General features: G+C 35.0%; 3 protein-coding genes and 1 pseudogene across 3 annotated transcripts; 3 read left to right on the top strand and 1 right to left on the bottom strand.

Annotated features, from left to right (window-relative positions):
- Window positions 1-5,091: 5,091 nt before the first annotated feature.
- LOC131598479 (uncharacterized) lies at window positions 5,092-6,959 on the bottom strand. Its single transcript, XM_058871075.1, has 3 exons — window positions 6,495-6,959; window positions 5,407-6,351; window positions 5,092-5,328 (listed from the first exon to the last, which is right to left on the bottom strand). Exons 1-3 carry the CDS (start codon window positions 6,957-6,959, stop codon window positions 5,092-5,094), a joined length of 1,647 nt encoding a protein of 548 aa, XP_058727058.1.
- Window positions 6,960-24,568: 17,609 nt separating this feature from the next.
- On the top strand, window positions 24,569-26,234 carry LOC131598481 (uncharacterized; annotated as a pseudogene).
- An 835-nt stretch (window positions 26,235-27,069) lies between these two features.
- On the top strand, window positions 27,070-27,729 carry LOC131598482 (uncharacterized). The gene has a single exon (XM_058871076.1). It carries the CDS (start codon window positions 27,070-27,072, stop codon window positions 27,727-27,729), a length of 660 nt encoding a protein of 219 aa, XP_058727059.1.
- Window positions 27,730-38,001: 10,272 nt separating this feature from the next.
- LOC131598483 (sister chromatid cohesion protein PDS5 homolog C-like) lies at window positions 38,002-39,928 on the top strand. Its single transcript, XM_058871077.1, has 5 exons — window positions 38,002-38,103; window positions 38,242-38,445; window positions 38,521-38,702; window positions 39,536-39,662; window positions 39,776-39,928. Exons 1-5 carry the CDS (start codon window positions 38,002-38,004, stop codon window positions 39,926-39,928), a joined length of 768 nt encoding a protein of 255 aa, XP_058727060.1.
- The last annotated feature ends 32,161 nt before the right edge of the window (window positions 39,929-72,089 follow it).

Below are 72,089 nucleotides of genomic sequence, written 5' to 3' on the forward strand. Positions count from 1 at the left end.
ATCGAGAAATAGTGGGGGCACTCAATGGAGTCACATTCTTGTGATAAGAAGCACAGAAAGCAGCAACAATGTAGAAACAGAACTTCGACAAAGTAAAAGAGTAAGAGTTTCTAAATACTATGGGCCTGATTATGCATATTATAATGTAGAAGAAGATCCAATAAATCTTCAAGAAGTCTTGTCATCTCTGGATGCAGATTTATGGCAAGAAACTATCAATGATAAGATAGAATCTCTAGAATCTAAAAGGACCTGACACTTAGTAGACTTGCCTCCTGGTTACAAATCAATTAGTTGTAAATGAGTTTTGAAAAAAAAAAAACCTTATGGAACAATTGATAAATATAAGGCTCGCCTTGTAGACCAGGGTTTTAGACAAAGCAAAAATATAGATTTATTCAACACCTTCTCTCCAGTCACCAGGATTACATCCATTAGGGTACTTATTTTAATAGTTGCTATTTATAACTTAATAGAACACCAAATGGATGTTAAAACATTTTTTTTAAATGGTGACTTAGAAGAACAAATCTATATGGATCAACCGGAAGGTTTTGTGATACACGGACAAGAAAATAAGGTCTGTAAGTTAGACAAGTCTCTGTATGGATTAAAACAAGCGCCTAAACAATGGGATGAAAAGTTTGATAACTTAATGATATCGAATGAGTATAAAAGTGAATGAAAGTGACAAATACGTTTATTACAAATTCGACAATCGCTTCTGCACCATCACATGTCTCTATATGTAGACGATTTACTCATATTTGGATCAAACATTCATACTATTAATGATGTGAAATCATTATTGTGCAACAACTTTGATATGAAAGATCCAAGAGAAGCAAGTGTGATTCTTGGTATCAAGATCACGAGATCCGAGCAAGAGATTTCTTTGGATCAATCAAACAATGTGGAGAAGATCTTAAAGAAATATAAATACTTTGATTATAAACCTGCCTGCACACCATATGATCCAAGTGTGAAATTATTTAAGAACACTGGTGTTAGTCTAGGTGACAAATAGAGTATGCGAGCATCATTGGCAGTCTTAGGTATGCCACTGATTGACTAGACCCGACATTACATATGTCGTAGAATTGCTATGCAAATTTACAAGTAAATCGAGTAACGAACACTAGCAAGCTATTGAGCGAGTCGTGAGGTACCTTAAAAGGACCATAAATATCGGCCTATTTTATCATAGATTTCCTGATGTACTTGAAGGATACATTGGAGGAGTTGTATCTTGGAAATCAAAGAAACAGATTATTCTAGCTCAGTCCACGATGGAGTCTGAAATGATAGCATTAGCAAATGCTAGTGAAGAAGCAAGTTGTTTAAGATGCTTGCTAGCTGAGATTCCTTTGTGGGAAAAACATATGCCAGTTATGTTGATCCAATATGATAGTACCACGACTATTGCAAAAATAGAGAACCGTTATTATAATGGTAAAAGACGTAAAATTAGAAGAAAGCACAACACTGTTTGAGATTGTATCTCTAAAGGAGTTGTGAGAGTGGATCATGTACGCACTGATGAAAATTTAGCAGATCCTTTAACGAAAGGTTTAGCTAGAGAGAAAGTCTATAATACATCATATAAGATAGGACTAATGCCTGTAGGAATATGAGTTGCTCATGATGGTAACCCAACCTAAATGACTGGAGATCCCAAGAAATAGGTTCAATGGGTAATAACAAGTTGTGAGTAATATGAGGCGATCATGCTAGAGTAAATAAAAGAAGCATGAATCCTAAAGTAATAAGAGGATGAGATAATAGAAACTCTTAATGAGATCTATACTCTGTTTGAGGGAGTACCTAGGCTACGCGAGTACTCTTGATAGACTCACCTATATGATTGTGGAATTGAGGCCGGTTCCTATAGAATTTTGAGGCAGAATTCCTAGAGCCTTCACTAAATCGGTATACACGTGCAGGGCCATTAAAAGCACGGGCTATCAAGAATACACCTTAAGAAAACGTTGTGTGCGGGTCTGATGCATGAGATAGAGTTCAAGATAATAATGTCACTCTTGTTGAATCAGAATCCTACTTGCTACGCAAAGGTTCAAGTCGTCGACACATTTGCTTATGCACAATCTTAGAAACGTTTGACGTTACTTCTGAAACACTTTTTTAAATTCAAGTGGGGGATTGTTGGAACATTATGTCAGTATTCCAAAATAGGGAGATTAATTGAAAAAGTTCCTAAGTCAAGTCCCACATTGTGTATTAGTTAAAAAAATTCCTTAGTACATCGCTTAGATTAGAAATCTTGGCTAGTTTACTTCATTATATAAGGAAGTCACTTGTTTCATTCCAAAACACACCAAAAACTTATTTTGAGTTTTTCATTCCTCACTCTCATAACTCTGCGTCTTTCAAATTGTCAAAGCGCCAACTTCTCCCCCTTTCTTTCTACTCGTTAAATTTTTCGAGTACTTTCTTGAATTCTCCTTAGAGAATAATGTTAATTTCTCCTCGTTTGAGTTGAGAAATTATCAAGTATAATTTTTTCTTGGATTCTCTTTCGAGAATTATTGAGATTTCTCTTGGTTTGAGAAATTACTACGACTGGTCGTTATACCAGATGCTAAGATGGTATTTATACCATATTTGAATGGTCTTAGTACCATCTGAGGGTGTATTTCTAGACTGATTATCTACCGTGCAAGTAGTAATTGTATAGTATAGAACTGGACTGTTTTATTTTGGAGGCGTCATGGTTATTAAGAGTTGCTTTGCATAATTTTGGCAGTACCGCGAAACGTCTTAAAGAAAGCGTGCCGATCTGCGACTCATCTGATAAATATCTCTGTGGCATTATTTTCTAAAACCGAAAAACAACAGTTTTCAATGTCAATAATACAATTACCACTATTAGATATGTGAATCTTGCACCCAATTGACTTTGACTGAATTGCTCGCTTTATGTTTGTGTTTTCTTTTATTATCCTTTTCGACTTAGTCATAGCTGACATGTTTAACAGTTTCTCATGACGCAATTCAACATTCAGCATTCTATAGTATTTGTATTTTCTTTAAGTTTCCTTTCTTCCACTTCTTTAGCCTGTTACCATCCCACACAGTACTAATAGCATTAAAGGGAAAATCCTAACTGATCAACAATTCAACTCATTCTGGACAAAATATAAACATAGATTTGCTCTAATAATTGATAAGCTTAAAAATCGTGTGTGAAGATAAGTAATGGCCATCCACAGATGGAAAAATGCAATGGCTAGAGTAAAAATTAGAAAATTAAAAAATATAACTATTAGAATTTGGGTTGAATACAAATAAATTTCACATTTAATTCCAAGGCGATGTGCTCTATGAACAATTTGCTGAAGGATTTGCTGAAGGATCTGCAAATGATGAAACAGAAATATACACTAACTTAGAGGGCCATTGTACTAAAATAATGTTGGAGATCAAAATTTAAACTACATTATCCACCTTTTAACATCCATGAAATAAATGACTATCTTTAATTACAATAAAATATAGGGTTAATACTTATTTTGCCCCCTGCCATATGGGGTGTAGTTGAAAAACCCCCTGCCAAAAAAAAGTTTCAAGAAGTGCCTCATCAAATTTCAAAAGTTTGATTTTGAACCTTTTTCACGCCACCTCATTAAAAAGTATGATGTGGCATTATTTTCTGTAATTTTTTAATAAACTTATATGCCACATCATTAAATCATGGAAGGGAAAGACCTTACTACCCTTAGTCTTTTTATCAACATAAACCCATGACCTTGTTGGCCTAATCTATTTTCGTGAAGCTTCTTCTTGTTCCTTTTCTAAGCTTTCTTCTTATTGTTGTGTTCCTACGTTTTGAGGCCTGTGTTCTTCGCTCCTGCGTTCAGTAACATGAGTCAACAAATTTCATCTAACTTAAGCTTATCTTCAAATGGAAGAGTAACTCCCAAATGTGGCCACAATGTCTCCATGAAGTTATTTGTTTCAAAATCGGTTTCAAATTCAGGGAGAAAATACTGGAAGTGTAAGTTGTGGGGTAAAGAAGACGACTGCAACGCATTTCTTTGGGATGCTGAATTTTGCGGTGTAAGAGATTTTGGGCATCTTGATGTAGGTTTGGTAGAACGAATGAGCAAAATTGAGAGAGATTTCTCACTAAAGATGGAAGCCATGGAGAAAAAGATTGATGTGTTAACAAATAAGATGAATTATGTTTTAGTTGTGTTAATTTGTCTATGGGTTTTCTTTCTTAGTTCATGTAACAAATAATTTCATCTTGCTGTAGCTTCTGTTATTGTAATTCTGTTATTAAAATTTGTCTATGTTATGTTATGTTGGTTCATGTTATGTCATGTTGGTTTATGTGACAATTTATTTGTCTATGTTGTAATGGCTTTATGAAGGTGTATGGTTGTATTGAAATAGATTACAATGAATATGACATTTGTTCTGATATGAAATTCTTATGTGTTTTAGTTAAGCCAATACAAAGTGAACTTGGATTGATACCAAAATATTGACAATAACAAGTACATAATTAACAACTTGGAATGATACCAAATTGAAATATAGTTAACAACTTGGAATGATACCAAAATGAACTTGGAATGATACCAATATGTTCTGATAAGTAGGAGTTACAAAATGGCACATAATGTGCTTAACATAAGTACAATAACACAATACATTTGAAATCACAAAATGGCACTTAATGTGCATAACATAAGGACAATAACACAGTCAAATTGAAATCACATAATGGCACACAAAATGTCCCCCATGGTGCACAGCTACTGAGTCATGCGTCTAGCAATTCCCTACCACTTCTGCTTTGAGATTTTCTTTGATGCACTCCAACCAGATCCTACAGGTTCATCAATTGTCAAAGGTGCATCAGGTGTTGATCCAGGCCCACCATGTCGTTTGGCATTTCTCGCCTCTTTCAACTTCTCACTGACCCTTTTTTCTTGTTGGCTTCCCAGACAAGACCTTTTTCTTTTTCTTTGTAGGAGGTTTTTTGACAATTGTTGAAGCAGGCCCTGGTTCAGTCATTGCAGCAGGCTCTGAATAACTTAAAGGAACACTTGTTACAGCAGCAGGTTACATAACAGCAGGTTGTGTGAGATTATCAACTTGTGATTCTTGTTCTTTATAGAGAGCCATCATATCATTAAGCAATGCATCTAACTCTGGGTCTTCAATCACAGATGGCTCTTGTGCAGTAGAAGTTGGAGCTGCCTCAGTTTGAGCTTCCATATTTCCACCAGCTTGAGCCTGTTCAGTAGAAGGTTCAGCAGCTACAGGTTTTGTTGATACTTTGGTACTGGGTGTCTTTCTCTGCATTCAGTATCAAATATAAGAACACATAATTTGTCACGGCAACAAAATATAAAGACATGAATTGTGGCACAATACCTTTCTCTTGAGTGCATTAGGATGTTGCTCAGTAGCTTGACACTTCTTAGAATTGTGGCCCAATTTGTCACACTTTGTGCATCTATATGATACACCTACCCTTCTCATCCTTGATCCACTCTCATCCAACTCTCTAAACCTCAGTTTCTTAGGCCTTCCAAGTCCCTTCTTGTATTGTGGTGGCAACAAATTTTCAACATCCACAGTGGGCCACATGTCCATGCCATTTATTGGACTAACATTGTTTTCATAACATGCTTTGTAAGCATCTCTCATGTAACAAGGGTCAACATACTTCTCAGGATCTAAATTTTGATATTGCAATGCAGAAACAGCATGTCTACAAGGTATGCCTACAAGACCCCAAAAGCAACAAGTGCAAGTTTTCTTCCCAATGTCAACAAAAAACTGCAACCCATTATATGGGTGATGAACTTTCCACAAATCACCACTACTCCATGTAGGCAGCCATTCTCCACTAAAATGAGTTTCCTTATCAAGCTTTTTCCTAGGATTAGGCATGACATTATGCTTCCACTTATCAAGCTTCACAATACTATTAGCAATCCTATTCATGATATAGTTCCTAATCCATTCTACCATAGTGAGTATTGGTTTATCCCTAGCTTGTAATATGGTACTATTGAAATATTCACTCAAGTTATTCATCAAAACATCACACTTAAGGTAAAATGAAAAAGAATGCTTACACCACAGTTTTTTTGGCACTCCCATCAACCAATCCCATTCCTTCTTATCAAGTTGCTTAAGCTCATTCATCTTCTTCTCCCATGCCTGGAAGTATGTCGCCTTGGCAACCCCCATTAAAAGGTCCTTAATGGCAGCTCCACCACCAAATTTATTCTTGAAATTTGCATACAAATGTCTGAGGCATACCCTATGTTCTATTTGTTCAAACATCTCCTCAAAAACACTAACAAGCCCCTAAAACCAGCATAAGCACACAACAGAAAATGAATAACATTAGCACTATACTATAAAAATGAATCACATTAGCACTATACTATAGACAGTTTAACTTCAATTAGCACTATACCATAAAAATGAATAGCAAACACAATTTGTACCTTTTGTTGATCTGATATAAAAACATACTTTCTCTCAGATCCAATGTCTTCCATTAGCAATTGCATAAACCATCTCCAGCCTTCCTTTGTCTCAGTCTCCACCACACCAAATGCCAAAGGATAATATTGGTCATTTGGGTCCCTTGCTACAGCAATTAACAACTGACCTCCATATTGTGTCTTAAGATGACACCCATCTACACCTATAAATGGTCTACAACCATGGGTAAACCCTTTCTTGCAGCCATCCAAACATAAATAAAACCTCCCAAATCTTGGTGGTAGTGTTGGATGTGGTCTCTCAGTGTTTATCTTGACAGTATTACCAGCACAATGTTTTCTCAACTCAGCTGCATAACTCCACAACATATTATCACCTTCAATTATTTCCTCAGCCATTGCTTTTGCTCTCCAAGCTTTTCCTTTGGTGATGCCTACTGAATATTTCTGTCTAAGCTCAACCATAATTTCAGACAACTTGACTTTCCCTTGTGACTTCCTCTTTTCAACCACTAACTTAGAGACCCACTTGGAATTGGCAGACTTGTTATTTAATACCCTTGCACATGTGTGGGTCCCCACCCAAGTCTTTATCTGGTAAGTGTGACTGTAACACCCCACTTCTACCCGATAATTATAATGCGGAAAATATCAGAGAATTTAAAAATTTCTCGGCAAACAAATGAGGCGTCACATATTCACTTGAACAATAAATCACTTCATCACATTTAGCGGATACATAGCACTTTATAAAACAAGATAACTTCTTTTATTAATAAAACAGCGGAGTCATGATTCTCAATTTCAGAATCAAGTAACATCTTAATCACATAAACAACATCATATTAATAAAACAAATGCACTTAACATATCATCCTAATAAACCAGGATAGTCACAATAAACAACAACGTCATAAACATTATAAATCGTCCCCCCGAGTGCTACGTATCAGAGCGACAACCGACTCGATTAATGGCAACTAAATCTTCATACTCGAACACCTGCACGTTACCAATATAAAGGCAAAGGCAAACAAGAGAAAAGGGTGAGATATCAAATCATATAAGTGAGCGCATGATAAATTGTATATTAGGATTCAGACATATATAGTTATCACATCAGCAGTATTAACATTGCCATACACTTCATACTTTCACTAACTCACAAATCTCACATACTTTTCATCGCATCATAAGTCACACTACTTCACATTCGCATCAATTATATATAAACATATCACTCATTCACTTGCAAGTCAAATCATGATACATCACGAGTATAAGTCACAATTTTAGTCTCGAAACATCACAACATATAAGTCACTCATCTAGTCACAAAACATCCCGTATACATTTAATTACAAAACATCACATATACGGCTAATCACAAAACATCACATATAAGTCACACCAGACATATTCTGTTAATTGCATTCACAAACATCGATATCATCATACTATTCACAAAATCATCAATTCACATCTTCACATTTAACAAGTCACAATATACAATCACGATATAGTCACAAAACGTCACAACTATGAATCACATAAAACACATGGGACATGACTCGTGTATATGCATGTGGTACCAATCGGAGCTTCAGCCCCCATCACCAATTGCCCGAATCTGAGGCATAAGGCATAAGCCTTCGTCACTAATTTGCCAATCCAGGCCGTCACCAATTTGTCAATCCAGGCCGTCACAGAGTATGCATATGAAATGTGACTCGACAAACAAGACATACACAACATACTCATCACAATCACACATCATCACTAGGCATGCGCCCACGTCACTTATAATTACCAATTATTAAAGGTAATTCAACGTCACAATTAATCATTCATCTTCACTTAGTCACAAAATTATCATCACAAATATATACAACATCACATATTATCAATCATCACAAACATCGTCATATTTCAACACATCATCGCAATTATACAACTTCTCATATAAACAAGATCATCACAATTATCATCATGTTCGCACGTCATCACAAATACACACTTCATCAGGACTATCACAACTATCGTCGTAATCGACTAAACTAACAACAACTCGCTAGGGTTCATGCCATAAGGCTAATCACATATGATGCACATTAATAAACATATTGGCAATCACAATATTATTCGCAACAAAGGCATTCAAACCGAAATCACAGTTTTCGGTCGGTTCGTAGAGTAATCTCAACATGCTAATTTATCAAGTAAACCGAATCAACTTCCAATTAACATTTAACTAAATTAGATATCATGTTAAGTATCAAAACGACAACGTCATGCTTCGGTATATCACAACAATTCGACTCATTAAGTCAATTCAAATTAGTCTCATAATCCTCTATAAATTAGTCTTCTAATTAGCTCACTAATCCACTATCAACTAACCAAAATTATTCACGAAGCATACTTCAATTAATTGTGCAAATTTCGCGTCGCTACCGGTTATCTAATTTTCGGTTATATTCTTAATATTCACGACTTTATGAGTCTCCGGATTAAACTTCCAAGTCACCAAAAACACAACTCAACCAGTTAATTCGGATACAATTCTATTCTTTACCGGTTATTCGATTCATTCGGTTAAATTCTCAAGATATCGTAATTTACCGATAAACCGAATAGTTAATCTAAGTTCGAGTTTATTCCAATTAAATAGGCTTATTGAAAATTAATTCAACTATTAATTTAATCAACCGATTAATATCACAATTTCGACAAAATAACACCACCACGTTAATATACTAATTAAACTTAGCTACCACGTAAATTTTTATCAAATTCTGGATAACTAATTATTCCGCTTAATTCGGCTATTTCGATCAAACGAGACTGTTTTGTATTTTATTAGTTTCTCATTATTAGTTAGTCACTCATTTGTATTCTTAACTAAAAACAAAAACGCCTTAATCAAGTTTATTATTCCACTAAACAGAATCACTTCTACCCATCCAATCATTATCTTGAATTCAATTTAAAACATATCTAAATTGATATTAACTACTAAATATTTAATGGAGATGAATTATATCTTTGGATAGCTTGCAATAATCTAATAATCTATTAATTCACCAATTATCCAATTCATTCGGTTGGTTCTGCATAGCCTGAGCCATCGCTTCCAAAGCAACAGCTATTGCAGCATCATTCCTCCCAGCCATAGGTTCACTACAACACAAAAACAATCAGCACAAACAACAATACACAATTGTTAGTCTACACTACGACTCGACATTTGGCCGGACAAGACCGACCTGCTCTGATACCACTAATGTAACACCCCACTTCTACCCGACAATTATAATGCGGAAAATATCAGAGAAATTAAAAATTTCTCAGCAAACAAATGAGGCGTCACATATTCACTTCAACAATAAATCACTTCATCACATTTAGAGGATACATAGCACTTTATAAAACAAGATAACTTCTTTTATTAATAAAACAGCGGAGTCATGATTCTCAATTTCAGAATCAAGTAACATTTTAATCACATAAACAACATCATATTAATAAAACAACTGCACTTAACATATCATCCTAATAAACCAGGATAGTCACAATAAACAACAACGTCATAAACATTATAAATCGTCCCCCCGAGTGCTACGTATCAGAGCGACAACCGACTCGATTAATGGCAACTAAATCTTCATACTCGAACACCTGCACGTTACCAATATAAAGGCAAAGGCAAACAAGAGAAAAGGGTGAGATATCAAATCATATAAGTGAGCGCATGATAAATTGTATATTAGGATTCAGACATATATAGTTATCACATCAGCAGTATTAACATTGCCATACACTTCATACTTTCACTAACTCACAAATCTCACATACTTTTCATCGCATCATAAGTCACACTACTTCACATTCGCATCAATTATATATAAACATATCACTCATTCACTTGCAAGTCAAATCATGATACATCACGAGTATAAGTCACAATTTTAGTCTCGAAACATCACAACATATAAGTCACTCATCTAGTCACAAAACATCCCGTATACATTTAATTACAAAACATCACATATACGGCTAATCACAAAACATCACATATAAGTCACACCAGACATATTCTGTTAATTGCATTCACAAACATCGATATCATCATACTATTCACAAAATCATCAATTCACATCTTCACATTTAACAAGTCACAATATACAATCACGATATAGTCACAAAACGTCACAACTATGAATCACATAAAACACATGGGACATGACTCGTGTATATGCATGTGGTACCAATCGGAGCTTCAGCCCCCATCACCAATTGCCCGAATCTGAGGCATAAGGCATAAGCCTTCGTCACTAATTTGCCAATCCAGGCCGTCACCAATTTGTCAATCCAGGCCGTCACAGAGTATGCATATGAAATGTGACTCGACAAACAAGACATACACAACATACTCATCACAATCACACATCATCACTAGGCATGCGCCCACGTCACTTATAATTACCAATTATTAAAGGTAATTCAACGTCACAATTAATCATTCATCTTCACTTAGTCACAAAATTATCATCACAAATATATACAACATCACATATTATCAATCATCACAAACATCGTCATATTTCAACACATCATCGCAATTATACAACTTCTCATATAAACAAGATCATCACAATTATCATCATGTTCGCACGTCATCACAAATACACACTTCATCAGGACTATCACAACTATCGTCGTAATCGACTAAACTAACAACAACTCGCTAGGGTTCATGCCATAAGGCTAATCACATATGATGCACATTAATAAACATATTGGCAATCACAATATTATTCGCAACAAAGGCATTCAAACCGAAATCACAGTTTTCGGTCGGTTCGTAGAGTAATCTCAACATGCTAATTTATCAAGTAAACCGAATCAACTTCCAATTAACATTTAACTAAATTAGATATCATGTTAAGTATCAAAACGACAACGTCATGCTTCGGTATATCACAACAATTCGACTCATTAAGTCAATTCAAATTAGTCTCATAATCCTCTATAAATTAGTCTTCTAATTAGCTCACTAATCCACTATCAACTAACCAAAATTATTCACGAAGCATACTTCAATTAATTGTGCAAATTTCGCGTCGCTACCGGTTATCTAATTTTCGGTTATATTCTTAATATTCACGACTTTATGAGTCTCCGGGTTAAACTTCCAAGTCACCAAAAACACAACTCAACCAGTTAATTCGGATACAATTCTATTCTTTACCGGTTATTCACATTGAGGAGAGGTTAGCCGAGTTGGTCTTGAGTCGTTGTCGCTCTGATACGTAGCACTCGGGGGGACGAACGCGTTAATTTACTTGCTATTGATTTATCATGTTTTGGAAAATACTTGAGTTGTTTATTTGAGATTGCCACTTTAATTGTGTTAATTTTTGAATTAAGATGCTATGAATCCTTGAACTAATTGTTGAGTTTCCGTTACACTTCTATGGAAGATGATTCATGTTAAAGTCTATCATTCGATGTTGTCGGTTCTTCCGTATTTGGTGAATGCTATGTATGCGCTTATGCGACGAGGCGATTTGTCATTGAGAATGAATATGTGATACCCCAATTGCTTATTTTTTTGTGAATTTTTATACTCTGATTTTATTTAAATTCCGCGGGTAGAATTGGGGTGTTACAGTGACTGTCTCCGACTTTACTACATAATGCCAAAAAGCCACATTTACCCTTGCACTCAACCCTAACCCTATAACTCTCAATCTTAACAAAACTAATATCTCTACCATTTAATACAGACCACTCCCTAATAGCATCTTTAAATTCAAAGAGAGATTTGAACTCCATACCTAATTTGAATTGAAAGTCTTTGTTGAGCAGCTCTGTTCTGAACTTGTCATACTTTGGCTTGGAAGGTTTCTCACCCATGTCACTTTCATCGGCATCTGAACTATCAAGTTCCTCACTAGCATAATCCACATCCTCATCATTGGTTGTATTCCTCTTTGAACTAGATCCTAAGACAGTCTTGGGCACCAAAAGATTAACCTTCTTTACCATGCTTCTGGATTTCATGTTTTTGGGATCCTTGGATGCACAATGCTTGAATCTAAAAAATTTCCCATTGACATTCACCCTATTCCCACTCTCTGGAAGAACTACCTCCACTTGATCGAATTGTTCATCTTCTACTTCAATAACTCTTTCCTCTTCACTGTCATCGAAACATTCTCCTGCATCAGTATCAGAACCACTGCTCTCAGTTTCACTAGATGTGCTGAAGTCATCCACATTAGGATGAACCACCTTGGTCATCATGTCCTTGACACCATGCTCCACCTAAATATGGCCATCAACCTTACAAGACATACAATGCTTAGCAATTTCTACACAAGTTGCATCATCAACAACATTTGTAAAGCCTTCATCTATTTGCGGTATCTTTCGCCATAGCCTAAAACCTTCATATCCCCAATATTTAACCAGACTAACAGCTTCAAAAAAACTCCATTTATCTTCATCCTGCCCTTCAACAATAGTGTCGCTACCCCCTCTGTAATATATATGACCGTCTTGCACAAAGTGTCCCCCATGGTGAAACACTACACTAAAAACACCCATACCTGCAGAAAAGAAACAATATCCTGTCCAATATTTTAGAAAGATTTTCAGTTGGGACCACAATCTTATACTAGTATGAGAATAAAAATTGTGAGAGAAAAATACGTACCTTTTTTATCAGCGAATTTAGAGCGTATTCAGAGCGTGAGAAATCGTATTCAAGTGTTGCTTTGTTACGGTGATATGTTGACAACGATTGAAGATGAAATTTAAGAACCCTAATTGTAGGGTCTAAAATGATAACAAAATCAAATGCACATAACAAATGAAGATAAAAAGACTAAGGGTAGTAAGGTCTTTCCCTTCCATGATTTAATGATGTGGCATATAAGTTTATTAAAAAATTATAGAAAATAATGCCACATCAGACTTTTCAATGCGGTGGCGTGAAAAAGGTTCAAAATCAAACTTCTGAAATTTGATGAGGCACTTCTTGAAACTTTTTTTTTGGCAGGGGGTTTTTCAACTACGCCCCATATGGCAGGGGGCGAAATAGGTATTAACCTTAAATATATGAGGGCTATTTAAAGCAAACCTCTTCACCAGAGACATATATAACCGGACAGGTCGCGCCGTCACTGCCATTGCGTCCATATTCTTAAGAAATCCTTAGGCAATGGATCTAGAAATCCAGTAGAACAATGTGCTGCAAATAAATTCAATGGATCCCTATGGTGCTATTTGAACTCACCGGTTTATGGAATTTCACAGCAGCATGTGTAATCTGCTCAAAACTTTAAGTTAGCAATCCTGTCAGGTGATCAAGTTCACATTTATTAGTACATTCATTAGTACATTTTTGCTAGAAAACGTAGATGTTAAAACCCACCATTTGCAATTGTGTTTCATAGTAATTTTTGACCTGCATACCTTTAACCCCACTGATTCCAACACCAATGTCAGTTTCTTGCATCATGCCGACATCATTTGCACCATCAACTATTGCTAAAGTGGTCTTCCCAATTCCTTCTTTCACTAACCTTGTTACCTCACCCTGTTGTCAAATGATTGAGGGACGAAGACGCGAACAAACAATAACATCAACATAGATCCATGAATGCAGTAGTGTACAATTGTTTCTCCAATAATTGTGTTAGTAGTAGGGTCGGTAAACTCTCGAGTTGAAATGTTGAATTATTGTTATTTTTGTTGTAAATTATTAATAACAATTAATAATATGATAGTTGTTCCAAAATGACAAGATAAGTGGATTTGAAAAATGGCAACACTTCATGAAGTGTTGTAGAATGAAACCATGCAACTCTTGAAATGTGTTGTTATAGGCTGTCATACCCCAAAATTTGCCCATCACATTTTTATACCCAAGCTCATCCAAATATCAACAGCTCAAGATCTAAGTGGATGCACACTCTCCTGAGCAATAAGGACCAAAACTAGGGTTTCGCCTTTTTCAAGGAAAAGTCAGGTTCTTATACCTCCAATGGAATACATGGCCTCTCATATGATTCAAATAAACCTCATGCCAAGTTTCAAGCCCTGACTCAAAAGATTGCTCACTCAATGGCCCGAACGATCAATAATCGACTAGTCGACCTAAAAGTCAAACTATGGTCAAGCCACAGTCAAAACCTCTGATTTTTGGTCAACATACTCATTATGAAGTGTCATTCATTATTGGATCAAGTATTGATCATGATTCTTCAAGGAAAGTTCAGAAATCAACAAAACCTAAAGTTCCTAAATTAGGGTTTTCTATAAGAAAGTCAACTGAACTTTGACCGACCATAACTTTCACATGGAACATCAAAAATTTCCCATCCAAAGCTCATTTTGAAGGAAATTGAATTCTCTACAACTTTGTCTCTCACATGCCAGGTCCAAAATTTCTTCATTTGGAAGATATAAGCCAATACATTACAGGTCCCTCTAAAGGATCGCGAAAAAGCCATTTTTCTTCAAAGCTCATAACTTGGACATGGTAGACTCAATTGAGATGAAACCAAAAGGAGCCTTTAGAGGACTCTTTGAGCTTTCTAAAAAGTCCAAGAACACTTTCATATGATCAGTAGTGAAGGAGATATGAGGCTCAGTTTGAGGTCAAAATTCAAGAAACATGTGAAATCCTAATTGCATAACTTTGAACTTTTTGACTAATGGGCCAAGTTTTTGGACTTTAAACATGTTTGTGACCTAATAAGGGGCCTATAAATTTATTCTCACATTTTTGTGACCTTTATTTAGTTTATTTAGATTTTTATTCATTTAAAAACTAAATTAATTAAGTAAAATAACTAAAATCATGGAATAAATTATGTTGGTTCCCTTTCAATTATCCAAAGGCCCAAATGACACCACAAAAGAGTCCAAAAACGTGCAGCTCCTATTAGGAGAGGTTTTGGCCAAATTTAGAAAGATTTCATACAAAATCTTTTTAAATTTCCAACTCATCAAACTGCTTGAGGTCCAAGTCCAACTCTTGCCCTAATTCACTCACTTATAAATACATAACACTTTCAAAACATGAGGGGATGGAAATAAGGAGAAAGAGCTAGGGTTTTAAGTCTTCAAAGATTCAAAAAAACTAGGGCATGTGGGCATTTTTGTTCCAACGATTATCAAAGCATTGCAGCCATTCTAGTGTCTTCATGAAGATCCCAGGAGCCTATTGATAGTATCTTTTAAGATTACAGCATCATGAACCATCTCTTTCAACACACGGTTTGTTCTCACTTTCAAAAAATTATGTTATAATATTCCATGCATTTTCAACGAACTCTGAGCATATAATCTAGTTCACATGATTGTTTAGAATGTATCTGGATCATTGTTTTTGAGTTTGAACGTAGGGATCACGTGGTACCATTGCTAGGGCTTTGAAGGTTTTTCCTTCGAATCTCTGTATACAAGGCGTTCCAGCCGGTAACGACACCACCAATTAACTCAGAATGCCCTAATACGTGGATCTGGGCCGGTAGTTTCTTTGTTACCATTTGTTTTTGCAGGCTTTTAAATCGCAGCCAAGAAGAAGGCGTACCTGCGGAAAAATCCGCATGTAATTCCATAAGAAAATGCGCAGTAATTTCCATAGGTGGCTTTGGAGAAGATAATGAATAGTGCTTCGTTCCAAGATGGCGCGCGTGTTGTATTCTTGTTGGTTGGTCAGCGATTCAGATTCCTCTCTCCAAGTTTGTGTTTCATCTTGTTAAGAGTCCCTCATCGGATAATATATGGCTTGAACATGTCCTTATAAGTGGGGGCAATCCTCACCCTACAAGCCGGTTTTGTAGGGTTGAGTTAGGCCTAACCACATTTCTTAACATGGTATCAAGAGCCTCGTTTAAGATCCGGTGGGTCACCTTCTATGGTTTCCGCTATCGGGCCACCCGCCATTTATTTCCACGCTCCAGTTGTCTAGTCCTGGGCGTGAGGGGGTGTGTTAAGAGTCCCACATCGGACAATATATGGCTTGAACATGTCCTTATAAGTGGGGGCAATCCTCACCCTACAAGCCGGTTTTGTAGGGTTGAGTTAGGCCTAACCACGCTTCTTAACACATCTCTCCACCTCTGATTTGCCAATTCCAAACGCATGGGGCCCATCTTTGACTGAATCTAGTGTATGCGGTCAACGAGCATCCTCAATACACCCTCATCACGTCAGCCATCAGATCACTTCCGAGATGAATCCAAACGCCCAGAAACAAGCAGGTGCATCGTGAACCTCCAGACCACGTCCACACATGATCCCACGCTTCTTAACAGGTTTCTTTATTTTTTATTTTCTTCTTCTTTTCTTTTACTTTTTATTTTTATTTTTAATACTTTAAATCAATAATTAACCAAACCTAATTAACTTTTGATTAACCACAAAATTAGTATAAAATTAGGATTTTTCATTTTAATTAATTAGTTTAATTAAAGATAATTAGTTTTAACTTTTTAATTAAGCTTAATTTACTTCAAATTAAATAATTAGGTGATTTATATTTTAATTAATTAGATTAACTAGGATTTAATTATATTAAACAATTTAGGTTTTTTTTACCTTTTAACCCTTATTTCTCTAAGTACCCGATTCCTCGATTTTTAAATTCTAATTTCAATTCGCGATTCTCTTCTCATCTCAAAACTCTTGAATGTCGCATGTTTGTTTAAATTTCGTTTTTTATTAAATTATGCTGTTATTTAATTATTTAAATTCTGTTATTTTAATTCTAGAAACTATGTATAGGATGCAAGGTTTTTGATGTAATAGTAATTAGGACTGTTATTTTCTCGCACTTTAAATTCCGCTTCCCCGATTTTTGGTTATGTACCCCCCAATCCCGAAGCTCTGTAATAGCGTAGGATTTTTACCTTCCGCACTTTATTTTTCTGTAAATATATTAACTGCGTGGTTAGTAATATAGGGAGTGGCAAGATAATTAACTGAACGATAGCTCACCTTAATCAAGATAATATAATCGAATACAACCACATGATTGCTGCACTCACTCACCTTTAGGGTACCTCTCTTGTTGCCTGTTGCCTTCAATTTCGATCAAATAGTCAAGTCCCTTCGAGCGTAGGGATACCTTAGCTTGCTGCCTTCGATTCAAAAGTCACCACGTCCCTCCGATAAAAGATCATAGTCCCTTCGAGTTGCCTACGATAAATATGATCGCGTCCCTTGATTAAATGGTGATAGTCCCTTCGAATGCTAAGGTATCCTTACTGTTGCCTAAATGACTATTATATCCTTCCCCGAGACTACCTGCCCTCTTTATGGTAGGGATAGTCTTGTGGTGAACGATTATTCACGATGACCCTCCGATGACCCGCACATCCAATTGAAAGACTTCCTGCCCTCTCATGGTATGGATAGATCCTTTCGCCTGAAAGACTTAAAGAACACGAAAGACAAACTTAGGGTAGGTAGATATTAATTGCTTGCTCACAATCAATTCAAAAATCCAATGTTTTTCACACCTCCTTTTCAAAACAATTTCAAAACAAGGCTACACTTATTTACAAGCTAAAGTCATTAACGAAATCTTTTTATTATTCACACACGACACTTCAAACTTTTCAAACAAACAAAGTGAGCTAAGCAATTAAGAGCCCATGGATAACCATGGATGCAAAGGGTGCCTTACACCTTCCCTTTGTATAACCTACCCCCCGAACTCAAAATCTTTCAAAGGTCTTTCCTGTTATTTTTGCCTTTCCAATTGGATAAAATAAAAGTCGGTGGCGACTCATGCTATCCGCAACATTTCAAATAAAAGTCAGTTCACCGTATTACATAGGCCAATCATTGTGACTTTTGGTAAAAGAGATTGTTTCACCAAGGGTCGCTACCTTGTGAAACAATACCAATATGGCCTATAAATAATTCATTATGAATTCAGAAAATAACAACACAAAAAATGCAAATCCTCTAGAATAATTCCAGAGCACTCTTCGCTACATTCGAGTTTTTGCCGGTCTTGCGCAAACTCGAGAAGGCTGAATTATCTTGGGTATTCCTGCGTAGAAACTCCAAGACAAATTGGGAGTGCTTGAAATACTATAAGGAAAGTGTTCCGTACACGATTTTAGCCTCAATTCCATTCGGTAATAATTAATTTTCTAACAATCTTATAGTATTTCAAATAACGAGGCTTCGATTTCAAGTATTAACCATGAAGAGATGAAAAACCAAATTCAATTTTTTTTTTCAACAATCGAATAAGAATCGTTATCATGAAAGACATTTCTTTGTGGAATACATTAAATTTATGGGGACAACTTCTCTACCCATCACAAAAAATTGGGCAGTGTACCTCCAATCAATCATATGATTACATCTCATTTAATACATTTAATTATTTATTAAAATATTATAAATGTTTTTCGTTTTCAAAGTATTTTATAAAGGAGATAACCTTACTCGACTTTTTGAGTTAGGTAGATATGAATTCACCTAAATTTATATATATATATATATATATATATATATATATATATATATATATATATATATATATATATATATATATATATATATATATATATATATATATATATTAGAGAACAACCATGTAAAGATTATGCATATTCAATTTATTTTGAAAAGTACAACCTGTGCATGATGATACGTCGCGTACCGATTCAAATAAAAAGATTCTTTTATTTGCAATCAATATAGATAGTGCGTAATGTACTTAACTATTCAAAATAAAAATATGTGTTTATTTATTTTAAAAATCAATATTATTATTTGCAAGTGGATATACTTAAGTTCCATAACAAAAGTTAATTAATTGACCAAATTCTGTAAATTGATTCTTATAAAAATTGTTCTATTGGTACTATATATTATATATAATTATTTATTAAAATATTATAAATGTTTTTCGTTTTCAAAGTATTTTATAAAGGAGATAATCTTACTCAACTTTTTGAGTTAGATAGATATGAATTCACCTATATATATATATATATATATATATATATATATATATATATATATATATATATATATATATATATATATATATATATATATATATATATATATATATATATATATATATATATATATATATATATATATATATATATATATTAGAGAACAACCATATAAAGATTATGCATATTCAATTTATTTTGAAAAGTACAACCTGTGCATGATGATACGTCGCGTACCAATTCAAATAAAAAGATTCTTTTATTTGCAATCAATATAGATAGTGCGTAATGTCACTTAACTATTCAAAATAAAAATATGTGTTTATTTATTTGAAAAATCAATATTATTATTTGCAAGTGGATATACTTAAGTTCCATAACAAAAGTTAATTAATTGACCAAATTATGTAAATTGATTCTTATAAAAATTGTTCTATCGGTACTATATATTATATATAATTATTTATTAAAATATTATAAATGTTTTTCGTTTTCAAAGTATTTTATAAAGGAGATAACCTTACTCAACTTTTTGAGTTAGGTAGATATGAATTCACCTAAATATATATATATATATATATATATATATATATATATATATATATATATATATATATATATATATATATATATATATTAGAGAACAACCATATAAAGATTATGCATATTCAATTTATTTTGAAAAGTACAACCTGTGCATGATGATACGTCGCGTACCGATTCAAATAAAAAGATTCTTTTATTTGCAATCAATATAGATAGTGCGTAATGTCACTTAACTATTCAAAATAAAAATATGTGTTTATTTATTTGAAAAATCAATATTATTATTTGCAAGTGGATATACTTAAGTTCCATAACAAAAGTTAATTAATTGACCAAATTATGTAAATTGATTCTTATAAAAATTGTTCTATCGGTACTATATATTATATATAGTTTCTAATCTTCATTAGAGTTTATGATAATGAATTAAAGTTTATAATTTTAAATTATGAAACTAAAGTTTTATTACGTAAATAATATGTTTGTATTTAATGAGACTTATTATTATAAGACATATAAAGATCATTTAAAGATGAATAATGATTTATATGTACCATTGAAATTGATATCGCCATTGAATTCTGAGATGTGAAATTTTGAGAACCTTATCACGGAGGATAAGGAATTCAAGATTCCCACAAATGAAAACCTAGTGAGGAAGGTTCTCTACGGATTTATTGAAAAATAAATCGAAAGTTCGTCAATGATTGTTGAAAAACAAATCGAACTTAGAATAAGCAAAGTCTGAAAAGCTAAGGATATAGGACCGAACAAAATCACTTTTCGACTTATTTCTCTTGTGTAGAAGGAAATAGTGAGAGTTTTGTTCGTGATGTTCTTATTCTTCAAGCGGGAGATGATCCTAAGACTTATAAGGAAGCAATAGCTTCAAAAGACTCTGTTTTTGGAATAATGATATCCAAGATGAAATAGATTCAATAAAGTCAAACCATACTTGGAACTTGTCGATCTACTTAAAAGATCAAGATCCATTGGATGCAAATGGATGTTTAGAAGAAAGTATCATAGTGATGGTACATTAAACATCTACAAGGATTGATTAGTAACCAAGGGTTTTAGACAAAAGAAAGATGTTGATTATTTTGACATATATGCACTAGAAGCAAGCATAATGAAAATTATAGTATTGTATGCATTAGCTTCATCAAATAAATGTCAAAGGACATTCCTAAATAGAAATATCAATTAGGAGATTTATATGGAGCAATCTGAATGTTATATAGTTCCTACTGATGAACAAAAAAGGTGTATAAGCTTGTTAAATCCTTGTAGGATTAAAACAAGCACCTAAACAATGACATTAAAAGTTTGACTTTGTCATTGTAAGATTCTCCAATTAAGGAGGAACCACACAAGTTAGGGGAGAATTTTCAATATTATCAAAACAAGAATTCAAAGAGTCTGTCATCATCAAAAAGGGGGAGATTGTGAATAATACATCTTATATTTAGTTTTGATGAAGACAAAGGTTATCAAAGAAGAAAAAGGATCAAAATTTTCATGCACGTCAATGATGAAGTTGATCAAGAAGGTTGAACATAGAAATTCAAGTGAATATTTGAGACAAGAGAACTTAACTAAGGTACTCATTGCAATTTATACTATACTACTTTAAATTGCTCATAATTTTATCTCTCACTTCATCTAAAAACCTTCTTGCATCATCATGCATGATTATCTAAAAATCTTCTTCATCTAATTCTTGTGACAAGTGTTTGTACACAAAGTTGTGTGAGAACATTGTGATTTTCTTGTATCCATGTTGATTATATGTTGATCATTATCAACGAGATGAATGGAACTTTAGAAACAAAGAGGTTTCTAGATTCGACATTCAAGATGAAAAGATCTTGAAATGATATACACCATTTTCGATCAAAGTAAAGCGAAATAGTGGGGGTTAAAAACATATTGAGAAAATTCCACATTCAAGATGAAAGATCTTGGACTAGTTGACACTCTTTTGGGGATCAAAGTAATGCGAAAATAGTGGGGGTTGTGAACTTAGTCAAATACACTTTGTTGAGAAAGTTCTTGATAAGTTCAAACTGTCACGTTTCAAGAAAGTGAATATTCAATTTGATCTTAGTGTCAAAATAATGATGGAAGGGTTGTGGTCATATTAGAATACACAATTGAAATTGGTCTTCTAGTATAATGTACTATATCTGGCATAACATTTGCAATTAGTAAATGAGTAGATTTACTAGCAATCCAAATGGTGAGCATTGGAAGCCCATCGCAAAGATTTTGATTATCTTTTAAAAACCAAAATCTTGACCTCCATTATGGTAGTTTCCTGCCATATTAGAAGGATATACCAATATGAGTTGGATATCGAGATCATATATTTACAACTAAATGGATATTTACACTAGTTGGAGTGAGATTTCTTGCAAGAGCAAGAAACAAAGATGCCTCACTCTCTTGACCATGGAGCCATAGTATGTGGATCTCGCTTCCACTGGTCAAGAAGTTGAATGGTTGAAAGACCTTCTGTTGGAAGTTCCATTGGCTAAAGACGATGTTTCAAAGGTGTTCACACAATGTGATAGTCAAGCCAATTTAGCAAGAGAGTTCAGATAAGTGTAAAATGAAAAGTCCGGGCACTGATGCCTTAGACATTCTTTCGTGAGAAAATTGATTAAAGATGTAATCATTTCACTCACGTATATATGATCGATCTATAATTTGACTGATCCATTTACTAAACTACTGGCTAGGAATTTAGTAAAGACAACCTCGAGAGGTGTGAGGTTGAAGCTCCTTGAATAAGTGTTCCGACAATGATAGCAACCCAATCTGAAGTTAATACATCTTAACCTAAGATTCAATGGGTAACAACAAGTCGTTGATTTGGAATATGGTGCAACATTTTTTGACAATGTTGACGATTACATAATTGAGGGTTGAGTTTTTTAGAAACTCTTAATGAAGTTCTATATTGAGGAGGATATGTATCTCAAGAAACAGATACAAACTGAACTTCACCTATATGAATTTCAAGATGGTGCCGTCTTAAAGTGAGAGTTGGAGTTTCTCTCATAAAAAATTCATGAAGAACAGGAAAAGCACATGGCCATAAATAGTGCTAGGCGAGATATGTAGGCGAAAAACCTTTAAAGAGTGTGTGTATAGTAACGCCGATCTGATCACATGGGATAACGGTTCAAAGCATAGCTACCTAACGTTCCAATTAGGCTTTGCATTGTCTTTACTAAAGTTAAGTTCAAATCGAAAGATACATAACTGTATTAACACTCTTTTGCCTTCTATATTCTAGAATTAGACTTTGTCATTATTAGAACAAGTGGGGGATTGTTGTAAATTATTAATAACAATTAATAATATGATAGTTGTTCCAAAATGACAAGAGAAGTGAATTTTAAAAATGGCAACACTTCATGAAGTGTTGTAGAATGAAACCATGCAACTCTTGAAATGTGTTGTTGTAGGCCAATCATTGTGACTTTTGGTAAAAGAGATTGTTTCACCAAGGGTCGCTACCTTGTGAAATAATACCAATATGGCCTATAAATAATTCATTATGAATTCAGAAAATAACAACACAAAAATGCAAATCCTCTAGAATAATTCTAGAGCACTCTTCTCTACATTCGAGTTCTCGCCGGTATTGCGTAAACTCGAGAAGGCTGAATTATCTTGGGTATTCCTGCGTAGAAACTCCAAAACAAATTGGGAGTGCTTGAAATACTATAAGGAAAGTGTTTCGTACACGATTCTAGCCTCAATTTCATTCGGTAATAATTAATTTTCTAACAATTTTTATGATAATTACTTCATTTATATGCCATATATAGGTTTTTTCAATATTGTGTAAACTTGTACAAATCGAATCTACTTAGACTACACGAGTTTACCTAGACTCTCAAGTTTGACAACTTAGATAAGAAACATCATTTATAGTGATCAACTAATGAAATTTAGTAAAAAAATATTAAACAGAAACCAGAATGATACAAAGAAAAAGGGTCCTACCAAGGCCTTTTGCTTGGGAGATACACGAGAGCAAATAACAGACGCACAATCAACAGCTAATGTTAAAAACTAGTGTTTGATATCATCTTCTAAAGCATATGTTAAAGTTTTTCCATCAATAATTAATGCATGCGCAGCATGTAGGTCCTTCTCCAGCTTCATCAACTGTGAGACATTGGTGATTTGAGTCATAATGTTGCCTTTGATTACATGAGAGATCAAAAGTGTGCTTTTATAACCAAATTGTGAGAGTTTTAGCCATGCGGGGAATATCTCCTTTGAGGGAAGGAAAATCTTTTTATGGACCCAGTTTACTGCAACGGTTGCGTGTATGCAAGAATGTGCTGTATTATAGTAGTTATTCAGAAACTTCAACCTAATCGCTTTACAATAAACTGCACACCTGATATCATTAAAGAACCACCACCGACTTACTTGGAGCAACTTATTATAATACGCCTGATTGCATGCAACAATGTATTATATCTAATTAAAATTTTCAAAATGCTAGGTCTGGTTAGTGCAGTTTATGTTCACAAATTTGATTGTTCTCAACAAGTGTGGGAAAAAGTGGAAAGCCTCAAGGATAAAGACTTCTTTGTATCTAGTCTTAATTCAGCCTTTGCTTGTCAAGCAACCAATCCAGAAGAAGGAGGCCGTATCTACATCGCCCTATCGAGCTACAATTATGTCTTTATTTATAACATTGAAGACAATTGTATTATAATTTCTCAACCTTTATCCAATTTATCAAAAAAACGGTCTTATTCAAGATGGGTCATGCCAGATACAGGGTAACTATTTTGATACATTTGTTTCAAATATGTTATATATATATATATATATATATATATATATATATATATATATTTGGGCTATTTTAAATTTTATTATGTTTTGTAGGGTGGCTGATAATTTCAAACAAGAAATTGGAAAATTTCATCAAATTAGAGAAAACAAAAGTATATGTGATGCAGACAATTTAAAGGATGTTGAGGATAAAGCTAACAATGTATCTGTACTTTCTCAAGACATGGTTCAAGTGATTGCAAAACATATTAATGATGTGCTTGATTATTTGCATTTTCGAGCTTCTAATAAATTATTTCGTCTAGCCGCACCACATATTCAATGGAGATCTTCTTCTTCAATGTCAAGGTTTGATGATCACTCCATGTGTCCTTTATTTGTGTTCTCAAATGAAAAGGTCTTCACTTTTGTCAATCCGAAGCATGGCCTCGACTACAAATACAACATAAACTTTCCTCAATATTGGAGCTTGAACTCAAAAATTTATTGTTCAAAAGAGGGTTGGCTATTACTGGTGGTAGTTGACAATAACAGAGAATCTCAAGGTTTCTTCAATCCCTTTACAAAACAAGTGCTACCACTTCCAATTGGGGAAAAACCAATCATGAATAACAGGTGTGTTGGCATGTCACATTCTCCGACCTCTTACGAATGTGTTGTCGTTGAATATGATAAATTATCATCATCGGATCCCAGGGAGACAGTATGTGTCCATCGCCTTAGGGACAACGTTTTTGGCCGTTTCTCATTTGAAGAACGGAAACTTTCTCTCTGCAACGTAAGTCCCGTTTTTCACAATGGATCATTTTACTTTCTTACCATAACAAGAAAGTTAGCAGTATTACAAGTAACAGGAGAAATGTATACTTGGAAACATCTTGAAGAGCCTGAATCTCCATTTGGCCATAGCTTCAATAACTTTCTAGTTGAATGTGATGGCAATTTATTGGCAGTATTGGAGTATGATTTTGCATATGAAGTTGAAGTTTTCAAATTAAATGAGTCTACGATGACATGGGTCGAAGTTGAAAGCCTCGAAAATCACATGTTTTATTGGTAAAACATCATTTTCTGCTGTGGCAAGCATTCCTGGAATGGAAAATAAAATTTATTTTCCTAGATTTTATGACCAGAGTATTGTGTTTTATTCTTTAGAACCAAACAACTACCACACATTCCAACATGATTAAGTGGTAGATTTTCATCATACGATAGAGCACTTGAATGGTACTTGGATTCAGCCAAGATGAGATTAAGTTTAAGCTCTCAATCACTAGTTTTAAGTATGTGAGTTTTGTCATTTTGTTCAAATATGTTTTGAAGTTTAAACTTTTCATACAAATCAGGAGGCGATGATGCACAAATCTCAAATCGCTGATCAAATGTTTTGTTTTTGGTTGTGGCGAGATTCTGAAAAATGAATTTATATATTAAAGTAATTGAAATATTTTATTAAGAATACTTTTATCCATAAATAAAATTAATTGAAAATTTTATGTCCATTATGGTGAGTCGATTATTTTTAGTGACTTAAACGAAAATAAAATATATCTCCGTGTTTTCATATGTCTTAATATAAAATTACCTTGCTGCAAGATGCCAGTGAAGACTATTGAGGCTATGGTGAAACTGCAGCGTAATTTTCTTTGGCACAACTCAGACGAGAGAAAGGGGTTTGATTGGATAAGCTGGAACACAATATGTAAGAAAATTGAAGATGGTGGTCTTGGTGTTAAAGACCTGGCTAAGTTTAATAGAGCATTGTTAACAAAATGGTTATGGAGAATTCTAAAAGAGGATGATTCAATTTGGCAGGGCATATTGGAGTTTAGGTATGGCAAGTCATACAAGAGACTATTGTTTAAACAATTATCTGGCAGCCAATCCTTAGAGTCTCTTTGGTGGAGAAATCTAATGCTTATTGGAGATGATGTTAGTACTGTAGGTTTTACTAGCAGAATAGCAATTAGATTGGGTGTTGGTGTCAACGTACCATTTTGGTTAAGCAAATGGTTGGGGCAAATCGAGTTGTACCGTGTCTATCCTAACTTGTTCCAGGAACTTGGCAGTGAAGATAAGTGTGTGCAGGATATGGGTGCTTGGAACCAAAATCAGTGGAAGTGGGCGTTGTGGAAGATGTGTCTGTTCTGAGCCAACTAGCAAAGGAGGAATGGTGGGATTTGAGGCAGATTCTTATGGACGTGGAACCAAAGAGGACTGAATTAGATTGCTTTGTTTGGCCATTAAACGGTTCGGAAGTTTATACCGTAAAGGATTATTACAACTTGTTGATTATGGAAAATTCTGAAGGGGTGGAAGACTCTAGGAGCAAAGAAGCCTGGGCTATGGTTTGGAAATCGTGGATGCCGTCAAAGGTAAAAAAAATTGCTTGGCGGTTACTCAAGGATCGGTTAGCAACAAGGGCACAGTTGGCTAAGAGAGGCATCATAGCAGATGCTAACGATTGCCTGTGCGTCTTCGGCTGCAATGTTCTGGAGGATAGAAAACATCTGTTTATTTCGTGTTTCCTAGCTGCAGGGGTGTGGAGAAAGATTCACCAATGGCTCGGATCTGATTGTCAATTAAAACCTGACTGTTGTGACGATTTTATGCAGCTCGTGGGGGTGCTACATAGAAGGGCATCTCCAAGAAGAGTGGGAGTAATCTGGGTGTCGGTGTGCTGGTGTATATGGAAACACCGTAACGAAATCGTATTCAACAATGGTGTATGCGACGTAGAAGAAATTATCCATAATGTAAAAATGCACTCTTGGTGGTGGTTAGCAATAGGGAGCAAAAAGAAGGTTAATTGTAATTTCTTTGAATGGTTTCAATGTCCCTTAGAATACTTGTAGGTTGATTGTTGTTTAGTATTTTTCTCGGCTGGGCATCCTTATGCTTTTGTAATGTTCTGAGAATTCTTTCTCTGCACTATGGGTGCTGTTAATATTAATACATCTTTGCCTATAAAAAAAAATTAGATTTGTCTCTAATTTCTTTTTACTCAAAAATGTCTTTCAAATTTTGTTATGTTTTGTTTTCAAAATATCAGCACTAACTTTAAAAATAATATTTGTATACATGTTATAAAACTAACTAAAATAATAAAGATCAAAGAGAGGTAGAGAAGAGAAAAGCAATATTATATCATCTTCTTTCAAGTGTATTTTACATTGTAATATGGGTCTCTATTTATAGGACTCAAGGGAGATAGAAAATCACACATATTAAACACATATTAAGTATGGAATAGGAAGATGAAATACTAGGAGATGGATGGACATCCACTAACATAAATATTCATAACACTCCCCCTTGGATGTCCATTGAGGATATGCCTCGTTAAAACCTTACTAGAAAAAACCCAGTGGGAAAAATTCTAGTGAAGGAAAAAGAGTACAATATCCTTTGAATGTGAATTGCCTCGTTAAAAACCTTACCAGGAAAACCCAATGGGAAAAAACCATGGTGATGGAAAAAAGAGTGCAAAACATATGTTTTTCTCCCCCTCATGCAGACATTTACATGTGAGACGATATTATTTGTAGTAGTTGCTTAAAATTTCTTCTTGGAAGTGACTTCATGTAGTGCTAATAGTTATGCAGGATTTGATGAAGTTATTGCCATGAGTTGTTTCATAGATCTCCATGATATGGTTGTACCATCACATGTAAACAAATAACTTCTTTCTGATCTACCATTGTGAGATTGTGACAAGTAACCAGCATCTCTAAGATAATGAAGTATATGTTTGACTTCGTTCAAATGTCTTCATGTAGGCGAATAATTGTATCTTGGTAATAGATTGACCACAAACGATATATCGAGACGTGTATAATTAGCAAGGTACATTAGTGCTTCAATTGCACTAAGATATGGTACTTCAGGACCAAATAATTTTTGTAATCATTTTCTTGAGGCCTGAAAGGATCTTTCTCTACATCTAATGATATAAAAATCATTGAAGTAGACAATGAATGAGATTTGTCCATATAGAAGTGTTTCAACACTTTTCTATATAATCTTCCTGATGTACAAATATTCCATTGTCCAAATTTTCAATTTGTAAGGCTAAACATAATTTTTGTTTTTCCTAGGTCCTTCATCTCAAACTCTTTCTTTAAGGAGTTTATAGCTTTTGGAAGCTCTTCAGGAGTTCCAATAATATGCATGTCATTCACATAGATAACTAGTATTGCAAATTCTTTTCCACATCATTTTAAGAAAATACAAGTACAAATTTAATTATTTGTATATTCATCATTTAGTAAATATTCAATGAGGCGATTATACCACATGCATCTAAATTCTTTCAGCTCATACAGAGACTTGTTCAATTTGATGTAGTAGTTTTCTCGAGATCCATAATTACGTGTCTCTGGTATATTGAATCCTTCAGGGATTTTCAGGTAAATGTCACTATTAAGTGAACCATATAAATAAGATGTCATTACACCCATCATGTTCAAATTAAGCCCTTCATGTGTTACAAGGCTAATTAATTATCAAAAATTGATTGAATCCACTACAGGTGAATATGTTTTATCAAAATCAATCTTAGGTCTTTGTGAAAATTATATTCTTATTTTTCTTTTTCACAAAAACTCATTTATATCAAATTAGTTTCACATCTTGAGGTGTTCAGACTACAGGTCCAAAAGTGAGTTACTTGTAAAGTGAGTTTAATTCTTCTTCAATTGAATATATTTATTTTGGCCAATTCTCACTTAGTCTACAATCTTTAATAGACTTTTACTCATGATCCTCGTTATCATTGATCACTTTTAGCGCTATATTGTATACAAAGACATTGTCAATATTGGCTTTATTTGGTTATCTCAATTTCGGTTCCATTCCATTTCATCCATGACATAATTTATCGAGATCTCTTTATTTCATATTTCAAGTACTTGATTTGTTCTTCTGGAACTGAAAATTAAATTAGATCAAAGTGCTCTTAGCATTTTCATATCCTCACTTGGGTCATCTTTAGTTTCTTTTCTTAGTAGAGGACTTTTTACATTGGAACCGACTTTCATACCACGCTTCAGGCGCAGCAATAACTCATTTGCAATATTATATTATCCAATAGGAGAATCCACTTTGAGTGGAGTATTATCAGCTGATAATTTATTTCATAAACTTTGCAAATGAATAATATTTTGAACTTTTGGTTCATATTGATTTGTACGAGGATCAAGATAACAATTTATTTTAACTTGTTCATTTGAACTTCTTGTTCATGATTTCAGCTGTTCATTTCCCGCCCCCTAATATTGGGAAAATTAATTTATCAAGTGATAATCAGCCTACTAGGCTGCAATCAAGTATTTGATTATTTTCTCAAATTATATCCTCAAAATTGAGAGTCATATTAATTATATTTTTCCAATATTCTTTCATGACTCATCTTAATGTATTATATTGGAGCAATTGGAATATACACAACACATCCAAATGTTCACTAAGATGAGAAGTATTAGAATAAATTAGGGAGGACTAAAATATAGTATCTTGTTGGCTTAATGCGAATAAATATCTTAATATCATACTTTGGGTGTTTCAAATATATAATTTAGAATTGATGATCTCATAAGTATCAACCATATAAGTAACTTTAGACGTCTAAAAAATGGATCTTCGGGTCCATTTTCTTTTTATGAACATATATTACATGATATTCAATATCAATTTTAATAATATATGTGATACTTATACAGGAATTTCTAAAAAAATCCAGAAAACAAGATCTTAGTCTAATTAGTTGAGAAAATAATTTCACAAACTTCTGGTTGTGAGTAGAGACATATGCATGTTATTTTAGTCGATGCAACAATTAATGTCATAAAAACGTAATTTCTCAAATTTTTATTTTCCTTTAGAAACACACAAAAATTGACTGGATTGAAGAAACTTCTGGTTCTTCAATACAAATTATTCGCATCATATTATATCCGAGATGACCCAACCGGTTTTACCAACGACACGTTTAAGTGTAATTTGTAAACTACTGGTTTACAATGACATGTGCTTAAATTGTACTGATATAAGTGTAGTACAAGCCCGAGGAAAAAGCCGATAGCTTTTCTATTATATATTTTATGTCCAAGTTCATTTGTGTAATACAAAGATATTCAATACCTCCAATATAATTCATGTGAATTATCTATGACGAAAATATTTGATAGGACATAAAGAGAACACACATAAAGAAAATGTAAAGGATTAAAGTTCATTCGAATCTCGACTCTTACAAAATATGAGCTTACTTTCGTATGCCTTTAAGATGGACTAACAAATGTCATCCGTCCACTATACTTGTAAAAAGAAAAGAATAGTATAATTAAGATTTATATGAGAAATCTAAGCACTATTGTAACAACTTTAAAATATGTAGCAACTTTAGACTATTGATATATTCTTTAATAGATTGCAATGTTTTAATTCTCTTGTTAAAATATCAATATTTAGAAATAATGTGAATAAAGAAATTGTATCTGTAAACATTGATCATCCTAAGAATATCTCAAGATTTAACACTTTAATCATACGCATGCATATGAAAATATTATCATATAATTATCAAAATCATACAAAATCATATCACTAAAATTATATCATATATATATATATATATATATATATATATATATATATATATATATTTATAATTCTAATTATGAAATAATTTATGCTAGAAAATTACAATAATTCAAAAATATAGTTATCCTTCTGGGATGTGTTATAGTCACTCATATCATTCTTCTGGAATGACAAATATTTTATGAGTATATTACAATTTTTTTTACATTGAAACACACAAATTTCTTTGTGAAATCCTTCTGAAATACTTCACTATTATTGATTCAATCCATCTAGAATTTGATAACATAGGTGATGCAATCATTTTTCAAATTTTTAACATAACAGATGTAATCCTTCTGGGATATGTTATTAGTATATATGCAATCCTTCTGGGATTCATTAATATCATGATGAAATTCTTCTAATATTCTAGTTACAACATTTTAAGGTGTGAGAAATCCTTATTTTAAAACTTTAACTCTTCGGGAATTATATATCACAAGTGATCCTCGTAGTGATAAAAAGAAACAATTACTTGTATAATCCTTCTAGGAAACTCGAAAAAAATCCCTTCAAAGTCATGTCACAAATATTCACATCGATTAAGAAAAATAATTCTTAAAGTAAAATCCTCTTGAGATATCTTAACATTAGTTTAAGAGAGGTTTTTTTTTGTGTAGTTCTTCAGGAACTCGATCACATTTTGTAGTTCTTCAGGAACACAATCACAAATCGTTTACTAATAAAAATAATAATATTTATAATCCTTCTGGGATGCACGCTATTCATGCAGTTCTTCAGGAATGCATGAAAATTACAATTGTTGTTTTCATAAAAATTGAACAATCATTCTTTAAGCAATCCTTCAGGGATGCTTCAAGAATTTATCGATGATAGACAACTTTAAAATATATAATTGTGTTAATTAAACAAAATTTCCAACGAAATCTTATACAAAAAAATAATAGAATAGCATGCTAAAATTTAATCTATAAGATGAAGAAAAATCTTAAAAACTTACTCGAAAGAGAAGAAACATGATTATGCAAATTGATCATAAAATCGCTCACACGGTAGAGTTTCGTGCTGATAACGTGTTATAAAACTAACTAAAATAATAAAGATCAAAGAGAGGTAGAGAAGAGAAAAGCAATATTATATCATCTTCTTTCAAGTGTATTTTACATTGTAATATGGGTCTCTATTTATAGGACTCAAGGGAGATAGAAAATCACACATATTAAACACATATTAAGTATGGAATAGGAAGATGAAATACTAGGAGATGGATGGACATCCATTAACATAAATATTCATAACAATACAATTTTTTTTTAATAATTGTAAAGATGACCTCTACATAATTATCAAAAATGTCAAATGAACTGTATATATATTTTTTAATAGTAAATTAAATTTTTATATTTTTTTAAATAAAAGGTCAAGTTCAGAATTACACAATATTGTCCCTCTCCATAGTGGATTTGTTCATCTCTTACTCATACAAATTGTGCATTTTCTTAGGACAAGAATTATAAATTTGAAAACATGTGTTATTCCTTAGTTACGATTCTATTCTCTACGAACAGTATCTCATCTATAACCTTCAACGTTCATCAGATCATGATGGATTTGACAAATAAGAATCAATCCTGTTTGCTTCCCTTTACGTACCTTGATTTCGGCTCGAGCTTGTGTCGATTTCGTTTGAAAGATTAGGCTTTTTCTACTGTTATTGTAAATGTGAGAAATTGGTAGTGGCAAATCCAGAAAATTTTATTAGTGCGGACAAAAAAATAATGTAGATTTTTTTATTTGATTTGTTAACACAAATTATTTTTATAAATTTATATTTGTTTAATAGAAATAAGAGACAAAATAAGATTGATCAAAGTAAAAATGTGTACCTCTAAAATTTACTAGTTGGGAGTTTTAAAAAAATATTTTTTAAAATATTTGGGTCTTGAGAGTGCGCTCTTCTCAAGTTCGAAACATGTTAGATACAAATTGCTTATTGAAAAAAAATACTTTTTAATGACAAATATTAATTATAAGTAAATTCACTAATTGACAAAATTAGTTGATGTTGAATTTAGAAATAAAAATATTTAAACTTTAAATATTAAAGGAAATGATTATGAAAATATATGAATTAAAGATACAGTGAGACTAAGTAAATAATTACGGTGAATAAGTAAGTGCGAGTTATTGAACTTAATTAATTTTATGGGACTTGAAAATATATTTAATAGTAGTATTAAAATAGCTTTTTATTTTCTTGTGGGGACTTGAGCCCCCAAACTGTTATACCCAGAGGCGGAGCTACAACCCAGCAAGTCCGGACTCAATCCCTCCTTTCGTTGTATATTCCCCACGTAAAAGTCAATTTTTAGACAACACCGTGGGCAAAATTGGTAACTTTTAGACAAAATTAAGGGCAAAATTAGTAAAAATAGGGTGTGAAATTTTTGAACAAAATCAAGGGCAAATTTTTAGACAAAATCAAGGACAAAATTAGTAGAAAGAGAGTGTAAAATTAGTAAAAATAAGGTGTAAATTTTCTGCCCAGGCTCCCTAAAATTTCTGGCTCCGCCACTGGCTATACCTAGATCCGTCCCTGGATATTAGATCGAACTCTAGTATGGTCGAAGGGTATTTCTTGGTTCGATAATTCGACATGATCACAACATATTGTCGAAGTATGTTTGCATGTTGTAGTTGAAGTATGCTAGGATTATTAACATGTTGAATTGGGTCGGTTGGCTATGTCCAGTTGTTTAAGTTAGTATGTTCCCTAAGTTAGCTTGTGTAATGGGTCTGTGTGTAAAAGCTCGTTAGTTTAGTGGGTTAGTTTTCTTATAAATAACATATTAGTCTCTCATCATTGCATACTGCAAATCCTAATTAGGGTGAGAGCTTATTTGTTAGTCTGTAACACTTTTAATCTTGTTCAAAGAGAAAGTAAAGAGTAACAGTTTATAACTAATTCATTGTGTTCTTCATGCTTCCCTCTTTTCTACCCTTGCGGGTTTCTTGCTGATAAAGAAATTGATTATAATTTATTATTTCAGCATCATTTTCACAACAAAATGGTGTGGTGAGCGTAGAAAAGAATATTGTCAACAACGTATTAGATTGAAAAGTTTACCAAAATGAACAGTTTCGGTCTGTGGCGCTTGAAGATTAAAATCATGCTGGTTCAACAGGGTTGGTTAGAAGCGTTGAAGGGAGCCACATCCATGGACGATGTGTTAACGGAGAATGAGAAAATGACTATGTTAGAGAAAGCCCACAACACCGTCTATTAAGCCTTGGTGAAAAGGTTCTTCGACAGGTTTCAAAAGAGACAACGACAACGAGTTTATGGTCGAAACTTAAAAGTTTATACATGACCAAATTATTGGTCAGCCGCCTCTACCTGAAGCAAGCTCTGTATTCATTCAAGATGAGTGAAGACAGAGTCTTGGTTGAGCAGTTGGATGTGTTCAACAAGCTAATTCTTGATCTTGAAAATATCAATGTCAAGATCATTGATGAAGATCAAGCCCTGTTGCTAATGTGTGCTTTGTTTAGATCACATGCTCACTTCAAAAAAACTTTATTATATAGAATAGAGTCGATGACCTTTGAAGAAAGTCAATCAGATTTATATTCTAAGGATTTAAACAAACGAAAGGAGCACAAGCCATCTTTGATTGGTGAAAGCATGTCAATTAAGGCGAAATTCACAAAGAGATATGGCAAGTTTGACAAGAGAAAAGGTAAAAGTAAGCAGAAGTCTTATAGTGGTTATGCATCCGGTATTCATTATTATCACTGTAAGAAGGAGGATCATACAAGAAAAGTGTGCCCTGAACGCCTGAAAGATCATGGAGGTAAGGGTAATTGCAACGCAACCAATGTTCAAGATAATTTTGACTCATTTGATGTTCTTGTGGTTTCAAGTACTGACTTGGGTAAGGAGTGGATTATGGATTCAGGTTGCACTTGACACATGACTTTAAACAAATACTTGTTCGAGGAACTTTGTGATCAAGATAGTGGATCTGTATTATTGGGAAACAACAAATCTTGCAAGATTGCAGGTGTTGGATCTATGAGATTCAAGCTCCAAAATGAGTCAATAAGGTTGTTGATTGAAGTCAGGTATGTTCGTGATTTCATGAGAAATTTGATATCTCATGGTGAATTCGACAAGAAAGAATATATTTTCCAAGGAGAGAAAAGTATCCTAAGAGTCACGAAGGGGTCAAACGAAGTCTTGAGAGGCGTGAAGAAACAAGACTTGTATACCCTTGAGGCTGAAGTTGTATGTGGTTTATGCAGGTGTTGCATCCACTAAACCTTTGTCGAAGACATAAATTTGGCATGTGAGATTGTGCCTTGTCAGCGAAATGGGACTGGTGTAATTGGGGAAACAAAATCTGTTTGGTGGAGACAAAGTTAAAAAGGTGAAGTATTGTGAACACGGTGTACTTGGAAAATCTTGTAGAGTGAAGTTCAATAAAGGCAAACAAAGAATACATGGATCCCTTGATTACATCCATGCTGATTTTTCATCTTGAATGCAACAAACACCATTCTTGATCAGATCTCGTACCCTTTTTCTTGAAGTTGTCCTAGGCTAATCAAGTTGGTCTTCAATTCTGGGACAAATAAGACATCAGAGATCTTGTGACTTTTATTTCCCTTGGCCTTGAAAATAATATTTCCCCTTCCTGCAACATTAATTTTGGAGTTGTCGCCGAACTTGACGGTGCTAAAAAAATACTCATCCAAATCTAAAAATATTGTCTTATCACCGCACATGTGATTGCTGCAGTCGGTATCCAAATACCACAGGCTATCTGGAATTTCCTCGGTCACATTGCACACCATCAAGAGATATTCCTATTCTTCTCTTTCTGCAAAGTTGGTCCTTTCTCCATTTTGGCCATTCAAGTTAGTTCTACATTTGTTTTAATAATGACCATATTTATGACAGCGATAGCACTCAACATTAGATTTTGGATGATTATTGTTTGAATTATTACCTCCATTGTTTGAATGATTACCTCCACGATAGCCACCTCGACCTCTTCCTCTTCCTTCGTTGTCTAAATTTTGGTAGTTGGCAGGATTGTTGTTATGGTTGCTGCTACGACCATTATCGCCTCTACCGTAACCACCCCGACCTCTTTCACTGCGCCTGCCTCGGCCTCCTCTAAAATTAGAGGAATTTGAATAAGTTTATGCTTTAAGTGCTTGCTCTTATTTGTTTTGGTTGCTGATTTTATTCTCATGAACCAGCAAGGAACTTTGTAATTCATCAATCGTGAGTGAATCAATATCTTTGGATTCTTCAATGGAGCAAACAACAAAATTGTACTTTGTTGTCATTGATCTAAGAATCTTCTCAACAATGGTCACATCCTCCATCCTGCCTCCATGAATTCTCATTTTGTTGGCAATAATAATTGTTTTTCCAAAGAAATCTGTGACAGATTCATCCAACTTCATGCGTAAAGTCTCAAATTCACTCCGTAGGGCTTGAAGCTGCACTCGTCTTGTCCTAGCATTCCCTTGAAATTTCTTCTTCATTGAGTCCCAAATCTGTTTGGAAGTTTCTTTGCTGAGAATAGTCTTCAAAGTTGCTCGATCTATGGCCTGAAACAAGTAGTTCTTGGCTTTAATATCCTTGAGTTTCAATGCCTCCAATTCTGCCTTCTGCGCATCTGTTTGAACTGCTCCCTTCGCAGGCTCTGCAAATCCAAATTCAACAACTTGCCAATATTCTTTGGATCTCAAGAAATTCTCCATTAACATGCTCCAATAGTCATAATGACCATCGAAACGGGGAATTGCAGCCTGCACAAAATTCTCTTTGGAAGATGCCATCGATCAATCGATGTTTTCGCTCAAAAATCTCACTGTGTTTCACTCAGGTTTTTCTCTAAATTAACTTACTCTTGATACCACTGTTAACTTAGAGTAAAGAGGCACAAAAAACTGTTGTTTTTTATTGATTGATACGTTCAAATAACAAAGATTGCAACTACTTAATAATGCTGAGAATCACTAACAGTATATTCCTAAAATTCAGCGCCCACTACTAACTCAAACAAATATCCCTAAAGACTAGGACAAACTCAAAACAAATCAGTTACTAACATAAATAATAAATAAAACAATAATAAATAATATTTCTAACAATTTTAACCGATTATCACCGATTCAATAGCATTTCATGTCTAGAAAAAAAGAGCATACATCTTTAACTTTTTAGTAAAAATTGATAGCTAATCAATTTTAATCTCTAACTTTTTATAAAAGTTAACGTTATACATTCCAAATGTTTTTAAAAAAAAACATAGAGTATTTATATGTCATCAGACTACGATAGTAATTTCATGAAACAGCCGTCATCACATAAATTGATTTTTCAATTTCGTGCCGAGAATTTTCTTCTCACAGAACCTTCACTCTCTCTTTGCTAGCTCTCTTTCACAAACGGAGTAAAAACAAAGAAGTGATCAATATCTGCGAGAAACGAGTTTTTAACAATGGCTTCCTTCAACAAGGAGCTTGAACAGGAGCTTCTACAAGCTGCGAAGAGTCTCTTATATCCTCCTTCTTCTCTCAATAACCTACTCCGTCTTCTATGTGTAAACACAATCTCTTTCCTTAGTGCATTAGGTTTTGTTTGTGAAGTTTTCATTTCCATTTTGCATGTTGGTGTTGCCTTTGTTTTTGCCCTAATTGCATGTGCTTGATATTGTTTTTATTTATTCTTGGAACTGAAGCAAGTTGGAAGCTGCTTGTCAAGGGTTGAACAGTCACGTGCTGAATCTAAGAAAAAAGAACTCTCTTCATTATCGAAAGCTTTAATTGCTGATGAACTTATAAACAATTCAGATGTTGATGTCAAAGTTGCACTTGCCTACTGCTTCAGTGAGTTAACAAGAATCACTGCACCTAATGCTCCTTACGATGATCACCAAATGAAGGTGTGATAGATTATATTCTACTGTCACGTATTTTCGAATTATGCTGTTGAATTTCATTGAGTGGTTTTCTTTCAGGAGGTCTTTGGATTAATTGTATCGTCGTTTGAAATTCTATATGATAAATCAAGCCGATGGTACGAAGAGAAGATTTTAATCCTTGAATTGGTTGCAAAACTTAGGTTATGTGTGCTAATGCTGGATCTTGAATGTGATGACCTCATTTTGGAGATGTTTCAGCATTTCTTGGAGACAATAAGGTATGAGTTGTTTCATATAAGTCCAACATTTTAGCTTTTATATTTTTTTCATAGCATTTCTTTGATTTTAGGCCAAACTTGACCTGCAAAACTGACTTCTAAGATGGATTACCCAAACTTTGTAAACTTGTGATATGTTGAGTTGTAATTTTGTTTCGAACGGTTTGTTAGAAGTTAATTAGTAGTTAGATTTATTGGTCAGAGGTTGTTAGAGTTTGTCACATAACTTGCTCAACAAGTTATGTTTGTATGCATGTTAAGAATACTTTTGCATATAATTCCCCTCCGAGCTATCTAAAGTTTTTAGTTGTCCAATATAGGTTAGCCCCAATTTAACTATGGCAAAATAAAAAGAGGCAATATTTTTGAACAGTTTAAGCGTACCAAGTATTTTATAATGTCCTACTTAGTCTCAATTTAACCGTGTCAAATTTTGGACCCCGTACCATAGCCCGTCTTTTACACCTTCAAAGACGGCTCTGATCACCCTTAATCATCTCAATGTCATACGATAGCCCGCCTTTTACATCTTCAAAGACGGCACTGATCACCCTTAATCATCTCAATGTCATTCCATTCCATCTTGACAGTAAAAATTTAGTTTTCCATTTTCTCACTTTTGCTTGTTAATTGCTATTACTTGGTTTACACACAACGGAATTCTTCCCTCTTTTTATGTCATTAATCTCAAATTGCTCCAACATGATATAATATTGAGATACTTGTATTGAGAAGATTGCTTTTGACTGAACGGTAGTGGTTTTGTTGCCTAACCGGATACAAATGCAAATTGTGTGACCATGATTCTAAGAAGATCTGCTTAAAACTTTCAGGGAACATCATCCAGAAACTGTTTTCTCGTCCATGAAAAGCATAATGGTTCTTGTTCTTGACGAAAGTGATGATATATCTCTGGACTTACTCTCTCCAATCATAGACAGTGTAAAGAAAGACAATGAGGTTGGAATTTGGAAATTTAACCTCATTCATTTTAAAAGATTGTGATTTAAACCTGAAACATATTTTACTATAGATTGTTTATAATTGTCATGGTTGTTGTCATTATGATTCAGGTAAGTTTGCCAATTGCTCTAAAGTTGGGGGAAAGTGTTCTTCAAAGTTGTGCCACAAAGCTGAAACCCTATTTAAGGCTAGCTGTGAATGAGTTGGGTATTTCCTTGGATGATTATAGTGATGTTCTTGCCTCAGTATACAACAATAGATAATTTGATGCAAATGATTTATGTTCTTCTATGAACTTAGGTACTTTTGGCTTGAAACATTTTGATGTCAAGTTAGTGATCTATCTCTGAAAATATTTACAACCTGAGACCAAACTTCATATATGTGTTTGGACCTGGATCCTCTCCAGCAGTTTCTCTCCTTTTTATGTTCTGTCAAAATCTCCGCCATTCATTTATTTAAAGATAAAATGTTAATTTTTATTATTTCATTTCAAAATTATTTAGTCCATTGGATCAAGGGCAGCATGGATGGCTGAATGGGTTCCGCAAGAGAGGATCCATTTCGGTTATATGTTTCTTATATGTGGAATTGGATCCTCTCCAATTTTTTCTCTCATGCCCTCTCTCATGTGCATTTATATACTCTTAGATTAATTCAACCGTAAAAAAACCAACAAAAAGAAACTAATATTATTTAATATTATTTAATGAAGAGAGAGAAATATATATCAATTTTTATTTTCTTTATTTACTGGTATATAAGAGAAAACAAAAGACCATAAACATATACACCACTCCCATATAATTTGTTATTTTGTCATTTTAATATATTTTATTAATTAAATATTTTTATTTATTTAATTAGTTAATTAAATTAATTTTTATATTTAATAAATTATAAATAATCAAAATAATAATTATTTATTATAAAATTATAGGACAAATATATGTAGGTAAAAAGATAATAAAATTTTATATTTTATAATATTGTCAACATGAAAATAATAATTATAATAAATCAATTATAATTTTATATATATATATATATATATTAAATTATAATTGATTTATTTTATATATATATATATATATATATATATATATATATATATATATATATATATATGTATGTATGTGTGTGTGTGTGTGTGAAAGAGAGAAAACTATTTGTCACTAATTTAATTAATTGATTTAAATTTTTTTCTATTTTTACAATAAAAGTAAAAAATAATTATAATATTATAAAATTATATACAAAATATAAATTTGGATTGAATCTTATTATTCATTTGATTATAATGAGCTTTTTGTTTTTTTGGAATAAAAGATAATATTATATATCCAAAAAAGAAGTTAACACTATAAGGCGATCACAAACGACCCAGCCCAACAAACAACAAACAAACTAAAACCTAACACACTCTTACATCATAAGATTTGCTATGTGTGTTCTATACTTTGGCCTCATCCAACCCCTATACACTATCGTACCAATTATAGATTTCATTATGGTATTTCTATAGCCTTTCTGTTGGAATACCACATCATTTCGATATAGCCACACAGAGTATAGTGTTTCAGCCAAAGCCATTTTTAATAGCCCATGTCTCCAGCCTTTTCCTTTAGTATTTCTAACAATCCACTAGAATTCTTCTATCCATACTAGCGGTTTGTGTCGAATCCCTAGCCACTGCAAAACTCCAGCCCATAGATCCATAGTCATACTTCACTAAAAAAACAAGTGATCATGAGTTTCAATAGCATTACTATAAAGCTCACATTGCAAGTTCTGAAGCATTCCCATTTTAACCAATCTATCCTTCGTAGCTAACCTTCTATGACATCCAAGCCAAAGAGTTATTAAAGCTCTAGGTCTAGCATAGTTGTTTCTCATGAGATTTCTCCATTCTACTTTACTTTGATCATCAATAAGCTTCAGGTAGATATCCTTCATCACAAACCGATCATTAGTTAACATAGCATCTCAATGCTGTTGAATTAGAGGTATAAGAGATCTCTTCTTGATTATGGCCTTCAAAATCCACGAGCAAGAATTTGGAATACTAATTGTTTGCACCTTATCACCTTTTAAGTAATAGGCATGCATGTTGCTACTGCGAAAAATGGATCAGAGTCGCCACTAATATATTTATCCCATAAGGGAAAGGAATACCAAGAAACCTAACTCAGAATAAGAACAAGGTCTTTCGACCAGAGAATAGGGCGCGGGAGTCGGTTACGCAAGGGGAAGGTGCTAGCACCCCTCGCGCTCATCGTACTCGATGGTATCCACCTATGTTTGTTTCTATCTAAAGGGTGTATCTATGTCTAAACCTAAATGCGAATGAATGCAAAAGGAAATACGGGGAAAAGAAGGAATTATTTACAAGTGTGCTCGCTTAGGCCCCGCGACCCAATGCCTACGTATCCCTTACAAGGAATCAGAGCGACCGTAGTTCGGCTCAAGATTTTCTATGTTTTGGTGTTTTTTAGGTGAACAGAGGTTAAAGTCGCACTCCACGATGCTCGACCTTTGGAGACTTATACGCCTAATTATGGAATGGATTCAACATGTTCTTAAGAATGCCACGAGGGCGAGAGACAGAAGAGAGTTTAGGTGTTTCGAATGGATCCCTTAAGCAAGGGAGATTCGAGTTACCCTTTGGTTTGTGTTTTTTAGCATTTGGGAACTTACGCCCGAATGGTTCCCTAAAGCAAGGGAGATCCAAGCACTCGAATGATTCCCTAAAGCAAGGGATATTCAAGCTTCTATTCCCTTTTTAATGATTTTCACTTTTTTATTAATGTTTTTTAGGTGTTTTCTTTGTATTTTTTAAGGGAAATTATTTTAAGTATTTATTAGATGTTTTAGTGTTGAAAAGAAAAAGAATGAAAATGGGGAGACTAACCTAATTCTCTAATCTAGTGTTATTCTAATTCTTATTTAAAATCTAAACTAAATCTAAATGGAATTAACTAATAAAAGAGTTGTTTTAACAACTAAGGGCATTTTTGGTATTTCACAAAATATTGAAAATATTCACAAAATAGAAGAATTAAATTCTATACTAAAAAGAAATATTCACAAGCAAAATTTTTATTCATTTTATAACCATTTTGAGAATTAAAACAAGAAACTATGTATTTTTATTATTTATGTACCAAAGCTATTTTGAATTAAGAACTAAAAACTATTCATTTTCTTATGGTTTATTAACCAATCAAAAATCAAGGAAAACAACAATTAAAATTTCTAAAAGATTCATAAAATTCTAAAAAAAAAAGTCTAATTGGAGAGAAAACAATTTTTATCAACTTATTTAAGAAAAACAAGAGTTAATATTCAAAAAAAGAAAAATCAATTTTTATTATTTTTATTTGAATGGAAAGGAATTACTAAACAAAAAAATAAAGAAAGAAAACAAAACAAATGGCAAAACTATACAGGGGGGTGAGTTAGCAATTATCAAATGAACTGAAGTCTATTGTAATGGCGCCTGGGCCAGAAACATGAGGTGTAAAAATTAATAGCATTAGGCCCATATCTCTCCCAAGAGCGCGCTAGCATTAGCGATGAGGGAGTTTACTCAGAAAAATGTACTAAGCCCAAGAAGAAAATTCAATTTAGCAGCCCAACAACATTTCACGCATTCCCCAAGTTTATTCAGCAAGCATCAATTAATTGCTTATTTATCCTATAGTTTTTTCATTATTGCAGCATGACATACAGAGTATTAACACGAAATCAATTGGTCAAGGCATGAGTTAAGTGACTAACAAACAAAGGCATATCTGAACCAATCATACTACGCCACCTCATCAACTAATCATTATAATAAAACAAAAACAACAAGAAAGATGGAAAGGGAGCCGGTACATGGAGGCCACGTATGCAAAGATGAGTGTCATACCCCAATTTTTGACCTAAGATACCACCTCATATCATTGCATATGCATCATTTGCATCTCTAACAAATTGCATAGTTTGTTTTTGCTATTTGTGCTCAGCAGGGTTTAAACAAGAAATCACTCATCAGTACAAGTAACAAATCAATTAGGGTTTTGTTCTCCCTTCATCTCAAAGGAACTATCTTCATCAACAATTAACATTTGGTCCTCGGAGATTCATTTCAACAAGCTCAAAGGCTCTGAATCAACCAAATTAGGGTTTTGACTGAAGATAGCATACCCCTGATTTTTGCTCAGGATTTGACCTAATGACTTGGGACATGACCTCAAGACCCCAAGTATATCATTTTGACCTAATCTATTGGCTCAAGACATCTCCTACACAAGGATTGATCAACAGTGAAATTTCAAGTCATCAGATTAGGGTTTTGAACTATCAGGGACTGAAATCAGGGATCACATTTGGGAAACCCTAAAAATCCCCAGGAAGTCAATCAAAGGTTTCAATCATCTTCAAATAATCCCTATGACAACATCCAATGGAAATTACATCTCAATTCAAGATCCACAGTCATCAATCTCATCAGGTCGACAATTAGGGTTTTTGACCTAATTCACTGAACAACTGACTCAAGGTAATCCAATAACTCAATATGATCCATTCATACCATTCATTTGGTGAGGATAGCTTGGTTCATTTGAAATCTCCAGAAACGCGATTCGTCTGAAAAAGTCAACTATACAAGATCACCATTGACTTTTGGGGAATTTTGGTCAACCATGACTTTTGAAGTTTTGAATCATCAATATATGATATATGAAGTCATTTGATCAAGAAAAATCAAGAAAATCAATCAAGAATCAAAAAGTCAAAAGTTTGACTTTCCATACTTAGAAAAATTCTAAGTGTTTTTCAATGGTTTTTTCCAAACTTTGGAAGGGAATAACTCAAAATTTCACCTACAAACTGAAAAAAACTTCCAACATGAAAGTTGTAGATTTTGATCCAATGAACAACTTTGTCACATATAATTTTTTTCCAAAAGATCAACCATTTAAGAGATATGGAGCTTCAAAGTTGGTATCTTTTGAAAATTTCACTTAAAATCTCATTTTCTTCAAAGTTCATGGATCTTTTTCACCCATTTCCTTAAAGGTCTTGAAGAAACTTTCAACTAGGGTTTTGAAGTGTGTAATATGAGCTTTCCAAAATGTCCAAGAGCATGAAAAAATATGGAGCATAGCTATGGTTTTGAATTATGCATTTAGTGATCATTTTCACTTGAAATTTCAAAACCATTTTCACTAAGTTATGAACCAATTTGCCAAATAATGCAAGTAATGATGCATCAAGGCAATAATTGAAGATATTTTCTGATTTGAAGATCAGAATGGAAGAGGATAAGAAGCTTGGAAGAATGACCATGGTTAAGTTACTTTAACCATCTTGCATTAAATGTAAAAGATTCCTTTTTATCTCTTAAGCCAAATCATCACTTCTTTGATCAACTTGCCAAGCTCTGCATTCAGAACTCTTGGCCTATAATTAGAGGTCCAAACTCCATTCAAAATCACACCAAAGCCTCACAAATTATAGGCTTTCTCTTTCTTTCTTAGAATGCAAGTTTCTTAAGTTTCTAAGAGGTAGAAAACTCAACCTCCAAACCCTTGAAGTTATGGCCAAAGTGATGGTTCTAGCAACTCATAAACATCATATGGGATGTGTTTGAACCACTCACACACCCCAAATCACCCCAAAACTCAGAATCACTACCTCACTTCCACATGAACCAAAATTAAGCCTTATCATGCCAAAATCCATTCAAGATCATTTCTGTCCAAACTAACACTTCCAACACCTCATATATGTCACATATGAACTATCCAAACACTCATCATCAACCTGAAACCTCAGAATCATCAAACTCGATTCATACTTGGTCCTACTGCAGATCGGGTTCCACCAACTGATCCAGATGAATTCAATCCATGCCAAGCATTCAAACACCTTCCCTAAGGTCCATTGAAGCTATCCAGGTCATCAAACAACTTCTGTAACACCTCCAAGCAAGAATTCGATTCTCAGTTGTGCCGTTTTAAAGGTAAGTGCTCATGAACTTCAAACTCATACATACACGCATAATAAATGAAATATGAGCATACCATCTTGTTTCTGCACCTATGAGGATCATTAACCCTCAATCAATTGCATCATATCATGATCATACACGATTTCACATTGAATTTCAGTTTTAGGGTTCTTCGTGTTCATCAGAAAATTGATAGCCTTAGAGTGAAAATAAATAAAATTAAAGACCACCATCATGATCCTTGTGAAAAAACGAGTGAGTTAGACCCTTCACTTGATCAATTTGGTTCAGTTTTCAGAATTTTCAAAATCAAAAGGGGTTGGTGTTCTTGGCGCCATTTTCTGTTCAGAATTTTCAAATGGTAGTTTTTAAATATATTGAATGGAACGCGTGTTACTTACAAGCCACAAGCGTGGCTCAGTTGGTAAGTGTTTTGGCCGGTGAGAGTAAGGGCGTGGGTTCAAACCCTGGCAGGACCAAATCATTTTTTTTAACACTTATTTTCTTCAATTTTTTTAACAACTTTAACTAATTAATTAACTAACCAAATCAATTCATTTTTGCTTCATTTTTTGCACACTTTTTATTTAACACATATATTTTATGAATACTCAAAAAATCACAAAAAAAAATATTTATTTGATGTGTTTTAATTAAGTTTAAAATGACATGTTTTTAAGTGTTTTTTAATACTTTAAAATATTGTTTTTCATTTGATTTTCAAACTTAATCACTTGTAAATATTTTGTGATCAAACCCTAATTATTTAGGTCTTAATTAAGCATGAAATTTGTTTTTTATCTTAATTAAGTTGACTTTTGTCAAAATTCAAACCGTTTTAAAACAAACGATCACGGTTTTTTCAAAACGATAAACCTTTTCTTTTTGGTTTTCTTTTCAAAAGAAACTATTGATTAAATCTTTTTGGATTGATCAATTGATTTTCAAAACATGGGCCTCTCGAATATTAGAGAGTATAAGTCCCTTTCCTCTTTCTTTGTACAGTTTTTCTTTGTACAGAAAACTTTTTCAAAACAAAACCTTCACAGTTTTTAAACAACAAACCTCACCGTCTTTTTCAAAACCATCCACCATGTTTTATGAAAATAAAACATGGGCCTCTCGAATATTAGAGAGTATAAGTCCCTTTCCTTCTTCTTTGTACAGTTTTTCTTTAAAAAACAACAAAAAAAACTTCTTTCAAAACAAACTTTCAAACAGTTTTTCAAACGACGCATCTTTTAACAAAACAATCAACCATGTTTTATAAAATAAAACATGGGCCTCCACATAGGTATAAGTCCCATTCCCGTACATGAAATTAGGTATTTCATCATACACCTTTTTGTACATACCTCGATCAGTTTGTTTTTTAACCTTGAATAACTAATCAAAAATGAAGGTTTTCTTTAAATCTTCCCAAAAATACCATGGGCCTCCATGTAGGTATAAGTCCCAAGTGAAGGATAGAAAAACACTTAGAAAGGGGGGGATTGAATAAGTGTGACTTTAAAACTTGGACAATAAAAATAAAGTGCACAATTATTTTTATCCTGGTTCGCTGTTAACGAAGCTACTCCAGTCCACCCCAGCAGAGATGATTTACCTCAACCTGAGGATTTAATCCACTAATCGCACGGATTACAATGGTTTTCCACTTAGTCCACGACTAAGTCTTCCAGAGTCTACAGATCACAACTTGATCACTCCAGGAACAATTGCTTAGTTCACTCCTAAGACTTTTCTAGAGTCTACTGATCAACACGATCACTCTAGGCTTAGTTCACTCCTAAGACTTCCCTAGAGTATTCTGATCAACTGATCACTCTAGTTACAAACTGCTCAGCCAACTGCCAAGACTTCCTAGAGTATACTGATCACACGATCACCCTAGTTCCTTACAACTTAATGTAATTCTAAGAGTATTACAAATGCTTCTTAAAAGCGATAATCACAACTGTGATATTTCTCTTTCAGTTTAAGCTTAATCTCACTAAGATATTACAACAGCAATGTAGTGAGTTGATGAAGATTCTGAGTTTAGATTTGAACAGAGTTTCAGCAAGTTTGATATAAGTTGTTTTGGTGCAGAATCGTTAACCTTGCTTCTCATCAGAACTTCATATTTATAGGCGTTGAGAAGATGACCGTTGAGTGCATTTAATGCTTTGCGTGTTCCGTACAGCATTGCATTTAATGTTATACGCTTTTGTCAACTACCTCGAGCCTTGTTCACGCTGTGTCTACTGACGTTGCCTTTAGTAGCTTTAACGTTCCTTTTGTCAGTCAGCGTAGTCTGCCACGTGTACTTCCTTCTGATCTGATGTTTGTGAATATAACGTTTGAATATCATCAGAGTCAAACAGCTTGGTGCATAGCATCTTCTGATCTTCTGACCTTGAAGTGCTTCTGAGCGTGATACCATCTTCTGATCTTCAGTGCTTCTGATCTCATGTTCTTCTGATGCTTCCATAGACCCATGTTCTGATTCTGCTTCGACCATCTTCTGATGTCTTGCCAGACCATGTTCTGATGTTGCATGCTGAACCATTTGAGACACAACTTCTGAGCGCTGAATTATGCGTACTCTTTATATATTTCCTGAAAGGGAAATTGCATTGGATTAGAGTACCATATTATCTTAAGCAAAATTCATATTATTGTTATCATCAAAACTAAGATAATTGATAAGAACAAATCTTGTTCTAACAATCTCCCCCTTTTTGATGATGACAAAAACATATATAAATGATATGAATTTGCGATCAGAAAGAGTAGACGACAAAAGACAAATTACACAGCTATAGCATAAGCATATGAATATGTCTCCCCCTGAGATTAACAATCTCCCCCTGAGATAAATAATCTCCCCCTGAAATAAATACTCGAAGAACTTTAATAAAAGACTTCCCTGATTATTTCGGTAGAGACGATCATATAAGCTTCTGCCTTCAGAGAATTCATAGCTTCTGACTTCTGCTTCCATTGGACAGCTTCAGAACTTGAATTTCTTTAGATCCTTAGAAAACTCACAGCTTCTGATTCCTGCTTCCATCGTGGACAGCTTCAGAACTTGAATTTCTTTGATCTTCAGAACATTCACAGCTTCTGATTTCTGCTTCCATCTAGGACAGCTTCAGAACTTGAGTTTTCTGGATCTTCTAGAACATTCACATCTTCTGATTTCTGCTTCCCTCGGATAGCTTCAGAACTTTGAATGTCTATCTACATCACTTCATGCTAGATTTGTATCAGAACATTGTTGAATGTACCAGAGCATCATCAGAGCATCTCTACATCCTGAAATGTTACAGAACAAAAACTAAACGACAAAAGTCAGCATGAACGAGTTAGAACATAAAATGTATATTCAAATACATGATATGTATCAGAGCCAAATGTATCAGAGCATTTAGGCTAAAAACGTGTATCAGAGCAAATAATGTATCAGAGCCATAACATTATATGTATCAGAGCAAATAGAATTTTGTCAGAACAGGATAGACAATGATATTCAAATTCTATTATCAGTGCTTCTGATTCATTCTTCTTTCTTGCTTCTGATCTCTGAAGCTTGACAGCACTCGGCTTGCTTCAGTTTCCAAGAGCTTATTCCTTTTACAGAATAACGCTTCTTATGGTTTTGCTTCTAGTGTTTGCTTCTGAAGATTCACTTCACTTCTCTGTACCTGCAAAACACTTAAACCATATAGAACTTGCAGTTCTTGTTAGTGAATGTGTGGGAGCCTTTACCCAGCAACTGATAGATTTAATCAAATCATTTATCATTTATCTTCTCCCCCTTTTTGTCATAACATCAAAAAGAATATTTAAAAAGATTCAGATGCATAAAACGACAAATAGAAAATATTTACTGGAATGTAAAACAAAGAAAGTTTTTCATTGATAATCAAAAAGGATTACAAGAAGGTGTTTAACAATCAAGGAAAATAAAACTACTAAGACCAAATCCTAGGACCCTGGCTAAGACACCGTTTGAGCCAGCATGCCATGAAGGAGTGACACGCCTCATTGACTGCTTCTTGGGCTTTCAGGCGAGGGATCAGGGAGACTTGGTCCTGAAGCAGATCTTCCACCATCTTTACCAGAGACAACATTCTCAGCGGGTGAAGATGAAGAGATTTCTTCAGAAGAGATTAAGGGAGAGGAAAGGTTAGATGAAGAGGAAATTGAGACTTGAAGGTCGAGAGATGAGGAAGAAGATGGAGATGATGGAGGGCTTTCACCAGGAGGATGAAACACACGTCTAGAATAGTTTCCAGACAACATTGCTTCGAATGGATTCACCTTGAGAGGATCATAGGTGATTTTGATCTTTTTGGGTTTGGAAGGTGATGTTTCAACAGCTTTCCTTTTGTTGTTTTGATCATTTTCATTATTTCCTGGGCTTGATGAAGAGTTCATGATGGGTTTGCAGAAAAATGAACAAGTAGGGTTGATATGGAAGAGAGAGAGAAAAAGCTTGATGAAGAAATGCAAAGAGATAAAGAGAGATGAGAGGGAAAGAGAAGAGTTTGAACAGTATTTAAAAGGAAATAAAATGAAACGAATGATGAAAAGCATTTAATGTTACGTGACGTGAGGAGAGATAATAAAGACAAATGAGGTGACTAGCACAGTTACCTATGGTCGGTGTCCCTTCAACTGCACGCACGTTTATCCATGAATAGTAACGACAGGTTTACTATCCCGAGATAAAAACGTAACAGCTGTTTTGCTTTAAAAGAGGTTCTGAATCAACTTAGACAATGAAACGTTAGTAATAACCGAATCATAATTTCTAAAAGATTTTAATCAGAACTTCTGATATATAAAAAATAATCCAATTTCATTTCAGAAGATACTCATACATGAGAACTTCTCATCTTCTCATTCTGGGCATAAATCCATACTGATGTTCTTCAGAATGAATTTAAACCTATCTTCAGCCAGGGGTTTTGTAAAGATATCAGCCCATTGATGGTCTGTATCAACAAAGTTTAAAGATATAACACCCTTCTGAACATAGTCCCTTATGAAATGATGTTTAATCTCAATATGTTTAGCTTTTGAATGAAGAATAGGATTCTTAGATAAACATATAGCAGAAGTATTATCACAGAATATAGGAATGTTACTCTCAAATATCTGATAATCTTCCAACTGACTCTTCATCCAGAGCATCTGTGTACTACAGCCAGCAGCAGCGACATATTCTGCTTCTGTTGTTGATAGAGCAATAGTTGCTTGCTTCTTGCTGTACCAGGAGATCAAATGACTTCCAAGAAATTGGCAACTTCCTGAAGTACTTTTTCTTTCAATTCTGTCTCCAGCATAATCAGCATCGCAGAATCCTACTAAGTTGTATTCTTTAGATTTTCTGTAAACTAAACCAACATTAGTAGTACCTTTCAGATACCTTAGAATTCTCTTAACAGCAGTTAAATGAGATTCTCTAGGATCTGATTGGAATCTAGCACACAAACAAACACTGAACAGAATGTCAGGTCTAGAAGCAGTCAAATATAGAAGAGATCCGATCATACCTCTGTATAACTTCTGATCTACCTTCTTACTTACCTCATCCTTACCTAGGATGCATGTTGGATGCATAGGAGTTTTGGCTTCTTTGCAGTCTAGAAGATTAAACTTCTTCAGAAGTTCCTTCACATACTTGGTTTAATGAACATACGTTCCTTCTGATGTTTGATTTATTTGTATTCCAAGGAAATACTTGAGTTCTCCCATCATGCTCATTTCAAACTCAGCCTGCATAGACTTAGCAAACTCCTTTCCAAGTGTAGCATTAGATGTTCCAAAAATAATATCATCTACATATATTTGACAAATTAAAATATCCTTTTCAAAGGTTTTACAAAAGAGAGTAGTGTCCACTTTTCCTCTAGTGAAACCATTATCTAGAAGGAAAGAACTTAAGCGTTCATACCAAGCTCTGGGAGCCTGTTTCAATCCATATAATGATTTCTTTAGTTTAAACACATGATTCGGAGACATAGAGTCTTCAAAACCAGGAGGTTGATGGACATAAACTTCTTCATCTATATAACCATTTAAGAAGGCACTCTTGACATCCATCTGATAAAGAGTGATGTTATGCTGAGTGGCAAATGAAATTAATAGACGAATAGATTCTAACCTGGCCACTGGTGCAAAGGTTTCTGTATAATCAATCCCTTCTTGCTGACTATAACCCTGAGCCACCAGTCTGGCTTTGTTCCTTACCACTTCACCTTTCTCACTGAGCTTGTTTCTGAAGACCCACTTTGTACCAATTATATTGAATCCATCTGGTCTAGGAACAAGATCCCAAACATCATTCCTTGTAAACTGATTCAGTTCTTCTTGCATAGCAATTATCCAGTCTGGATCTTCTAGAGCATGATCAACAGAAGTTGGCTCGATCAAAGATACAAGACCTAATTGACAGTCTGCATTGTTCTTAAGGAATGCTCTTGTTCTGATTGGATCATCCTTCTTTCCAAGAATGACATCTTCTGAATGACCAGAGATGAGTCTGGATGATCTTCTGACAGATGGTTCTTCAGAAATGCTTAGATCCTCCAGGGAAGCTGATACTTGATCTTCAGATTCTTTGCTTCTGAGAAGCTCTGCTTCTGATGCGTTGCTTCTTGGCTCAACAACTTCTGATATGTCAATATCATAACCTGCAAAATTATCAACCTGCTTTGGTTTTTCAGAACCAAGCTTATCATCAAACCTGATATTGATTGATTCTTCTACAACCAATGTTTCAGTATTGTATACTCTGTAGCCTTTTGAGCGTTCAGAATATCCAAGAAGAAAACACTTTTGAGCTTTGGAATCAAACTTACCAAGATGATCTTTAGTGTTCAGAATAAAACATACACATCCAAAAGGATGGAAATATGAAATGTTGGGCTTTCTATTCTTCCACAATTCATAGGGAGTCTTATTTAGAATAGGTCTGATAGAGATTCTATTCTGAATATAGCATGCAGTGTTTATTGCTTCTGCCCAGAAATGCTTAGCCATATTGGTTTCATTGATCATGGTTCTGGCCATTTCTTGCAGAGTCCTATTCTTTCGTTCTACAACCCCATTTTGCTGTGGAGTTCTAGGACAAGAGAAATCATGGGCAATACCATTTTCTTTGAAGAACTCTTCAAAGGATCTGTTCTCAAATTCACCACCATGATCACTTCTGACCTTTATGATTTTACACTCTTTTTCAGATTGAATCTGAATGCAGAAATCAAAGAACACTGAATGAGTCTCATCCTTGTGTTTCAAGAATTTTACCCATGTCCAGCGACTATAATCATCTACGATGACTAATCCATAATTCTTTCCTCTGACAGATGCTGTTTTGACTGGTCCAAACAGATCAATGTGCAAGAGTTCTAATGGCCTTGAGGTAGAAACAACATTCTTAGACTTGAATGCAGGTTTGGAGAACTTGCCCTTCTGACACGCTTCACAAAGAGCATCTGATTTGAATTTCAGATTAGGGAGTCCTCTGACAAGATTCAGTTTGTTAATCTGAGATATCTTTCTCAAACTAGCATGACCTAATCTCCTGTGCCAGACCCACTGCTCTTCAGAAACAGACATAAGACAAGTCACCTTCTGACTCATAAGATCTTGCAGATCTGTCTTATAAATGTTATTCTTCCTCTTGCCTGTAAATAGGATTGAGCCATCCTTCTGATTTACAGCCTTGCAAGACTCTTGATTAAAGATTATATCATAACCATTGTCACTTAATTGACTGATAGATAAGAGGTTATGTGTTAATCCTTCTACAAGAAGTACATTAGAAATGGAAGGAGAGTTACCAGACTTTATAGTTCCAGAGCCAATTATCTTGCCCTTCTGATCTCCTCCGAACTTGACTTCTCCTCCAGACTTAAGCACCAGGTCTTGGAACATAGACCTTCTTCCTGTCATGTGTCGCGAGCATCCAGAGTCCAGGTACCATGACATGTTGTGCTTTGTCCTTCTTGCAGCCAAGGATATCTGCAATAGGAATAATCTTATCCTTAGGTACCCACATTTTCTTGGGTCCTTTCTTGTTAGATTTTCTCAAGTTCTGATTGAACTTGGGTTTGACATTATAAGCAATAGGAGGAACAGCATGATAATTTTTAATATGAGTTTCATGATATTTCCTAGGTTGTGTCACATGCTTCTTGGTGTGTGTTATGTGAAAACTTTGTGCATGTGAAGTGTGCCTAATATCATGGGAGTGGCCATACTTGAACTGATCATACAATGGCTTGTATGTGATTTTCATTTCATCAACAGGTTCAAGTTTGTATGGGGTTTCACCCTCATAACCAATGCCAACTCTTTTGTTTCCAGATACGGCATATATCATAGAAGCTAGCTGACTTCTGTCAATACTTCTAGATAAGAACTTCCTGAAACTTAAATCATATTCTTTCAGAATATGGTTTAGACTGGGAATGGATTTTTCTGAATCAGAAGGAGATCCAACATTATTGGATAATTTTAAAAGTTTTTCTTTTAATTCAGAATTTTCCAACTCAAGCTTCTTTGTTTCAAATTCAAATTGCTTTTTCAGCTTTTTGTATTTGAGACTAATCTGAGACTTGAGTTCCAGTAGTTCAGTTATACCGGAAACTAACTCATCTCTAGTAAGTTCAGAAAATACCTCTTCAGAATCTGATTCTGATGTAGATTCTGATCCGTCATCTTCTGTCGCCATCAGCGCACAGTTAGCCTGCTCATCTTCTGAATCATCTTCTGACTCATCCCAGGTTGCCATAAGACCTTTCTTCTTATGAAACTTCTTCTTGGGATTCTCCTTCTGAAGATTTGGACATTCATTCTTGTAGTGTCCAGGCTCATTGCATTCATAGCACATGACTTTCTTCTTGTCAAATCTTCTATCATCAGAAGATTCTCCACGTTCAAATCTCTTTGAACTTCTGAAGCCTCTGAACTTCCTTTGCTTGCTCTTCCAGAGTTGATTTAGCCTTCTGGAAATCATGGACAGTTCATCTTCTTCTTCAGATTCTGATTCTTCAGGATCTTCTTCTCTAGCCTGAAAAGCGTTAGTGCATTTCTTGATATTAGATTTTAATGCAATAGATTTACCTTTCTTTTGAGGCTTATTTGCATCCAGCTCAATTTCATGGCTTCTCAAGGCACTAATCAGCTCTTCCAGAGAAACTTCATTCAGATTCTTTGCAATCTTGAATGCAGTCACCATAGGACCCCATCTTCTGGGTAAGCTTCTGATGATCTTCTTTACATGATCAGCCTTGGTGTATCCCTTGTCAAGAACTCTCAATCCAGCAGTAAGAGTTTGAAATCTTGAAAACATCTTTTCAATGTCTTCATCATCCTCCATCTTGAAGGCTTCATACTTCTGGATTAACGCTAGAGCTTTGGTCTCCTTGACTTGAGCATTTCCTTCATGAGTCATTTTCAAGGACTCATATATATCATAGGCTGTTTCCCTGTTTGATATTTTCTCATACTCAACATGAGAAATAGCATTCAGCAAAACAGTTCTGCATTTATGATGATTCCTGAAATGCTTCTTTTGATCATCATTCATTTCTTGCCTTGTTAGCTTTACGCCTCTGGCATTTACAGGATGTTTGTAACCATCCATCAGAAGATCCCATAGATCACCATCTAGACCAAGAAAGTAACTTTCCAGTTTATCTTTCCAGTATTCAAAGTTTTCACCCTCAAATACCGGCGGTCTTGTATAACCATTGTTACCGTTGTATTGCTCAGCAGAGCCAGATGTAGATGCAGGTGGATTTGTCGGAGTTTCACCAGCCATCTTTTAAATGAAGCGTTTTTCTCTTCCTGAATCTTTTCTAAACACGGTTAAGTGCTTGCACCTTAGAACCGGCGCTCTGATGCCAATTGAAGGATAGAAAAACACTTAGAAAGGGGGGGATTGAATAAGTGTGACTTTAAAACTTGGACAATAAAAATAAAGTGCACAATTATTTTTATCCTGGTTCGCTGTTAACGAAGCTACTCCAGTCCACCCCAGCAGAGATGATTTACCTCAACCTGAGGATTTAATCCACTAATCGCACGGATTACAATGGTTTTCCACTTAGTCCACGACTAAGTCTTCCAGAGTCTACAGATCACAACTTGATCACTCCAGGAACAATTGCTTAGTTCACTCCTAAGACTTTTCTAGAGTCTACTGATCAACACGATCACTCTAGGCTTAGTTCACTCCTAAGACTTCCCTAGAGTATTCTGATCAACTGATCACTCTAGTTACAAACTGCTCAGCCAACTGCCAAGACTTCCTAGAGTATACTGATCACACGATCACTCTAGTTCCTTACAACTTAACGTAATTCTAAGAGTATTACAAATGCTTCTTAAAAGCGATAATCACAACTGTGATATTTCTCTTTCAGTTTAAGCTTAATCTCACTAAGATATTACAACAGCAATGTAGTGAGTTGATGAAGATTCTGAGTTTAGATTTGAACAGAGTTTCAGCAAGTTTGATATAAGTTGTTTTGGTGCAGAATCGTTAACCTTGCTTCTCATCAGAACTTCATATTTATAGGCGTTGAGAAGATGACCGTTGAGTGCATTTAATGCTTTGCGTGTTCCGTACAGCATTGCATTTAATGTTATACGCTTTTGTCAACTACCTCGAGCCTTGTTCACGCTGTGTCTACTGACGTTGCCTTTAGTAGCTTTAACGTTCCTTTTGTCAGTCAGCGTAGTCTGCCACGTGTACTTCCTTCTGATCTGATGTTTGTGAATATAACGTTTGAATATCATCAGAGTCAAACAGCTTGGTGCATAGCATCTTCTAATCTTCTGACCTTGAAGTGCTTCTGAGCGTGATACCATCTTCTGATCTTCAGTGCTTCTGATCTCATGTTCTTCTGATGCTTCCATAGACCCATGTTCTGATTCTGCTTCGACCATCTTCTGATGTCTTGCCAGACCATGTTCTGATGTTGCATGCTGAACCATTTGAGACACAACTTCTGAGCGCTGAATTATGCGTACTCTTTATATATTTCCTGAAAGGGAAATTGCATTGGATTAGAGTACCATATTATCTTAAGCAAAATTCATATTATTGTTATCATCAAAACTAAGATAATTGATAAGAACAAATCTTGTTCTAACACCAAGCCCTTTGTAAATACCTGTTTACATAGCTTTTGAATAAACTCAATGGGCCTCTCCCCGAGTAGAAGTCCCGAGCCCCGTGTATACAAATGGATCATGCTTACAGGTATATTTCCTTCATAAACTCCATTATATACACACACTTTGTCATATATATGTATAACTGTTCATATTTGTTCATGTACTTGTTCATATTTGTTCGTACTTGTTCATATTTGTGATTGTGTTATATATACTTGTTCAACTTAGTACAACACTAGGTTCCCCATAGCCTCCTATTGGGCTTCGTGCAAAGAATCTCCCTAGTTTAGGTTAGGACATAGAGTATGGTTTCCCGGTGAAATCGCTCTAAGAGCTCAAACCAACTATACCATGCCTCCTCTTGGGCTTCGTACAAACGACTTGTCCCTCCCATAGCCTCCTCTTGGGCTTACAATGCAAGGACCCTGGATTGTCCCTCCCATAGCCTCCTCTTGGGCTTACAATGCAAGGACCCTCGGATAGCCTCCTCTTGGGCTTCGTACAAGGACCCACGGGCTTCTTATAAGCATCCCCAATATCCAAAACAAATACCCTAGGAGATTAGACATTTATCATCTCTATGATAGGAGTATCTCTTCTATATCATCACAAACAATCAATCAATCAAATTTCTTTTTGCCACAAGGCTGGCTAATCAATCAAACCGTTTTGCCACCATACTGGCTGATTAATCAAAGTTTTTGTCACAAGGCTGACTTCATTGAAACTTTTGCCACAAGGCTGGCTGATTAATCAAAACTTTTTGTCACAAGGCTGACTTCATTGAAAGTTTTTGCCACAAGGCTGGCTAAAAAACATCTTTATCATTCTAAGCACCATAAGTGGCATGGCCCAGGGCTTATAATGAAAAGATTTTCAAACAAAATCAAACAGATGTATGTGATGATATAGATTAGATACATCGAACATTGAGATGACATTTGTCTCTTTTCCTTTGCTTCCACTAGCATAAGTGGGAACTACGATTGCTCTGACTTTCTCAACATCCCTTTGAGAATACGTAGGCACAAGGTCGTATCCTTGGCGAGCAAAACTTCTCCCTCAAAACCACTCAAACCTTAGCACCCGTAGACCCCGAGCTACAGATGCTCTGATTCCCTCTAAGGGATATGTATGCAGAGGATCGCGATGATCTTTGCGAGCATAATCAAACAAACACCTTAGGTCCCACCTATTTCACAAGAACCTCTCAATAACATGGAATGAAAATCATAGCAAAGAAACCTATAGAGTACTATAGATACGTTGGGTGCTAATACCTTCCCTTCGTATAACCAACCCTCTTACTCAAAGATCTCTCCCCCACTTTTTAGGTTATTGCAACTTTTTTCCTTTTCCTACTTTGGAAACAATAAAAAGTTTGGTCGAAACAAAGAAAAATCATTTTTTTGAGCACTCGAGCCCAAAGAAGGCATCAGGTGTCTCATCCCGAAAAAAGACACGATTTTTCCCCGCGACAGAAAAAATGGCGACTTCACTAGGGACCATCTTTTTATTGTTTCCAAAGGAAGGGTTAATTCTATTTTCTATATTTTTCATTTCATTTTTGTTACATGTGTGGTTCTGGTTCTGTTACTTGTGTGGTTATGTTACAAGTGATACATTATGGACAAATCCTAACCCGGATTAAGTACACATAAGAATTAGGTGGAGGGTATAGTCATGTACAGGCGTACGTGAGAATCCTTCCGCTCAGTGGAGGTTCCTTGTTGGTAATATATGTTTAGCATGTTTCGTAGCGAAGACATTATTACTTTCATTGAACTGTAGAAGCTGAGTTGGCCGTAGAACCCCAACCCATCCTGGCCTTATTAGGTTGTGGTGCAGAAACTATTCAGGTGAAGACTTGGATTAGTTGTCATGCGGAGAACCACACTCAGACGAGTTTTTCTTGAGAATATTGCTGGCTCACAAGTTTAATTGTGCAAGCCGGTAATATCCGAAAGAAAAATGTAGACTCTGACGTATCAGTAGAACATGTTGTGCAGGTGATTAACTAGAACTATCCCATTTTTGGTTCTCTGACCTCATGCTCGTGACGCTGGACCTTTGAACCTATGTGTACCATGTTTGTTACCATGTTTGTGTTACCATGTTTGTGTACCATGTTTGCAGTACCATGTTTGAACTACCATGTTTGCCTTACCATGTTTGAATATGTGGCATCCATGCATCCATGCATTCATACATTCGTTAAAAAACCCATCTTTTCCCATAAAAACATGATTTTTCCAAAAAATTTAGAGAATTTTCTTTGCAAACATTATAGGATTAAGTTATGGAAGGGGTAAAAAGGTATACCAAAAAGTACGGTTTCAAAGCGCCTGATGTGGAAAAACTGAGAGAGTTAGCATCTTTTGTACAAGATCCTCCCGATTTTAGGAAAAGTTATGGAAAGCTTTTGCCTATCTTGAACACTCATGTTGATGAAGGACTTCTCAAAACTCTGGTTCAGTTCTATGATCCCGTCTACCGGTGTTTTACCTTTCCAGACTACCAGTTGGTACCGACCTTGGAAGAATATGCCAATCTTTTGGGTATTCCTGTGTCTGACAAAATACCTTTCAATGGTTTGGAAGCCATTCCTAAGTCACACGTCATTGCAGCAAGTATCCACATGAAAATGTCTGAAGTAGGGAGTAATTGGACTACCAAAGGAAACCTCCCGGGTTTGACTTCGCACTTCCTAATAAAGAAAGCCTTTGATTTCATCGAAACTGGTAGCATGATAGCTTTTGAAGCTATACTAGCCTTGCTCATTTATGGGTTGGTTCTGTTTCCCAACGTCGACAACTTTGTTGATATCAATGCCATAAAGATCTTTCTAATTGGAAATCCTGTTCCGACTTTACTTGGTGACATGTATTTCTCTGTCCATCATAGGAATCGCCAAGGCGGTGGAATCATTGTATGTTGTGCACCATTGTTGTTCAAATGGATTGTTTCACACTTACCTGAGTCTCCTATTTTCACGGAAAACCGAGAAGGTTTGCGTTGGCCTCGAAGACTTATGTCTCTTACTAATAATGATATGCATTGGTATACCTTGGCTCGTTGTGGTACAGAAACCATTGATAGTTGTGGAGAGTTCGCCAACGTACCCCTCATTGGTACACAAGGAGGAATTAACTACAATCCGGTCCTAGCCCGACGACAACTCGGGTATGCAAATTCAACTAAACCCATTGGTCCCTCAGTGGAAGGTTACTTCTACCGAGAAGGGGATAATCCTCAAAGGTTGAAAGCAAGAATGGTGAGAGCTTGGTACGACGTCCGATGGAAAGAAAAAGGTGAGGCAAGAAATTGCATTGCCATGGACGCCTACACCTGCTGGGTAAAGAAAAGAGCAAAGGAGTTCCAAATGCCTTATGCTTATGAAAAACCCATGTTTCCTGCAGTATTTCAACGACCCAACATTCCCACTATGGGAGAATACCAATACACTTTGGCTAAGATGAGGATAGAAAAAGACGCTTGGGAAGAAAAGTTTCGTAGAACTGATGTGGAAAATAGAAAGTTGAAGAAAAGAGTGAAAGATCACGAAGAAACTCTCTATTATCAATATGGATGGCTCATGAGCAAAGATGAGAAGATTCGTCAGAAAGACGCTGCAATCAAGAGGTACATCAAAGAAAGCAAGAAAAATCTTGAAGGCTCAACAAGCAACGCTCCGACTCCTGATGATTGGAAGAATGTTGTTGACAAACTGAGGACCGAAAAGGCCGAATTGAAAGCTTACTATGGGAAAGAAATCATGAAGCTCAAGCTGCACAATGCATTTGGTTCTTCGTCTGATGAAGATGCTTAGGATTGTTTAGCTTTTTATTTATCATTTGCTTTTGTAAGGAGTTACGCTCCAATGTTGTAACATTTCCCATTTATTCAATAAAAGAATAGTTTGTGTTCCAATGTTTGCAAGGAAATAATCTTTAAAATATTTCAAAAAATCATAAATTTCTTTTTACATACATCATTCTGCATATCGAGTCCGTTGTATAGAGTCTCATCTTTTGGATCTTTCTCCAATAGATCGTCAAGCTGTCGCGTCTCAAAGTTTCTCGACCGCGCTCGCAATCAGATCACAAATACAATACTCGTTCAAATAGAAGAAGAGTAATGGAACACTCTGAACAAGAGAATATTGAGCTTCGTGGTACAGTCACCACCCTTCAAGAAAAGTTGGAAAGTCTCACTACTCTGGTTGACTCCTTAATGGGAGCACAGAATCAGTCGCCGCCACCCAACAGTCAAGCAACAGTGACATCTGAAGTCACTACTCCAGTTTCTACAGTTGCATTCAGCATTCCATCTTTCTCCATGCCAGAAGGTTGGGGCCCGCCTTTCAGCTTTGGTGCAGGTTTCCGCCATAATTTCTCTGGGGTTCAAACAACCACAACTGGAGCGCCTACCACACAGGGTTCAGCATTTATTCCACATTCAGGGGTAACTTTTTCCCAAGTCACTATGGCACTTTCTCAACCCACTATGACAGTTCCTACCCCTACGGTTCACACAGTTCCTTATGGTGGCAATGAGATTTATCATGATCAGGATGATAGCATAAATCAGCGTAATCTTGTGGGAGATCTCCAAGAGCAGTTTAACAAGATACATCTGGAAGTTAAAAGCTATCCGTGGGAAAGATTTGTTTGGAAAGAATGCCTAGGAGCTATGTTTGGTTCCCAGTGTACAAATACCTGCTAAATTCAAGGTCCCTGACTTTGAGAAGTACAAAGGTAGTTCTTGTCCACAAAGCCATCTTGTGATGTATGCCAGGAAGATGTCTACTTATGCAGATAATCATCAGTTGCTCATCCATTACTTTCAAGACAGTTTGACTGGTGCCGCACTGAAGTGGTACACAGGTTTGGATAGCACCAATATTCGGACTTTCAATGACCTAGGTGAGGCCTTTGTTAGACAATACAAATACAACTCGGATATGGCTCCAGACAGAGATCAGCTTCGATCCATGGCTCAGAAAGACCATGAAGCTTTCAAAGAATATGCCCAACGATGGAGAGAAACTGCTGCTCAGATTAATCCACCGTTAAAAGACAAAGAGATGACAAAGATCTTCTTGAATACTCTTGGCCCATTTTATTATGAACGCATGATTGCTAGTGCTCCAAGTGATTTCACCGAAATGGTAAACATGGGGATGCGTCTAGAAGAAGGAGTCCGAACCGGACGTCTAACTAAAGAAGGTGGATCTTCAAGCGGAACCAAAAAGTTCGGAAGTGGTTTCCCAAAGAAGAAGGAACAAAATGTTGACATGGTATCCCAAGGGAGGCCAAGAGGAAATGTCAATCGTCAACGACAGGTAGCTGCTATCGCACCAGCCGTTGATACAGCACCGAATCCGGGATTTACCCCGCAGTTTCAACAACAACAGCCTCGACCACAGGCTCAGCAGTTTAACAATAATCAGAATCATGTGCAAAGAGCTCCACAGTTTGATCCGATTCCAATGACCTACACAGAATTGTACCCTACTTTGATTGAAAGAGGTCTTGTTCAAACTAAAGCACCACCACCCGTACTTGAGAAACTCCCATGGTGGTACAAAGCTGAGGTCTCATGCCCTTATCATCAAGGAGCACCTGGCCATGATCTTGAGCATTGCATAGCCTTGAAATATGAAGTTCAGAGGTTGGTTAGATCTAATCTCCTCTCTTTCAGAAATTTGAATCCAAATGTGCAAGCAAATTCGCTGCCCAATCATGGAGGGCATGTTGTAAACATGGTGTATGGATGTCCTGGTCCATACCGAGTCTATAATATCAATTTCTCAAGAGCAGATTTGGTACAAATGCACGCCACTCTCTGTCGAGGGCAGAATTTTTGCCAGCATCAATATGGTTCTTGTAGCATATGTTGTGTAGATCCTCACGGATGTTCGATTGTGAGAAGAGATCTCCAAGTTCTGTTGGATAATGGTACTATTCAGATCTACAGAAATAGGAATGAAGATGAAGTTAACATGATAGGATGTTATCCGCATGAGCTTTTAGTCTCAGATATCAACTCGGAAATGCCTAAAGTTAACGTCATCGTTCCACATTTCAACATGCCCGAGCGCATGGAAGTTACCTACAACAAACCAAAGGTTCCTATTGCTCCTTTGATCATTTGTCTACCTGGACCTGTTCCTTATGACTCTGACAAGGCAGTTCCATACAACTATAATGCAACAATGATAAAGAATGGACAAGAAGTTCCTTTACCTACTCTTTCATCCGTTGTAAACATCGATGATGTGAGTCGAGTAACAAGAAGTGGACGTGTGTATACTCCACTACCTCCAAAGCAGCCTGTTGCTCCTGCAACCGGGCAAAATCCTGTCAATACACCAGTGGGGAATCCTAAAGAAACTCCTGTCAGTAATACAAACACTGATGTTGGTCAATCCAGTGGAACCAATGTCAATCCTGACTTTGATGAAATTTTGAAGCTTATCAAAAGAAGTGAATACAAGATTGTGGATCAGCTTATGCAGACTCCTTCAAAGATCTCAATACTTTCATTGCTTTTAAACTCAGAAGCCCACAGGGAAGCCCTGATGAAGGTCTTGGATCAAGCTTTTGTAGATCATGATGTGACTGTTGATCATTTTGATGGGATAATAGCTAACATAACAGCTTGCAACAATTTAAGCTTCTGTGATGAAGAACTCCCCGAGGAGGGTAAAAATCATAACCTTCCTCTACACATTTCTATGAACTGTCAGTCAGACTCTTTGTCCAATGTGCTGGTAGACACCGGATCTTCCTTGAATGTGATGCCAAAGACGACTCTTGCTCGCTTGTCTTACCAAGGAATGCATATGAAGTTCAGTGGTGTAGTTGTCAAAGCATTTGATGGATCGCGAAAATCTGTTATTGGCGAAGTCGACCTTCCCATGACAATTGGTCCACACACATTTCAAACCACCTTCCAGGTCATGGACATTCAAGCTGCTTATAGCTGTTTGTTAGGACGACCATGGATCCATGAAGCAGGGGCAGTAACTTCTACGCTCCATCAAAAGTTAAAATTTGTAACAAATGGAAAATTGGTAACCATAAGTGGAGAACAAGCCTTAATGGTGAGTCATTTGTCCAATTTCTCTTTCATTGGTGCTGATGATGTGGAAGGAACTCAGTTCCAAGGTCTCTCTTTAGAAGACGAATCTTCCAAAAAGAAAGCATCAATCTCTTCTTACAAAGAGGCAGTAAAAGTAGTGAAAGATGGAACTACCACTGGCTGGGGGCAAGTTGTGATCCCTACCAAGAATGAAACCAGAGCAGGTCTCGGATGTTCACCAACATTCTCAAACTGCACCAAGAAGGATGAAACCCTTCGTCCGATCAAAGAAACATTCATTAGTGGAGGGTTCCTTAACCCGATTCCTCAAGAGGTTAATGTCCTTATCGAAGAATGTATCGAAGAAGGTCTACCCGATCCTGAAGAAGAATGGAAGTGTCATCTCAATGACTCGGGATACATATCTCAGGAAGAATCATATGCACCGTTTCTTCCCCTTCGGAGAAATCCAAAGGCAAAGAAACTGAGCCTGTTCCTGCAGAAATTTGGGACACCTTGGGACAACCAAGTGGAAAATATGATTATATGGTGAAATATACTGCACCTGAAAGTTCAAAGATTGCGATTGAAGATATCCAACCAACTGGATGGGGAGATTCCTTTGAATATAATAGTCAACCAGAAGAGGCTTATCAGCCCTGTCAATTTTCTCAGCAGCCTGAAATTACTGAAGATTTCGGCTTCAATGCATCTGCCAAGATTTATAATCCTGAAGATGGTTATTATCACATAAATGCCATTTTTGAAGATGAAGGGGAAGATGGCCCCGCAGTTGACTCAGAAAGTGTCTCTGACAATGAGTCTCTTCATCCTGAAGACTGGGAAATACATCCTGAAAATTCTGAAGATTGTGACTCGTCTTATGCTCTTCAAGAAGTAGAAGAAGACCGTTTCAACTCTACAAAGAACAAGGGTGACAAACCAGGACATTCAAACCCTGCTCGACCGGCGGTCAATGTCAATACTGAAGATAATTCTGGAGAGAATTTTCCTGAATACATAATACACAGAGGAGTTCGTTGCTACTGGAAAGTTGTCGACGTTCCGAATGTTGTTCGCCGCTCAAAGTAATCACCTCGCTGTTATTTTGACCTCCTGCCTTGCCCAAAGCAGAGAGATGTTTTATAGGGCTTTGCTTTTAAATGTTCCGCCCAAATAACTTTGTGTATAGGGCTTTGTTTTTAAAAGTTTCCCTCTTTGTTCTGCCCAAGACAAATGAGTTTGTGTTTAGGGCTTTGTTTCAAAAATGAATCATAAATAAAGTGTCGTTTTGAATTCCCTACATTATATGTTTTATTTTTGCTTTTTTTCTGGAAATGGTAATCCTAAAAAACCAAAAAAAAAAACTTTCTCAAAAAAAATCTGCATACACTCTTGCATTCATAAATTTTCTGAAATAAATATAAATCACATGTGCAGATTTACTATTGATAAACCCATTGAATGCAATAACCCTATGCCCTCTCCCAACTTGGAGTTTCCTGTGTTCGAAGCCGAAAAAGAGAAAGAAGAGGAGATCCCGGACGAGATATCTCGATTACTTAAGCACGAGGAAAGAGCCATTCTGCCTCACAAAGAGCCTTTAGAAAAGATCAACCTGGGTTCTGAAGAAGACAAAAAAGAAGTGACCATCGGATCGTTGCTTGATGCTGATATCAAGAGTAAGTTGACAGACCTTCTCAAAGAATATGTTGACGTGTTTGCTTGGTCCTACCAAGACATGCCTGGGTTGGATACCAATATTGTTCAGCATTACTTGCCATTGAAGCCAGAATGTCCACCAGTTAAGCAGAAATTGCGAAGGACTCACCCTGATATGGCTAACAAGATCAAAGTGGAAGTTCAAAAGCAGCTCGACGCAGGTTTTCTTGTCACCTCAGAATATCCTCAATGGTTGGCCAACATAGTGTCAGTTCCGAAGAAAGATGGCAAAGTCAGAATGTGTGTTGACTACCGTGACTTAAACAAGGCCAGTCCAAAAGATGACTTTCCATTACCGCATATCGACATGCTGGTTGATAACACCGCTAAGTTCAACGTCTTTTCCTTCATGGACGGTGTTATACGGTGAACTGACTTTTTAATAATGTCGCGGTAAGCAAGAGTCGCCACCGACTTTTATTTTATCCAATTTAAAGAAAGGCTAAAAGAACAGGAAAGACCTTTTGAAAGATTTTGAGTTCGGGGGGTAAGTTATACAAAGGGAAGGTGTAAGGCACCCTTTGCATCCATGGTTATCCATGGGCTCTTAATTGCTTAGCTCACTTTGTTTGTTTGATTTGTTTGAAAAGCGGTGTGCGAATAGTAAAAGGTTTCGTTAAGGACTTTAGCTTATAAATAAGCGTAGCCTTGTTTGAAATTATTTTGAAATAGGAGGTGTGAAAAGTAAACTTTGAAGAAGAACTTTAGCTTGTAAATAAGCGTAGTCTTTTTGAAAAGTATTTGAAAATTAATGGGAAAATAGTTTGATTTTGAATTTTGAATTTGAATGGAGCAAGCAATTACTAGCAACTTACCCTAAGTTTAAAAATTTGTTCTTTTAGCTTTTCGAGGCGAAAGGATCTATCCATGCCATAAGAGGGCAGGAAGCCTTTCAATTGGATGTTTAAGGGTCATCGAGTAATCGTTCGCCATAAGACTGTCCCATGCCATAAAGAGGGCAGGTAGTCTAAGGGAAGGATATAATAGTCATTAATCTTTTTAGGCATCATGCGAGGATACCTTAGCAATTGGGACAATCATCATATAAGGCAACATCGAGGGACAAACTTGATGATGATAATGAACTTAGGGCAACATTTGTTTTGCTTTAGGTATCCTCGGAATCGAGGGACTTGACTATTTAGTACACTTAGAGGCAGCAAGGCAACAGGCAACAGAAGAGGTTACCCTAAAGGTGAGTGTGTGCAGCAATCACGTGGTTAACTTCGATTACATTTATCTTGTAATTAGGTGATCTATGTTCAGTTCATGGTTTGCACTCCCTAAATTACTAACCACGCAGTAAATATAATATAACAGTTTTAAGTGCCTTCAAGGCCAAACAATACAACCAGGGAACAGTTACATAATAATACGGGGAAGGGAACAATGAAACCAGCGGATCCCTTAATAGGGTTTGACATAAGTAATAATAAAGACAGAGTTTAGGGTTACCAACGTAGCTTTGGCAGTCTGACAAACTTTTATCTTTGATGGATGAAGGTTGATGGGCAGAGGCTAGCCTTGAGGCATGAAGCATTGACACTGACCAGATTGTGATGAATCCTAAAAGATGGGCATAAAGAAAAAGGATGCAGTGAGTGTATGGCTGACTCATTGATATTTAAAAGTAAATCATAATTTATTTTATAGGACAAAAACAATATTTAAAATAATAATCAAATTAAGGACTTAGCTTTTGATCTGGCGTGGCGCGTAGGCGGACGAACCCTGATGGTAACCCTGAAAAGAATTGACATGAAGAAGAGAAATGTTAGTGCATTAACTGATTTAAACGTTAATTGATTATAAACCCTAAAAAGTTTACGAACCCTAAAGGGTTATTTAAGAAAACTTATTGTGACCCAAAAGGTTTATAAGGCCTAACAATGCGTTAGTGGAGAACACCTGCCTGAAGATTTTAAGGTTTATAAATGAATCAAGGTTAACAAAAACTTTAATTATTAGTTTTCAATTAATTAATTAATTAAAAATATATACAAAAATAAAAATTTTTATTGTTTTAAAAATAATTATTGATAAAATTAAAAAACGAGTTTTCGATTAAAATAAATAACTATGAAATTATTATATATAAAAACTAATTTGGTTAAATAAATAAAAATAAATAAAAGAAAAAAATTATACTAATAATAAAAAAAGAAAGGAATATATATAAAAAATTTCATGCAATTAAAATAAAAACAAAAAAAGAAACTTAGCTCAGATTGGGTGTTGTGCGCTCTTGAGAGTACATGGTGAGAAAGTGGCCAGCAAAATTGTTTGGCCAAAACAAGGTTAATGGCCAAAGGAAGTACCTGCAAACAAGGATAGTAATAATGTTAATAATAATGATAATAATAATAATAATAATAATAATAATAATAATAATAATAATAATAATAATAATAATAATAATAATAATAATAATAATAATAATAATGGTTAGTAATGATAATAGTTACAATAATAAAATAAAAAATATTATAAAATAGGTTTGACCTCATATAATCTAAATTTTCCCAAAAAAATAAAGAAAGGTTCAGAAAGTTAGATTATGGCTAAAAGGGCAAAAATTCTCAAAAGTAAAAAAAAAAAATAATTATGATTGTAAAAACATAAATTTAAACTAAAATGTAGCAACAATGACCAAAACAATGATTAAAAAAAAACAAGCCTCATGTATCATCATTGGCCAAAAAAATTGTAATTCTAGATAAAGTATTTGAAAAAGGTTTTTTAAAAAAAGAGAGTTGAAAGAAAATGTTTCGAAACATAAAGAGGATGTCAAAAACATAAGAATTTTGATAAAAGGTGGCCTCAAGTATCATCATTAGCCAAAAACTAAAGTTAGTATAAAAACATACATCAAGGGCCTCATATGATAATCATTGGCCAAAAGGTTTTGAAAACAAAAGGTTTATTTTTAGTTTTGATAAAAAGATTTAGAAAAAGATTTTTTCTTTAAAAAAGAAGAAGATGAGGCCTCATACGAAATCATTGGCCAAGAACTAAGCAAAAGAAGAACAAAAGATATTGAAGAAACTTGGTGAATTGTTTTGTAGGTAGGAATTAGGAATGAAGAATAAGGTTGAAGGTGTTAAAAAAAATAAGGGTTTAGTTGTGAGAGAGTAAATTGAGAAATTTGTAATTGTTAGTTTTATTTATATATCATGAATTAGGTTAGAAAAAATAATTATAGTAAAACTATGGACCAAATCAAAGCCCAAAAATCAATTTGTTTTAATTTTAATAAAAAATTAAATCAAACTAATTTAATAAGATTGACTTGTTCTCTAAGTTATAAAAAGTGCTAAAAATAGGACAAATAAGATTAAAAACTTTTTTTTTGGATTTTTTTGAATATTTTATGATTTTTGATGATTTTTGACTAGAAAATACATAAAAGTGAAAATTTGACTATTTTAAAAAATGCATATTTAAATAGTGCGAAAATTAAAAATAAAATGATAAAAAAAAATGATTTTTTGTGATTTTTTTTAATAAAAATAAAATTAAAACTATAGTTAGAAAAAAAAGAAAAAAAAGTGTTAGAAGTGGGATTTGAACCCGAGACTTTGTACTTGCAAGCCTTACCTCCTTACCAACTATGTTATATTATTTGTTTGAAATAAAAGTCAATTGGAAGTGTATGAAGCATGAGAAAGCATTTTGCTATTTATTAAAATATAAATAATTTAAGAGTAAATTATTATATTTTAAAATAGACTTTAAATTGAATATTTATAAAAGAGGAGGGATCAAATTACACCCGAAGAGTTACACCACGAGTTACACTCGTTCAATAACTACATCTCGAATTAATATTTTTTAAATTCAACCGTTGGATTGAAACATAATATCATATAGATCATACCTATAAAGTTTGAGCTTAATCTATAATGATTTACTATGCCATTGAATTACATCAAAATTAACGTTATATGAAAGCTCATTTTGACGTTAATCTTTGGATATCTTGATGTTATAGTAAATCATTATAGATTAAGCTCAAACTTTATAGGTATGATCTATATGATATTACGTTTCAATCCAACGGTTGAATTTAAAAAATATTAATTCGAGATGTAGTTATTGAACGAGTGTAACTCGTGGTGTAACTCTTCGGGTGTAATTTGATCCTTCCTCTTTATAAAATTCAAGACGTCAATGTGAATGACCTCAAAATTTTATAAAAAAAATCCAATTTTAAAATAATTTGAATATTTGAATATTGTGGGCAAATTTTGGGGTATGACAGCTGCCCCTGTTCAATCTTCTTAAACCTGAAGATATAGAGTGGTTTGTGTGCCAGTCGGTATCTGAAGGTGGAAGATGATTGAACACTAGAATACCAAGAAATTTGCCCTAGCTGAAGTAGGGACTTTTGTCGGCGATGGGCTTGAAGATGCCATCCAGGTGTTTGAAGTGTTTGAGAAGTGTTGTTTGTGTTTTGATCGTGTCATTACCGTTCGTAGTAGATGAATTAGATCTTTGAGAGTTTGATCGTGTCAGCACCGTTCGTAGTAACTGAATTAGACTTAGGAAATATTTGATCGTGTCCACATCGTTCGTGATGATGGAATTAGATCTCTTTAAAGGTTGATCGTGTCGGTACTGTTCGTAGTAACCGAATTAGATATTTTGTCGTGTCAGTACCGTTCGTAGTAGCTGAATTAGACTGGGAAAGTCAGTGATCGTGTCTACACCGTTCGTGATGATAGAATTAGATCTCTGAGAGTTGATCGTGTCAGTACCGTTCGTAGTAACCGAATTAGATCTTTTGTCGTGTCAGTACTGTTCGTAGTAGCTGAATTAGACTTTGAAAGTGATCGTGTCATTACCGTTCGTGGTAAATGAATTAGATCTTCGAGCGTTGATCGTGTCAGTACCATTCGTAGTAGCTGAATTAGATCTTGGAAAGTTGGAGATTTCGTTCATTTGTCGGTACCTGTATTCTGAAAAAGGTAAGGTTAATCTTTATGCAATGTCATGATGCATGAGTTATGTAATGAATCCCTCAAAATAAATGAGAGCTTTTGCATGTTATGTATGAGGTAATGTATGCAGTGTATGAATATGTTTATGACATATGATATGTGAATATGATTTATGTTGTCTTTGATTAAGAAAGTAGATCTTTATGTCCTTGTGATTTTGATGTCTAATCTTGCTTTGGAGATGCTCAGCTGGGAATTTATAATTTCTGCTTGGGGATGACCAGTAAAAAGTATTTGGAAGAGAGCAGAGTGTTGGAGAACCAGCAGTGTTGAAGATGTAAACTCTGTTGGGGAGTCATGTCTTTGTCGGGACGAATATGTTTGAAGATATCTTCTTAATGATTACTCTGTGGGGAAATGATCTTATGACCGTGGCTCTGTGGGGAGATGTGGGTGTCTTGAAAGTTGCCCCCAGTATTATAGTACCTACCATTCCTGGATTTAATTAGGACACGCCACTGAATGTTGATCAAGATGTCAAACTGGACTTGCATAGATTTGCCCCAGTTAGTAGGAACTTTGGAAAGATTCGCCTCGCGAGGACTTTATGAGATGTGAACTATGGGCGACATGCCCCTAGTAATCGTAGGCCCCAGACAATGTCCTATGTTGGTTGAGAAGTAGCTTCAAATCTACTTGGATGCATGCCCCTGATTGTTTTGGCATCCTTAAGAGATTCTCAGAATCTTGACTTGATTGCCCCAGATTGATTGGACGAAGCGTGCCATGCCCTTTGTATACGTAGGAGACATGGCTTCTTGGAGTAATATTGTCTGTCGGGATGACTTTCAGTCATTAGTTGTACCCTGTGCAAATTCTTTCTGTTGCTAACATTTGAAATTATGTAGCAGAATATGTTTAATAATGAATTCATGAGATGCAATGCATACGTCTGTCTTGAGTTTTTGAAAAAGCATTAAAAAAAAGAGATGTAAAAGCGTGATATTTGTAAAAAACATGCTATTTTGTAGAAGCGAAATATCGACTCAGCATTTTAGTAAACCTTAAGGAGTCGGGATACCTTTTTGGTGACAATATGCTTTCGAACTAACCATGCTTCAATTAGGACTTTCAAGGGTTGTAACGTGGCTTGGTTCACGGTTTAAGAAACAAAAGATAAAGGCTCAAAATTTGATTGTACCCACCCCTCTTCGTGATGATCTTCAGTCCTAAGCTCAGTTAATTCAACTTATGCATTCGGGTTCCAAGAGACTTTTGGATTTGCACCTTTAATAATGATGATGGTTCACAAGCAAAGAGAACTTTTGAGATGACAGTCGCTTCTTCCTTTTGGTAGTCACAACATTGTGTTGTTCAGGAATTTGTTGACTTCTTTTTTCATCTTTTTGATATCCCTAATTTTTGCCTGAACTGTCTTTTTTGAGCTTACAGTCAGCGGGATGCCTTGATTTTTGCCTAAGTCACCTTTTT

This window comes from Vicia villosa, linkage group LG4 (genome assembly GCF_029867415.1).
Source record: "Vicia villosa cultivar HV-30 ecotype Madison, WI linkage group LG4, Vvil1.0, whole genome shotgun sequence".
In the NCBI taxonomy this organism is placed as follows: Eukaryota; Viridiplantae; Streptophyta; class Magnoliopsida; order Fabales; family Fabaceae; genus Vicia; species Vicia villosa.

Bases quoted from the DNA above. Each gene is read 5' to 3' on its own strand.
- LOC131598479 (XM_058871075.1), bottom strand. From the start codon at position 6,959: ATGGTTGAGCTTAGACAGAAATATTCAGTAGGCATCACCAAAGGAAAA. The intron at 6,352-6,494 runs GTACAAATTGTG...TGCTGGTTTTAG, and splicing joins TTATATCAGATCAACAAAAG to GGGCTTGTTAGTGTTTTTGA. The intron at 5,329-5,406 runs GTATTGTGCCAC...TACTGAATGCAG, and splicing joins CTAATGCACTCAAGAGAAAG to AGAAAGACACCCAGTACCAA.
- LOC131598482 (XM_058871076.1), top strand. From the start codon at position 27,070: ATGGACGTGGAACCAAAGAGGACTGAATTAGATTGCTTTGTTTGGCCA.
- LOC131598483 (XM_058871077.1), top strand. From the start codon at position 38,002: ATGGCTTCCTTCAACAAGGAGCTTGAACAGGAGCTTCTACAAGCTGCG. The intron at 38,104-38,241 runs GTAAACACAATC...TTGGAACTGAAG, and splicing joins ACCTACTCCGTCTTCTATGT to CAAGTTGGAAGCTGCTTGTC. The intron at 38,446-38,520 runs GTGTGATAGATT...GTTTTCTTTCAG, and splicing joins ACGATGATCACCAAATGAAG to GAGGTCTTTGGATTAATTGT.